Source organism: Gossypium raimondii, chromosome 5 (genome assembly GCF_025698545.1).
Source record: "Gossypium raimondii isolate GPD5lz chromosome 5, ASM2569854v1, whole genome shotgun sequence".
Lineage (NCBI taxonomy): Eukaryota > Viridiplantae > Streptophyta > Magnoliopsida > Malvales > Malvaceae > Gossypium > Gossypium raimondii.
The window spans coordinates 19,844,931-19,915,653 of record NC_068569.1 but is presented as its reverse complement, the minus strand read 5'-3'; the positions used below and the strand labels follow the sequence as shown (position 1 = coordinate 19,915,653).

The following is a 70,723-nucleotide window of genomic DNA, read 5'->3' as shown; positions in this document are numbered from 1 at the left end:
AGTATTATTATAAATAAATCATTGCAATATATGTAAAAACAATTTAAAATATAAAAATTTATTAATACATATTAATATATGCAAAACAACTTTCCGGAAAATATTTTCAGAAAATTTGCCAAATAGCAAAAAATATTTTACATGATTCAATCAAACACCGTAAAATATTTTCCAAGAAATTATTTTACGTAAAAGTAAAATATTTTTCGAAATCATTTTACGGAAAATATTTTCTTGGCAATCAAATGACTCTAATATTCATACAAATTAAATTAAAATTTAATCATATAAATTAAACTAAAATTCAACCGGTTGAAAGTATAAGTTCTTAATTTCGATATTTATGTTCATTTGGACAAATTCTTAGGAAAACTTAAATATATATATATAGTTTTGATTTGTTGGTGAGATTGGCACTTAAATAATTTTTCTTTTACCAAATTGTTGGTAAGATTTCCATAGTTGTATTGGTACGGCAGTTGGGTTGCTATTGATATAAAATTTGGGGATGGTAAATGTAATGAATAATTTAGCAACTCCTGATAATGCAAAACGTAAGTACTATGAGAATGAGTTAAAATAGCAATTTAGTTGGCTTTTACAGTAATATTTTGCAATTCATGTTATATGAGTCTTTTACCTAATTAGGATAGAAAAAAAATTTACTGAAATAGTATGTCAGAAAAAAAATTTACCAAAATAGGTTACTTTTTCATTGGAGCCTATTAGATAGGCGCCAATGAATAAAATAATAATAATAATTTTTGATTAAAATATAATTTATACTTTTCCGGGTTAGTATATAACCCGTATAATACATAGTATTGGCGCCTATCTGGAAGGCGCCAATGGTGGTGCCTATTTGGGAGGCGCCAATGGTGGTGCCTATCTAGGATGCGCCAATGGTGGTGCCATATTAGGAGGCGCCAATGCTGTGATTTTTCTCTATAAATACCCCCAACACAGACATAAATTTGACTACAAAAACGGAAGAAAGAAGAAGGAAGGAAGCAGAAGAAAAGAAGGAAGAAAAAGAAGAAGAAAAATTAGGTATTTTGGTTTTTTTTAAATAGAATGTAGAGTTTTGTTAGTAATTTTATTATTTGAAAGTTATTTTGCCATGTTATTAATTTTGTTAGTTTCTGAATGAAAAATTTTGCATTAAAATTTTTATGTATTTTGTTTACATTTTGAAACTGTTTTAAGAAATTTGAAATTCTTTTTTTACAGATCTAGTATTGAAAATGGAGAATCAGTTTTTTGTATGCGTTTATTTCGATGGAGAAATTTTAACAACAACTGTGGGATGTATATTTGAATGTCGCAAACAAGTAGCAATGAGATTTGATAGAAATATCTTGTTTGATGATATGAAGGAAAAAATTAGTGAAAAAATTTATAGACGTTGTGGGAGAAGGATATCAAAAGTTTTCTACAAGTTTCCAGTATCAACAGATCCAATAAAATTTATCGAAATGGAACTTGTAGACGATGAAGACGTGGAAACAATGGTCGCTCTTTATTGTGGGACTTCGAGTAACAAAAATGCATCGATTCAGTTATTTGCTAAGTTAGTCAGTGTGGAGGCAACTGAAGATCCCACTCCATTAGGTGAAGAAGATGGAGTTGAAGCGCCGTGTATGGTGGTTCCGGTATCGTATGTTGATAGTCAATCACCTATACATGGGATAAATATTGATCTTAATGCTGCAGCCGAGACTGATGTGGTTGGTGATGATGTATACTATAGTAGTGATCCTGTTGATTACGAAGTGGATAGTGAGAGTGATCCCGACGCAAACGAGGTCCCGGATGATATTGACGACGAAGGGGTGAATGAGGATGGAAATGTCAATGCGTCTTCAGTCGGAAACCAGATTCGTCGTATTGTGATACACAATAATCCTGGGGCACACATGTCTCGGATAGACCCGTCGCGGCATGGGCAAATTGAGTTTCGAGTACCCTGAAATACCACATGGTTACCGAATGGGCGTATATTCTGATCCAGATGAGTTACGCGTGGGCCAGAGATTTGAAAGTAAGGAAGAATGTATGTTTGCGATTAAGCGGTATAGCATGAATATATCAGTAGATTACAAAGTCATCGAGTTTAAACCAACATTATATATTGGAGAGTGTTGGAGGTCGGCAGAAGGCTGCAATTGGCGGGTACGAGCTGCATTTATGCAGAAGTCGCAGATGTGGGAAATACGAAAATTTGTGGAGCCCCACACATGCACTTTAACATGTATGACAGAAGATCATCGAAAACTTGACTCCAAAACTATCTGTACATGCATCATGCCAATGGTGAAAGACATGCTGACCATTAAAGTTTCGGTACTGATTGCTGAAATACAAGCACGATTCCAGTATCGAGTATCATATCGGAAGGCATGGATAGCTAAACAGATGGCAATGGAGCAATTGTACGGAGATTTCGATGCATCGTACAATGAATTACAGGGATGGATAGCCGCCATGAGGGAACACGTGCCGGGGACTGTAATTGAGTTGCAGACACGATCTTATGACGGTCCAAATGACCAACTACAATCGAGAAAAAGAATTTTCCATCGGATGTTCTGGACTTTTGATCAATGTGTGCGTGCATTTCCCCACTGCAAACCATTTGTGCAAGTAGATAGAACCTGGCTATATGGAAAATACACATAGATCTTACTTCTTGCGATTGCTCAAGACAAAGAATAGAACGCATACTCGATAGCATTTGCCATCGTCGATAAGGAGAACATGGAATCGTGGGAGTTCTTTCTTACCAACCTGCGGAGGTATGTGATTAGCAATGATAATATTTGCATCATTTCCGATAGAGGAAAAGGATTAATTGCAGCCATTAGGCGTTTTGGTGTACCATGGCGATCTGTTTACTGCATCCGGCACATCGCGGCTAACTTCCAGCGAGATTATACTGAGGTGGATACGAGGCCACGAAATAGTCATCGCCTCCTAATTCTGGATGATAAGAACTATCCCTAGAATGTAGTTCTGCCTCTCGCTCTGGCTGTGGCTCTGGTTCTGGCTCTGGTGCATGATGCAGATCTCGAAGGGGTTGCGTAATTCGTGTCGTATACGGAAGGACTACAATCGACCGCCCACCAAACAGAAATGGTTTCCTTGTCTCACAGTACCACTGTATATACTCTAACGAGGGCTGCAAATCCGGAGCACGATCCATCTGAGGTACCATCCCGAACTGGTTGTTCCATATCGTGATATATTCTTCGTGCACTTCTTCCCAATTATCTCCATACCTCCCATTCTTGCTCATCCCATGGATCTCCCCCAATTGTACTGGCAGTGTCGGGATATACTGTATGCAACCGAACTGTCGGAGTACTCGATTGCCATGATACCACTCCACTACGTTAAAATTGATAATGGGTGCGCTAATGCACTATAGGTTTGAGTGGACGCGGGCCGATGATGGCATAACTGCCATAATTTTCGGAGCAGAATACGACATCCAAATGAACTGCACAATTAATAACGTTGTTATATTAACTCGGGTCGAGTGAGATAAAATAATAAAATTAAGTTTATATTCGAAAAATTTACCCCTTCTCCAGCATAATTCTCAATCAGTAGACGATATATCGGAACCGACGGTGACCTCCCGATCCCCGGATTACTTCTCCACCTACGAAAACAACTTGTTAGAATAATATATTATAAAAAGTCAACAAATTATTATAATGAGTAAAAATTCATCACCTATTAACGAGTGAAAATACATATGATTGATGACTAATGGATGCCAAGAATGGCATCCGGTAAAGTGCCCACGACTGCAGCAGTATGAGGCATTCGCCAATGTCAACCGCAGAAGGATTTGTCGTCCGACAAAGTTCGCGATACAGTATGGCTAAAACTGCGGACCCCCAACTGTATGAACGAGTGTTATGCAAATTGGATAATAAGAGTAAGTACATCAAGTGGACCTTCATCGCCGCTTGCATCCAAAGATGAGTACACCCCTATAAGGTGCATAATATAAGCTCGAATGTACCGCATCACCTCCCGCTCATTAGCGATGACTTGGCAAATGCTCAAAATTGGCATGTAGCCATGAAAATCTCAAACCGGTAATTTCCGACTTGGCGGCGCCCAAGTAATTCATTGCAAAGGGTAGCCGCCTAGAGATTGAACTTACGCCTGTGACCGCATTCCTGTCTATGGAAGCCCGAGCAGATCAGAACGTCCTCTAGAGTGACGGTACACTCTCCGCACGGCAGATGAAATGTGTGGGTCTCCGGACGCCATCGCCGACTAAAGCGGAAATCAAGTCGTATCGCAGATCAAAAGTCCGAATCAATGCCGCTGATCCGAACCCGCTAACTCTAAGTATGGTATTAGGCGTTCATCCGTCGAAACCCTACACTATTAACACGGCCCTCAATGCGATGACGGACCTCGACATTATTAAATTAGCAAAATAGTTAATACAATATAATTTAATTCAACAAATAACATGATTATCAAAAATAAATTTTATTACCATCTCATTAATAGTACTTGATATGTGATTATTATTATTAATTAGAGAACCCATTTCCTGCAAATCTGCAATAAAAAAAATGAATTCAGTTAATTTGTTTCAAAAAATCAATAATTACTGTTAAATAAATACAAAATCAAATAAAATTTAATTATATAAAAGTTACATTATATAAAAATTAATTAGAGAGCCATTGGCGCCTGTCCATCAGACTCCTTCATTGGCGCCTACTTGACAGGCGCCACCCGACCCGACCCGACCCGACCGTATTTTAACTCGTATTTTTTTAAAAAAATATTAAAAAATATAAAATTATATTTTAATCAAAAAAATTATTATTATTTTATTCATTGGCGCCTATCTAATAGGCTCCAATGAAAAAGTAACCTATTTTGGTAAATTTTTTGTCTGACATACTATTTCAGTATTTTTTTTTTCTATCCTAATTAGGTAAAAAACCCCATGTTATATATATACACATACGCATGCATGTATTCAACAGGATTGTAGATTTCAAGTCAAAAATTGAGATTCCCAATTGATTTAAGGGGTCATGTAAGGCACGAGATACAGGGAATTGATGTAGCACAAGGCATTTGAAAATTAGGGAAAAAAGAAAGCACTAGTCCTTCGCATCAATCTTCTCAACATGGGGTTCCCAATACTATTGCTCCTATTCTCACAAAAAAAACTTGAAATTTAAGAAAATAAACTATTTTTGAAGGGAGAGTATAAAAACACATTTAGTTGGACGAATTTTTTTGTTGATTTGTCACGAAAAGTACACTCAATTGGACGCACTTTCATCTTTCATTTTCAAAACGATCTATTTATACAATAAATATTTTTTCGACACATTCAACTTATTTATCCCAAAACTTTATCTTATGAAGTTATTTTTCTAAAATACATTACAATAAAATGATATCAACCTCATTTATTAACCTATACTTTTTTTTTCCCTTTTCCAAAACCTATCATCCTTATAATTTTGCCACTAGTGCAAGTTTCCTGTCATGGACATATGTTTTTTTTTTCAATGTGTGTTCCTGCATTTGTACATGTGTAAAGGGAATTGAAAAAGAAATGTCTTAAATAAGGGGAAAAAATTATAACCCAAAGAGAGAGAGAGAGAGAGAGAAGAGGTTGCTTTGAGATTGAACTTTGTGAAGGTTTTGTCCATGAGAGAACACATCTAAAAAGCTTTTTTTTTTCCCTTCAATAAAAAAGGTGAAAGGGGGAAACAATGAAAAGTAAAAGAGAAGGGGAGTCACATGGGGGAGAAGGGGGTGTTCCCAATGTGGGTTGGGTGAGGTGAGGACTCAAATATTTCTGAACATCATCTTAAGCTTCATGGACCAAATTGTAGATGTGGGTCTCCTCCTCATACCTTTTAAAATGACTATGAATTAATTAAATTTTTTGTCCATCTTGATTATTCTCTAAGCTTTACTAAAAGTACTAATGAATGAGATGATCAACTACTATGTTTAGTATGTTATTAATTTATTGTTTTGGATTATGTATTAATAATAAAAATTGATTTTTATTTTCCATTTTATAAAATTAATTCCTTAATACTAGGATATTCTCTCAAAGACTTTTTCTAGGTCTTCTTTACACAAATAATAACAACAACAACAATATTCCAAGCATATTATATTTGATTTGGATGGAAAATTATGGTTCAAACATAAGAAAGGCTAACAAAAGCTTAGGGAATTGACTTATATGGTTCAAACTACAAATTTCTACATTGTTCATCTTCTTCATGAGACTTTTTGACCTTTTCAACCAAAATCCACTTTGGCTTTTTTTATGCCATTGAATTAGTAAATAGATGAAAAGGGTTTAATCATGTACATATCAACCCCATGTGCTTTCTTTACTTAAATATCATATCTTAATTATAATTATATGAATTAATTAAATTAAATCCATTCCACTTCCTTAGTTTCTGTTTTCCCCCAAAACTAAGCAAAATACATTGTTCATTATTACACATGATGACAAGTTGAGGTATCATTCACTAGAAACTAGATCTCTTAGCAGAGAGTAAAACTAAAGTAAACTGTGTTCCTTTCTTCTTTCTTTTTAGGATTGAATCAGCAATCAAATACAAATTCATCCTCTTCCATCTATTTAATCATCTGGGTTTTCAATCTAATCTTTAAATTACAACATTAAATTGACCTTAACTTCCTACTAAAATAAAATTGAGCTAAGCTCAAACTATAAGAAATTCGCCCTTTGCATTGACTCATTCAATGTGTCAAAATGCTCAACTGAATAATTTATAGACTTATATCACAATTTAACCTTTCAAACTATACCCTTTTTTTCTGTCGGTCAATGGTACACTGAAAAAAGTCAGACATGTGCATTCTCAGCCACCTATTTTTTAACGCAATTAATTTTTCGGTATCAAAATAATAGAAAAAGCGTTATATACCTAATTTATAAGGACAAATAGCTTGTTTTCATGGCCTTAAAGAAGTATAAGACCCAAATCTTAAAGTAGTTAAAAATGAACATCACTGGAGGAGGAGGAGGAGGCTTCCAGTGACAAAAGGCATTCATTCGTCTTTTGCTACTTCATGTCCTTTGGCAACCCTCCCCTATTTAGGTTTTAGTCTCCCACTGAACTTTGGCAACATCAGCCCATCTTTTATTGAGACGGGTTAAGAGAGACCCAATGCCCCCTCCCCCATTTAGGTTTTAGTCTCCCACTGAACTTTGGTAGCATCAGCCCATCTTTTATTGAGACGGGTTAAGAGAGACCCAATGCCTACAAAGTGCTCATCACTATTATTTCATTTGGTGATTTAAAGAGCTATCCCTGGTAGGTTTCAGTAGCATGGATGACCGCAAGATTACCCGGCACCGAAAAGTAACAAAAAAACATGACATGTATACAAGAACACAACACTGATATGATTTGCAGGTGTATAAACAAGGACACATTATTTAGAGCAGAAAAGATACACACACACACATGTGGAACCCAAAGAAAAGTGATTTGAATCTAACAATCCTGCTTGAAGACAGGCAAAAACCTTAGTTTTCCTGTAGTTTATTTAGAACAAAACATGAACTGCAATGGTAAGAACTAGAACAAAGAAGATGAATATGGGTTTTGATCATATCATCTTACACTAGTCTTACTTTCTTCAAGATTGTTGCTAAATGAGCAGTCAAAGCATCTAGAAACTATGATGCATATAGCTTGGCCAGGTCTTCAGAAAAAGCTCTTCTAATGGCCTCTCTCTTGATCTTGAGAGCTGCAGTCACAAGCCCTGATTCTGGAGTCCATGGACTAGAAATCAATTTGATTTTTGCAGGAATCTCAAACTTCTCCAATCGTGACTTCTTGGCTGTCTGCAATTAAAAGCAGTAGCAGATGGACGAAACAGGGTCAGAGGTCGGAAAAAAAAGCAGCAGTGAAAAAGTGAAATTGAATTATTATAAGCCTAGATTCTCGTGGCAGCGCAACGGTTCACTACTTTCTCCATCAGAGCTGCACAGAGGGTATGTTCAAAGTAAAGGGAATGCAATATCTCTGCTTTATGCATGAAAGTACATGCAAATTAAAAAGATTTCTTTACCAACTACATCAAAGCTAAGCCAGCACTCGTAAAAAGCTAAAATCCAAGTATAAGCCTATACCGTAAATGAGTGATCACAAACGGATGCAAAAGCAAATGTTGCCGATGGATAGTTCTCCAAGTTCAAATAATTTGTAGCAATATGCCAAAAACAAAGAGTATAATATGTTGCAATTTGTTGCAATTGTACATAGATATCCCGGCGCCCTCATCAAAGCTTAAATCTTCGGATAAATTTGAAGATATACCTGAGCAAGAGAGGAATGTACTTCCTTGATAGTTTCTTCTTTCTCACACAAGTCTGCAAAATCAGTAAATGTAATGCCTTGCTTTGAAGCCCAATCTTCCACCATTTGTTGGGAAGCCACCACGAGAGCCACACAAAAACTGTGAAATGGATCAGCATGCAACATAATATTGTCGACATAGGGACAGATACTGAGAGCAGTCTCAACCTGTAGGAAAAATATTAGTTACAGTGGAAAATTCGAATTACATAATTGTTTCACTGGAAATATCCATTCATACCTTTCCTAAAGAGACATATTCTCCATGCTGAAGTTTGACAATGTCTTTTTTACGGTCAATTATCTCAAGGCAACCATCGGAATGAAACTGTCCTATGTCACCTGTACAGAACCACCTAACTCCTCTCTCATCAACCTTTTCCGCACCAAAAAAATAAAAATTGCCAGTTAACTAAGAGATAGAAAGGAAAAAGAGAGGATCCATTATAGGTAATCTTTAAAAAGAAGAGGAAAAGGAAAGGGAATGTGAAGATTGGAAGTTCAAAACCGTACCCTATATGATTCTTTTGTTTTTTCTTCATTTTTGAAGTATCCAAGCGTCACATTCGGACCACCGATCAGTATTTCTCCACGAGGCATTGGTGAATTACTAGTTAAATATCCACCTTTAGGCCAGTCTACTAACTAAAATAAACAACACATAATGCAATATGGTTGAAGTCAGAAATTTGCCCACCAACGCAAATAAGTAAACAAATCAGGATGAAATGAGCACAGCAATAGCCCACCAAATAATCATCATATACAGCAAACAGCATCGGGAAAATAAAGCTTTGATTGCCGACACACATGCAAACACACACACAATCATATATATGCAAAATATACACAAGAAACAAAGATTAGAGAGGCTTTAGAGGTCCATCCTCAAGCTCAAAGCTTCCAGTTTCAACCCGAATAAAGGAGAGAAAATTAAAATAACCTATTTGGTTGGTTTCAAAGGAAAGCCACAAAACTTAACCACCAGATGGTGAATAAAAGCAAATATGTTAAGCAGTCATCTCAGTAAAACTAGTAGTAGTAATAATAATAATCTCTTACCTTAATAAAGGAGCAAGGAAGTGGAGCACCAACGCGACCAACAGATGTATCATCAACCTCAGAGAAGGTGCCACCAGCACAAGTCTCAGTTAGACCATACCCTTGGCCAATTGGAGTACTGAAAAAGGAATTCCTATGAGAATATGATACTTAAAAATATTAAATCTGTGAGGAAGAGATAACTGTCAGTGTCCTTTATGATGATAGTATCTCCATGGTACCAAAAAGCTACTTGTCATCCCACACGGTTTTGGTCCTTGTTAATGTCTAAGCTACTTGCATATCAAATAGCCATCTAAGACAAAAAATTGAACTTCCACCCAAAGAATCGCTGTTTAAGTAGCATCTTCCTGTTGGACAAGATGTAAGGTGTTGTTTGATGAAAGCATTCATCTTTAATGTGTTTGGTAACTTGTTTTAGAAGCTACAGTACTTAAAACCTACTTATTACATTCTGTCAATGTTATTTAAGATTTCCCTTTTTTATATAATTTGACTAAACTACACCAATATTTTAATTGAAAGTACGCTAATAATCCTGTTTCTAACTCTTATTAGATGAGAAACCGGCATAAAATCATATAGTATAATTTATAAACCAGCACACAAAATTTTCAGTTAATCAAACAACACCTTAATTAAATTTAGAACAACAATTGTTATGAAACTACAGAAATGTGCCTGAATGTTGAATATGAGTTTGTGTGAGCATATGTAAGAGCAGCAGCAGAGGATCCATAAATTTAACTTTGACATGGATATCAACTCAAATTGCTAAAAACATACTAACCCAAAGCAGATGTTGATAAATCTCTGAGTATCTGGTGATAGAGGAGCACCTCCAGAAAGCAAAAATCGAAGGCGACCACCTAGAATTGCTCGGACCTTCTTAAAGACGAGTAAGTCCCACAGATACTTTTCAAGGCCCCAGGCACCAAACCAACTACCATTTATTGCAGATAATCTACGAGAATACGCCAAGTCAAACAATTTCTTGGATAGTCCACCTTTTGCATCTACCTGAAGTTTAAGATTCAATTTTTTTTTTAAATTAACTTATTTTCACAAATACACACACATATAAAGAAGAAGTCATACGTTTGAGAAAGTAAAAATTTCTAACCTTCTTTCGTACTCCATCTCGAACACGATCAAGAATTGCTGGAACAGCTGCCATCAGGGTTGGAGCTAACACGGAGGCATCCCCCTTTGTTCCTGGTTTTTTCTTGCTAGATGTATCAGTAAGAGTCAAAGGGGATCCATATCCTAGGATACCTCCTACAGCAACAATTAAATGCTACAATTGGAAAAAATATGTTAAAATATGTTTAAACACACTGCAGGTAAACAAATATGAATATAATCAGAGATCAAAAGTAAGTTGCAATGAACATTTGTAATGTAATTCAAGACAACATATATACCTCAGCCGCTAATTCAAGAATATGAGCAAGGGGTAGATACGCAAGATAGACATCTTTGCTTCCAATTCCAGGAATAATTGTCTTGACTGCAGCAACGGTAGCTAGTATATTGCCATGTGTCAGCATAACACCCTGTACAAATTTGATATATTAGAAGCAGCTTAACAATGTTGAAACCTAATCTTGACAATTTTACATATCTCAAAGATATAACATCGTGCAAGCATCTTTTTACCAACAAAATCTATAAGAGGCTACAAGAAGCAAAACCCAAAATCTACATTCTAACCTTAGGCAATCCAGTACTTCCACTAGTATACATTATAACTGCAACATCAGCTGCAATAGGTAAATCAGCATCAACAGGATTTTCATAGCCGGTTCTCTGGACATCAGCAAAAGAAGTGACTGCCCATCTACCACTTACAGCAGTTGGAATCTCATCATCCATACAGATCACATGTTTTATCTTGTCGAGTTGGCCACTAATGTTGACAAGCTTTTTTAATTCTTTGGCCCCGCAAATCAGTGTTGTAACTTCAGTCTGGCAGAGCAAAGATTGCATAAATAAATAAGCATGACTAACAAACGTGCAAAACCATGAAATCTTCACTGGCCAATTAAACCAGTGAACAACTTTTTCCACTTGGTTTGCACGGTATAAGATGCAGGGAATACTGTTCTGATGCATGGTTATCTCGCTAACCTTATGAAGAGTGTATTACCAACATGACAAAACTATAAGTATAAATTCTAACAAGCTCAGTGATGAAATTTTGGACAAAAGGCATAGTAATTACAATGAATAAAAATAAACTCAGCAAATATTATTGAATCGTTAATCAACTACCGGCAGGTTCTAAACAATTTATATAAACATGTAAGAAATAAGAAAAGACAATTCACCTCTGAGGGAAGCAAATTAAGAACAGATATAGTTTCTTAAGGACTGATAAAAATATTAGTTCAAGAAAAAGTTAACTATTTCGCAAGTAAAGAATATTGATACAAACATGTATAGATATAGATAGACAGAGAGAGGGATAGAGGACCTCATTTAATGAGTGACATAAAGCCTCCTCCCCCAAAGATGCATATATTGTCACCACAGTGACATTGCGCCTAAAGCAGGCCTGAAAAAATAACATGTATCAATTACTTTCTCTAATTTGAAGGAGCGCAAAGGAAGGACCTGGCATGAGTTAACATATCAGTCAAAATTTTAAACAAACAGGCATGGAAATTAATAGAAAATTTCAGAAAACATTAGTCAGACCTGCAATGCAATGAACCATTCTTCTCTTGTATCAGCAAAGATTGCCACGCGTTCTCCCCTTTTATGACCAAGTTGAACTAAACCAGAAGCAAAATAGCACACAGCTGCAAATGTTTCAGCATATGTCAACCATACATATTCTCCATAATGAAGCTTCTCAAAGGATCTTCCATCTTCAGTTACTTCAACCTCACTCGAAATCAGTTTCCTAGTGCCAAGCAAGCTTTTATTGCTGTTCTGCTTACATGACTGCTCAAAAAGTTCTGCAAGTGTAGATAAACCTTCCCATGCTGTTTCTAGAGGGAATGGAAACCGAATGTTTCGGATTGCGTACCCAGGTTCCCCACCAACATCAACCAGCACTCCTCGCTTCTTCACCCTCTTTGAATTTCGAAGGAGCACAAGAACAATGGGGACAATCGCACCAACAATATAACCATTCATATTTATAGGATTTTGTGCTTTGGCTTGGCAGAACCTACCTCTTCAATTTACCCTGAAAATAGAATCACATCCAACCATGATCATTAACCAAGAAAGAGTACCAGAACAATTCAAAGTCGTTTTACTTGCCTTATTCTTGAAAGTCTGCAAGATAGCAATAAACCAAATAGAAACTAGCTAGGTAGAAACAAGCCAAAAGCACAACAAAGTTCTATCCCTCATAACATAACCAAACCTTGCCTGGTTCCAGCCAAGCCATACATGACAAAAAGCACATGCAACTGCATATATGTGTGCACACACACACAGAGTCTTAACATGATCGGTTGTTACAATATGAAACTCTTACGAGGAAGCACAGGCAATGACACAGAACAAAACCCAAGTTCCTATTATAATTATGACCATCATAGGTCAATATTGTTTTAACCAAGCCAGCATTATAATACAGATTTTTTATATTAATCATATAATACAGATATACTAGTATTATGCTATTCACCATCCTAGTTCTGGCCGGCTTCTACCTTCCCTCATAGCGAAGTTTCAGGGACCAATCATCCGGAGGAACAACAAAAGGCCTAAAGCTAATTTAAAGATAAACAAATGGGTAAACAAACATTGCATCAATTCCAAAATACATGCACACGCACACACACACACATTTCTGTGTAAATCAATTCAGACAATATGTCATAAATCACAAGTAGCAGTCTAATGAATGAAAAAAAAAAGAACCCACATTTTCAAAAAGGGCAAAAAAGAAATTAAAGATAAAATAAAAACGGGCAACATTGAAAAATCCAGAAGGAAAAAAACAAACGATTGGAATAAAGACGTGATGATCCAAAATACCTTCGAAATCTGGAGTAAGAAAGCGAAATGTTTGGGATAGAAAAAGTGTAGCTAAAATTTGGGCCAAAAGATGATGGAGAATGAAAGTTGGGAGTTTCAGAAGCAGTTTACTCAGAAAATTTTCATTGGGCAGGATGGTTCATGAGAAATTGTCAGCAATATGTATGTATGTGTGTGAATATATATACACACATAAAAGACGAGCATGTGAGACAGTGTCTAGGTTTGGGTGTGACCAAACAGATGGCAACTGAGATTCATATTACTGTAAATTCAAACAGATGGCGAACTGCCATGCAAACAAAAACATTATACGTAATATATAAATCTATAGTTCTTTCTATGTTAAGTTTATTATTGTTATAAATATTTTATTATTATAGAATAGTTGTTCTAAAAAAAATGATGTATTTTAGAATTTTAATATTTTTTAAGAGTAAATTTTATTTCATTTATGTACTTAAATATAGATTTTAGAAAATATTTTAAATATCTCAAAACAAGATTTCAAGCTTAGTTATTCAAGAATTTTTAAGTGAGTTCTCGATATATACATATTTCATAATTGGTATTTAATTAATATCGGATCTAAACTTTTATTTTCCTCAACAAATATTCGAAATGGCTTACTTTAAGTATCAATTTCTCATTTATCACTCAATCATTTTAAGCATATAATATACCGTTGTAAAGGTCTCATAGAATAGAATATAAAACCATAACTTTATGATTCAACTCACCACTTTTACTAATCGAGAATATGCCTCAAAATTTCTAAAATTACAATTTTTCTTACAAATTCTTGTTTGCAAAACAAAATATTCTCATAAATATTTTTTCTTGCAAATAAAACAAAGTAACATGCCTTCGTCACTCTTCAAACTTTCGAGTCAATGTTTTATTTGTTAGATAAGTTTTGTCATATTCACAATTGAAATATATAAAATTTTATTTATTTAAAGAAAATGAATGTTGAAATATTTTTAAAATATATTTATACATGAAAATTATAAAATAATTAAAATTTATGTTATTTGATTATTAATCAAGAGTTTTTACTATTTATGAGGTGTGTTTCTTATTACTGAAAATTACGTTATTTGATTATTAACGAAGAAAATATGATTATCCAAATAATATGTAATAAATAATTATGTTCATTCTTGATAGATGCGACTATCCAAATAGATATTTATTGAATAATTATATATCTATAAATATATATGAGTCTTCTAATGTTTATTTTATAAAGAATTACTGCTGAATTTTGTTTATAGAATTTGGGTATACTCTTGCTATACTCCACCAATGTTTAGTGAATTGTTTTCTTTAGTGCAAGACATAGATAGTCATTGGGCTTTATTAAGGGACAATAGAAGCTTAAACGTAGTGACATGGCTAATGCGTCTTGAAGCTTTTGATTTTATTTTATACAATGATGATTTGAACTGAGGTTATTTCGGGTTTGACTTCACCCACATTACATTTTCATCCATTATTATCCCATGCATATTTATTCATCATTCACAAGTTGATTTTCACATTTAATAGAAGGGTTTTGCATGAATTTTACACATTTAAATGGTGATGATTATTGTATTGGATATTAATAAAAATAAAAATAAAATGGATTTTAATAAAACTATTCTTGGATAAATGGACGCCTAATCAATTGGGCTTCTTTTGAAGCTTTATATTAATTTCTCATAATTTTTTTAAATTTTCGTAAGCCAAATGTTTTTATTAGGAATATAGTAACTATTGACTATTTGATTTGGTAGCTTGTATCAAATCATTTTTATTGAAATAAATTTATTTCAATTTTGCTTAAATTATCAAATTTAAATAGTTTTGAAACGAAATTTGTTTTTATTTCATAAAAACAAAATTCAATTTTCTCTTAAAAGCAATAATGTGTTTTGAAATTTTATATATTATTATTGGGATTTGTAATATTTTAAAATTTAAATTTAAGGATATGGATTCTAAATATTTATTTAAAAGTTAGTTCTGATTTTTAAACAAATTAATTCAAATTTCATATTGGTTGAGCAAATATTCGAACCATTTGAAATTTTTGGGGATTACGTTGATTTGAATTATTATAAATTTGAATATATTGATTTAAATTATGACTTATTTCAATTTGAATGAAGTGTTAATTTAAATCATGGTTTAGTTTTATTAATTCAAATCATGGTTTAATTTTATTAATTTAAATCATAGTTTAATTTGAAAATATAGACTATTATCACAATTTTTGAAGTATTTTAATTGTATAACTATTTTTTCAGGAAGGTTATTTATGAATTAAATATAGATACATCAGTTTTTACTCACCCAATCCATAGGATTCTTATTATTTATAGACTAAAATTTTGTGTAGCCTAATATATATATATATATTTATAAAATTTGATTGAAACGATAGATTTGAAATATTAAAAGTTAATATAAAAATAAAATTAAAATGGAGACATTAAATAGTATAATGTCTTGGGTTGAAAAAGAGAACGATTTGTTTTGTAATTTTTCAATTAGTTGGAACGGTCAATATATGACCCTAATGTAGACAAACATTTTACACATTGATTATTTGAAAGGATTCAATTTAAAATTTGTAAAAATTAAATTGATTTTATACATTTTCATTTTCTTTTGTATAGTTTATTATATTTAATAGTCCAGTTATCACATAAACTATGCGTGTAGAATTTTGAGCAAATTAAAAATATTTAGATATCTTTTTGATGTTTAATCAAAGCAGTCAATTCTGCACTAATTTTGACTGTAACGGGCCGTGTGCACCATTTCATCAGTAAGGCGAAACATTTAATTTTCTTTTTTTGCATAGAAGAAAATTCCGAGTTATGCCAATTGCACTGACCCTTTTTGCTCTATTTCGACCAAACCGGCCGCATTAGCTGATACATGAATAAAGTTGCAAAAAAGAAAAAAAATTTACAATACATGAGGTAATTTTGTAGTTTAATGTACAAGATTTTGTTTTTTTTTGTTTGTTGAATGATGAAATTTTATTTGTAGAATTTATTAATAAATATTTTATATTTAAAATTTATTTAATCTTATTCATTTAAATTATAAATATTTTTTAATAAATTTAAAATAATATTCCAAAACAAACGGGTACCAAAATAGTACATCCAATACAATACCAATTACCTTGATTTAAATGTTCATCAATAGAAATATTGAATCAATTTGAAGCGTTCTCCATTACAGAAATTGCTTAGGTGTGTTGCCTAGTATGGTGAACGTTGACTGCGATTTGCTCCTATTTAGTGGTAATATCAAATCAATTTGATGAATAACGGAAACAATTGCATTTACTAAATTCAACCGTAAAACTATTAAAATTTACCCCGGTAAAATGATCTCCTAACCTAATAAAAGTATATAGGATTGGATAGGTTAGGTATAACAAAAAAAGATACCGTGACAAAGCATCTACAATCACCCACAATCAAAACAAAAGGAATACTCTCAGCAACACAGTTTGCAGTGATATCTGATCATCTCAACAGCTCCATCATCTTGCAACGAATTATACACTATTGCTGGTTTGGTATCTACTTACTTTCTATAATAATCAAAAGGGGCGGGGGCAAAAAATGGTTAAAACCCAAGGCATAAGCTATTGGAAGTTCAAAATAGTATGGTGAACATGTTTGTATAGCAGTTCAGTTTGAACCTGATCCTCCATTTGTATCCTGGTTGTTTCCATGCGGTGGTGTCCCCGAGAACATTTCCATCACAGATCTGAAAGCACCGGTTAATTCCTCTGGTATTTGCATTTGCTCACCGAAATTCAAGTTGATGTTCCCACCTACTCTTATCCCAGGTTCTTCTGATCCATTAATGTTATCGTCTTCCCCCTGCCTGTTTTGAGATGGTTGTCCCTGATATGCACTTGAAGCCATATTCATAAGCATGCTTGCAATCTCCGTCGGAAGGGAACTAGCGTCGAAAGGCATTCTAAATGGAGATGATCCGCCATGACTCCTTGATCCAGATGATTGGTTATTGGATCCTTGATTATTTTGACTGGAACTAGCACCCTGCAAGACGGGTATTAGAAGATGAAAAAGAAAATGAGACATTCTGGATCAGAAAGGTCAGGGATGCTTATGCATATACAGAAAAATAAGAAATCATTTCAAAATAGCATTCAAATAGCAAAATTTCTTGAGAATAACCAGTAAACAAAATGGGGTTCCATTTTCAAGGGTAACAGGCTTGAGAGAGTCATACATTCTGTCTTTTAGTGTCAAACTGTGAGGTGGTAAACTGGTAATGGATATTATTGCGAGTTAATTACAACATACAGATTTCTTTTATTATAAGCGACTAATAGTTCATATTACCTGATCCCATTCTGCCCTTTGCTGCTCATCATTCAACTTCTGCTCAGCTACCTGGATATCACAAGCAGAACATCAAGATCACAACAATGATGTAAAAAAAGGAACACTGAAACCTACCTGAATATTTTCTTTCACAGATTGATTGTTTGGATCCAGTTGCAAGGCTGCACAAGTTAAATGAAAGAGAAAAAATAAAGGTTAGAAACTACCATGTTTGATAGCATATTGAATCTTCAACCATTAATCTGTTATTAATATGGTGAAAGAAAATAAAAAGGACTTTAAGAAAATGTGGAAGTTTTCTTTAACTGTGAATGTAATACAATCCACACTAAGAGATAAATGCTTATAAATTATATCTTAGATTTGGTTGTCCCTAATAGTAACACTGTATAGTTCAGATATAATTTCCCGCCAACCTTTCTTAAATCCTTTCTCAATTGCATCAGCATAGTTGCCTTGAGCATAATATGCTAAACCAAGACGACTGTATGCCTTGCTGTAATTTGGGTCAATTTCAATGGATTTATGACAGTCTCTAATGGCTTCATTGTACTTTTGAATTTGAGTGTAAGCAGCAGCCCTGAGAAACAAAGATTATAATTCAATCAGACATTGCATTTTTACGAAGATGAATGTGCGAAAATGTCAGAAACTTGCTGCAATCAAAAACAAAAAATATGTACTATCTCTAAAAGTTACTAGAAACTGAACATTAAAAAGAACCAAATTCCTAAATCCTAATATTATTGGGACATGATTAACAGAAAAGGCAAGTTTACTAAGTCAAAGTCTAAAAGCTTTTACGGTGTTCAATGAAACCGATAGGGTGACCTAATAGTGCAAGAATAATTTGACGTAGCAGGATAAGGACTTTCCATCTCTTGGTAAGGAAAAAAATATGGTAAATATGGTAAATTGAACAGATATATATATATCAAATTATCAGCTTGAGCAAATTAATGCTGTACCGATTACAATAATAAACTGCATTATCATCACAAAGAGAAACAGCAATAGAATACAGCTCTATCGCATCAGAGTATTGCTTTGATTGCATGGTCCTGTTACCTGAAAGCAAAACAATATAACTTAAGAGCAGCTTTTACAGAGAATGAACACTGCAAGATATTCAAAAGATCATGCTGCCAAAACATCACATATGGTAAGCACATTGACACTTCTTAAGCAATAGTTATTATAAAAAAGTTGCAGGTATTGGGTTCCTTGGTGACTTTAGGTTTGGGTCCTTTAGAATCAATTTAGGTGGGACCTGTTTCCGTTTTGGTAACTTTAGGTTTGGGTCCTTTAGAGTCAATTTAGGTAGGCCCTGTTTCTATTTTGGTGACTTTAGGCTCATGTTAATGTTTTCCACATTTTACTCAACAAGGGTATATAGTAATTGAGTTTAAGTCATTAAGTAAAAAAAATCCTGTTAGATAGATTGGATATCAAGTGAGCTCATTTGCTAGGGTCTGCTTTTACAGAATCTATTTCATGACTTTTAACAAATAAACAGATAAAGCATGCATAAATTAGACAAAAAAAGAAAGAGAAGAACAGAACTTTCTCAAACTCTCCAAACAATAAGCCCTTAAAATTAAAGGTTAAAGATATGAAGTACTAACTGCCAACAAAAAAAAAAAAGCACACAAATTTTTATTACCTTGACATTTGAATGTCTCGGCCAGGTTTTTATGGTCAAATGCCTGACAACCAGACCTTTCCATCTCCTGATGTGGAAAATTTAAGATATCAATAAAGGCTTGTTACAGAAGCTAACTGATATCTTTAGAAAGTAAAAATAAAATATGACAATAACCATAAATTGCAAGAAGTTATCTAAACTGAATGAGAATATAATGAAGATCAAGTGCCAGTCAGTACTGATTTAGTGATGTGAAAGCAAGATGAACTTAAATGTCATTAGTGGATCCCAACTTCCTAACTAGTTCAAAGCACTAAAAAGAAAACATATATTAATATCCTTCCTCATAATCATGTTTCCTACACGGCAGAATGCAAAGATTGCAAATGCTTAAATTCAGTAGGATGCCATTCAACTGACTAACCTTGCAACCCGTAATAACTACCTTGGTTCTCCAATCCCCAGTCATAACCATAATTTTAAGGCTGGCTCACTAACCTACCTTTCCATCCAAATATTATAAGCCACTATGTCGAGAATGCTTATTTCAGGAACTACAATCCAAAAATCAGGATTTCACTCTTTCAGTTTCTAGAACCATGTATCTATGTGATGATAATATAAATGCATTATATGTTTCTCAATATAAGAGACAGCAGAAGCTGGAGTTTGTCTCTAAGTGTAAGACTTCAAAGGTTGGCCAATTTCCAAAGGAACCTGTTCAATTAATCCAAAAGAGGAGATAAAGATGCCATTGTCAGCTGTGCAAGCCAGGATGTCAAGTTAAGAAATAAATGATAAGAGTTTGCTCGTATAATTCTCTGACGTCAATGATTAAGCTTGACATGATCGGTTCTTACTAAACAATCAGAAGAAATCCACCACAGGTTTTCATCCTAATAGCTCATGTACGACAAAGATCACTACTGATGAATAAATCCATGCCATGGGGAAACATTGACAATCCCCATACCCGATCTTCAAAAGACTCTTTTGAAGAATTTCCCTACACTCTGATTTCCAAATTTCACTCAAGTTTCAATGAAGATAGACAAGTAATTTAATTCAGCTTTTAGTTTCAGCATCATAAGATTTCCCTTCTGACCATCCCTACTAAAAATGAGGACCAGAAAATCTTCTTAAATGATCCGAATCACGTAATTCAGTTAACCTATTTTCTGAGTGCAATGATGTAGCCAAAGTATGGATACACTATGAAGAAACTACTTCAATGAAACATGTAAATCTAACACTTAACCTGAATCCATGGGGCAAATCTAAAAATATCTCAAAAAGAACCTTCACGTTACAACAATTAATTAAGCAACAATTACCATAAACCAAGGCAAGCTAACCATCCATCTAGTGGAACAGGTTTAATATAAACCAGAGGAAAACATACATTTACGGCGTCTTCAAATAAACGAGTAGCTTTATCCAGTTGGGCAGGATCATCATTCCCATCAGGCATGGCCCTCAGAAAGTGAATTTTCTCTATTGCAGCAAAGAATTGCCCAAAGAGTTCATCCTTTGAGACTCCTGCAAGTTACCCTGGTTTAGAACTACTTTGTATAACCTAAAACATTAAAATAGATAATACAAAGGTAAATCATTTCAACTCAATTATTAAAAGTCCAAAATGTGAAATTATCAAGATAAGTAGCATGGCATACCTGTAGACTGAGATTCTTTAGTCCAGTTATCCCCCTAATTTAGCAAAATCCAGACACCAAACATATTAGAAACAAAATAAGTGCTACAAGAGAAGAAATGTCCCTGACAGGATACCACTAAAACAGCATTCATACAATGATAAGGAAACTCGGAAAGAGAACCATATGTAGAGAAAAATTTTCCCATATTAAATTTTAGATGACATACACGGTGCCTAAATTAAATCCTGAACCCAATTATATTTTAAATCAATTTCAAAAAGAAAATAGTGATCATGAAATACCAATTTTAATGCCGCCGAGGAATTAGCACTTACGATATCATGGGCAGAAAGTGAAGCAGTGGCATTATCAGAAGTACCCCTGTGACTTAGATCTGATTTAATTTTCTTATCCTCACTTTCATCCAGTGAACTGAATATGTCAACTAATAGATCAGGTTTGACATAATTTATAGAAGCTGAGTCAAGTTTAAACACCTCCACCAAACATTCCCTAGCAACTTCAAGGCCTTCAAGATCAACCCCTGGGGCAGGTTCAACTAATTTACAGAAATAGGATTATTATTAGAAAATATATAACAAGATGAGAATACAAAGTGAATGAAGAAGTATATGACTAGGAAATACTCAGCAAATCTCCCCCTTCAAATCACTTAAAGCCCTAAACACTCACCCGCCCAAATAATAAAATAAGGGAGATGAAATAAGAGACGTAAACTGAATAGTATAGAGGATGCAAGCAACCAGTATAATGTGATGATATCAATGAACTTAAAAGTTGCCATTTAAAAAACATGATACCAGTCATGCATATAAAAAGTACCCTTCCAAAGTCAATTTTAAAGAGGATGCACACAAAACCAGTCAATTTGTTTTCTTACAAACCAACGACCATGCAGCTTTTAGGACAAAGTTCCAAATGTTTACACCAATTTTTTCCCGGATAATTTAAAGATCGATCAAATCCTATATTGTGCCCAAAGACTTCTAGAGGCGTTCTCCAATGGTATCATTCTATAGCTAATGCTGCACTTCCTAATTTTATTGAAACCTAATTCATTTGTCTACACTGAATTGTCGAACAACAACACTCCTTATTCATAACACCTCTTTTCTTTCCACCCTTAACACACTCCATGAAGCTAAGAAAGCATCACTTTAACTCGGAATTTGCAGTTGCAAACCCTAAATTTCCAAGTAGAATTAAGCTAACTGCGCTTTGCAAAAGTCAAAATCAATCAGCAAAGGAGCTAATTCCGCTTTTGCATCACGGCGAAATAAAGAACAATGCAAAAGAAAATCATTTAAAAAATAATGCAAAAAGGAGAAAAAATAAATCAGTGACAAACGCTAAGCTAACCTAATTGAATTGAAAAAAATAGTGAATAAAATGAAAGGCGAGATAGAGAGAGCACCTGAGTCGAGGAAATCCAAAAAGGATCGAACGATGCGACGAGAGAGGGGAGAATCGGACTTTAATTTACCCATCCAATTTTGTAAAGACAGCTTAAACCACCTTCTGCTTTGTTTTGTGTTTTCGCCAGAGTTGGGGAGTTCAATTTCTAATTTTCTAGTACTGAATTATAAGAAGGGTCAATATATAATTTGGTACCTAATATTAGCTTTAATGTTCAATTTAATACTAAGTTTTTTTTTCAGATTTTGGTACCTAAACTTTTTTTCATTTTGACTCTTAAGTTTCTTTTGTCTCAAGGTTTAATTTGTCACTTACAGTTTTTTTTTTCTTTGTACCAATTAAGTATCTATTTTTTTAATATTGCACACATGTCAAACATTCATTGGGTCTCATGATGTCGTTTGATCTAAATATTAAATTAAATATTAAAGCTAAACTTAAGTATCAAATTAAACATTGAAGCCAAATTCATATACGAAATGGTACATTAACACTGTGAAATTATGCTATTAGAACCTTGAGTATGATTATTCTCCTACGAAATGTGAAAGAGTTTGAACAAACATATATGACCTAAAAATGAGCTTGGATAAAATATGGATCGAGTTTAATTTCAATATTTAAGGCTTGAGTCTAGCCTCGCCTAGCTTTTTTTATTTTGTAATTTTGTAATTTTTATATATTATGTAATTTATATCAAATAAATTAAATATACAGTGTAATGTAAACATTAGAAAATATTTAAAATGCTTATGTTGCAAATTTTACTAAAATAAAATATCTAAAATAAATAATATTAAATTAAAATAATATAACTTTTTAAAATAAAATAATAATATGTACGAGTTTAGAAAGGTTTGACTGATTATAAATATAAACGGATTTAAGCAAATTTTAAGACCTATATTTTGACTCGATCTAAGTTTTGGCAAATATAAAATATATTAATATTAAATGTTAAATTTTTTTATTGAAGTCCAATAACATTATTTTTTTATAAATTCTCAATTAATTTGATGTTCAATTAACTTCTGATACTGATTTAATTAGAGACTTAGATAATAATATAAATAATGCAGTGATAGATAAAAATATTCTTTTTTTGGTTAAAAGAAATAAAAGTAAACTTCTAATTACACGACTTTACTAAGAGTCAGACCTTATTCCAGATTGTTAAATATGATTTTTTAGTAGATTCCGTACACCCTTAGGCGGCTCAACAAAATAATATTTTACATTTAAATCTCCATTCGACATCATTGTTATGCAATCTACAGCATTATTTTGCTCCCTCAGAACATGTCAAAATTTAATTTACCATTTCCTTAAAATCGTAGTATATATAAATCAAATTTCTAAAAAATTACTGTCAACCACGTATCCATTACTAACCACATGAAGATAAAATATTCTTTTTACAATACCGAAAGTTTATATTTAATGTCCAAAACTTACTTTCTTATGGTTTGCTTGAACCGTATCTGTGTCCATTAATTCTAGCAATTTAACATCTTTACAATCAAATCAAGATTGAATTACATTTACAAAAAAAGAAAAAAAGAAAAAAAGTATATTTGAATGTACTAGTTTTCGATTTTTCTAATAAACAATTTAAAAGCAAGAGTAATTCTTATGACAAATTATTTAATATTTGTTGTCGGAAAATTATAACTTCAATAATAAAATTAATATAAGTACTTGAGAGGAGATTGATTTAGGGTTTGTTTGGTTTTGATATTGTAATTGAGAAGTTTGGAGAAAATGTTTTAGAAAGTTTCTTGTTGTGAAAATGTATGGTTTGTTAATCTAAAATGTTTGATATTATTATTAAAATTGTGGTGAGAAGTTAAAATATTCATTTTAGATACGATGTTAAAAATAAATAATAAAATAATTTAAATAATATTTAAATAATTTAATATATTGTACAAAAATATTTTAAAATTTAAGTATAACAATAAATAATATTTAAATAGTTTGATATAATGATCATAAAATATAAATTAATCTAAAAATTTAAATATATTTTAAATAATTAATACAAATATGAATATTTTGATAATTTGCACTTTAAAACGCAAAAACTAGAAGTACCTAAACTCAACTTTTTGCTAAAAGCACTGTTTCTCCACACTTTCGACCCAAAAGCCAAGTCTTTGGCATTGCTTTTAAGGGTTGAAGAGCATTTTTCCACCTTCAAAAGTATGACTGGATGACCCTTAATTGACAAAAGTATATGAAGTGAAGTTTATAGAAAATTTCCTTGTGTAAGACACTTATAAATGAGAATGTTACTATTTGAGTTATTTGTTGAAAGGAGGCTAACTTTGTTAGGAGTAGAGTCTAAAGATAAAACCTCCCAACAATCGCCAATGGTCACCTTTTTAAATATATGACATTTCCGTCAATTTACTTTATTTTTTTAAATCGTCTCTTTAAACATTTAAATTTTCGATAGAATATTATGAGAATTTATTCAAATTCTTGAAAAATAAAATCCTATTAAAAAAATAATATATTTATATTTATAGTAGCTAGTAATAAAATAACCGGTAAATAATTATTCCCATCCTTAAGAAAAAATAATTTTTTGAAAGATAAAAAAAGAGTAAATAAATATTCGCAAAGAGAAGGGCAGTTAGTTGTATCCGGAATTTACCATGCACATTAATTAAAGAGAAAAGTTTACCCGTAATTATCTCCCACTTTATTACATTTTACAGATGAGAAATTCCCCAGGGGCAGAAAAAAGGAAAAAGAAGGTAGTATGAGGTTTCTCCCAAGTGAGATCAGTTCTACGGTTAGACAATATCTGACGGTAGAAATTGAAGTCAATTTAACAAATCTAAATTATAGTTTATCCAATCGACGGCTTAAATCATCCCCATTTCCTAGGAGCAAAAAGTAAAATAAATAAACATAGTAAAAATGAAACAAAAATAGATCGATTGGGAAAAATTAAAATTCAACCCATAATATTAGAGGGAGAGAAATGAGGGAGGGAGAGAGGGGGTAATTCACAAGGGAAGAAAATCCTGCTTCCACCGTTACACCCTCTCTCACATTTTCGTTAAGTTTCTCTTTTTGTTTTTGTCTTTCTCTCTCTCTTTCTTTATTTACATCTTAGCTACCCTTTTTTTTATTCAATGCTCTATAAACGAAAAATTTGAAGGTGGGTTTTTGGTTCTTGGTTTTGAATTTGGTGATCTGTGTTTTTTTTTTGTGCGTGGGAAATTGTTGGGAGAAGGAGAGGGAGGGGAGAGAAATGGAGGAAGGGAGATTATGTCAGTGGAGTGTTTGCAGATCTCTTCTCGCAATTGTCCAGTGGTGGGGTTTTAATGTTACCGTCATTATCATTAACAAATGGATCTTTCAGGTTCCTTTTTCTTTAAAATTTTGTTTTATCGATCTTCACACTTCCAGTTTTATCTTAATTTTTCTTATATTTGATCTAATTATTTGATGTTCATGTGATTCTCTTTTGTTGTGTTATATATACTTTTGATGCCTTTTGTTCTCTGCTTCGATTCAGTTTGCTCTAGTTTCTTGATTGATTCTTGTTAATGCTTTGCTAGAGTACAACTTGCCTTTTCGAGAATTATATATTAAAAACCGAAGTTGTGATGTGGGGTATAAGTATAACTAAGCACAATAAAATTTATTAAACACTACATATTATTAAAAATATAATTTAAAGGGGTTGCAAGATTTTAACTGGTACAGTTTAGTTTGTAAATTATGTATTATTAACAGTATTAGGTTCTTTTCGTGTTTATTAGTATTTAATTTAATTTTGAAATCTAGACTTCCGGCCTGATTATGGACTTAAATTATGCATCTTAGAAGAAAGATTCAAGAATCATGGTTATGCTGTCATTTTTAATTTTCATGTTATAGTAATGTGGCTGCCGCTTTAAGCTTTTGTCTGGGTTCATAAGCAACAGATCTAGGATTATAATAAATAAATTTTAGGTATACATATGATTCTTCATATATTGGTATTATAATGTTTATTTTATTTATATGATAAATGTTTGATGAGAGGGGAGAAGAGTAGGGTTTACTGTTTAGCATGTTATGGGGTTAAACTCTAACCTTGAAGTTTTGGGCTTGATAAGTGCATTTTCCAGCTTAATGAATTAGCCTAAAATTTTTGGACGGTTTAATGGAATCTTTGGAAGCATTTGAGGTGCTTAAAACACCTTCTATCTCTGCTGCTTCCCTGATTTAATGCTGAGCATTGAGATAGTCTGCAACTTTAATATCGGCATAAGTGGGAACCGAATCCTTTCGGCTGGTCTTCAGCTGAACGAAAAACCTGACATGAATTTATTTTTCTCTAAATGTTTTCCTTTGATCTTTTTTTCGTAGTGGACATAAGAAAGTATAACCATTCAATGATCATTCAATTGTTAGATGGGATAATGGTACCTTAGATTGCAATTGGTTGATTTTGACACTTATTGACAAAGTTCTGGAATATGACAATGTTGATGTTGTTTTTCTTTTCTTAATTCTTTTTAAAATTTTTTTATAATTCCAGAAATTGGATTTCAAGTTCCCTCTATCAGTATCATGCGTTCACTTCATAACTTCATCATTTGGAGCATATATGGTAATCAAAGTGCTAAAGCTTAAACCTCTAATAGTGGTTGATCCTGAAGATCGCTGGAAAAGGATATTTCCCATGTCTTTTGTATTCTGCGTCAACATAGTGTTGGGAAATGTCAGTTTGCGCTACATCCCAGTTTCTTTTATGCAGACTATAAAGTCATTCACTCCTGCTACAACAGGTGAAATTTAGAAATTATAAGCTTAATCATAACTTTTATGCGCATTATCTTGGTATAAGTCTTGAATGCGTGCCGTCATCACATCTAATCTTGTATGTTCATGATAGTTATTTTGCAGTGGCTAGTTTGGAGGAAGTACTTTGATTGGCGAATTTGGGCCTCTTTGATTCCTATTGTCGGAGGAATTCTTCTCACATCTATTACAGAGCTTAGTTTTAATATGTTTGGTTTTTGTGCTGCCTTATTTGGATGTTTAGCTACTTCTACAAAGACTATCCTTGCTGAATCACTGCTGCATGGATACAAGTTTGATAGGTACTGTTGTCATTTGTTCTCAAGGCCATCTTTGACAAATTGGAAAAGGTTAAAATATAAGACAAATGGATTTGAAGCTAAGCTCATGCTCAAAGTATTAATTAGTTTATGACGGCCATGGAATATTCTTGATGCAAAAATTTAGTTAATTCTACACTTAACTTAGTGTTGTGTCTTTTGCAGCTAGCATATAATTTTGTTACACTTGTCAGTCATCTTTTCCTCTGCATTTTTGTATGACGATTCTTTTTTTTTTCATGTAGTTTATATTGTTTCGCTAACAAATTGAATGAGTGCCATTTCCTTGGCTTCACAATCTCCATTAGCATAGATTTTTACTTCGAGGAAGATAACTTTTGACTGGCAAACTACTGGTTGACACGATACTCTGTGTCCCTGGATTGAACTATTAACAAGGAAATATTTAGTTGAACAACAATTACTGCCATTATTTCATAACTATCAAGTAGTGCTTCACAAACTATTCTGTTAAGCTAAGTAATTGACATGCATGCATCGTAACTTAGAAACTTGTGATCAAAACTTTTTCAGAAGAAAAGCTGAGATAAATTCCTTCCATTTTTAGCCTGAAAGCTTTGATATTACTGCTGTAGCGTTTTAAGAGTTAATCACATTCCTAGCCTATGTGGACGAATGTGATTTCAGTAATACCACATAGAGACTTGCTTAGTCTTTTTCTTGAGCAAAGCTCTTTGTTTTTATTTATTTATATATTTAAGAGTTATCATGTGTTACTTGTGGAGAACTGTTTTGGTCCAACATATTAATTCACACGTTCTCTGATCTTGGTTCACTGTATATTTTTGGTGCATGCTCTTATAGCATAAACACTGTCTACTACATGGCACCTTTTGCAACCTTGATCTTGGGAGTACCAGCAATGTTACTAGAAGGTAATGGCATTATGGAATGGTTTGAGACACACCCTTCTCCCTGGCCAGCTCTCATCATTATTTTCAGCTCTGGAGTGCTGGCTTTCTGTCTTAACTTCTCCATCTTTTACGTGATTCACTCAACTACAGCTGTAACATTTAATGTTGCTGGGAACCTTAAGGTGAGATTTATCTAGTGAAGAGGGATTCTTATCATATTCTGACTCATTTTACTATTTGCTGTCATTGATTGTGGTGTTCTAGGCTTAAGTTGTTTACATTACCGTAGATTTGATTATTTAGATGAATGTATTTTTCGGATTCCGCAGAGTCTTGAAAATTTTGTGGTAAATTGTAGCAGATTTCTGGTGCTTAAACACTTTTCTGATGCAGGTAGCAGTTGCTGTGTTGATTTCATGGATGATATTCAAAAACCCGATTTCGGGTCTAAATGCTGTTGGCTGTGGTATCACACTTGTGGGATGTACATTTTACGGGTACGTCCGACACTTGCTTTCTCAACAGCCGCCTGGAACGCCACGAACACCCCGGACACCTAGGAACAGGATGGAACAACTACTACCCCTTGTAAATAATAATGATAAGTTAGATGACAAGATCTAATTTAGGTTGTTATGCATGGGGGTTCTTGGATGATACAAAGAAATGGCATGATTTGGAAAGGTTGATTTTATCACCTTGTGCGGTTCTACGTTAGATTTACTCAGTTGGGGAAGTTTTTAACATATTTTGTTGTCTCTCAGATACAGAAATTTATTTTCTTACATCTCTTTATTTGTTAGAGTGCCTCAAATATGTAGTACATGAAATCAATGGAAATTTTCTCCATTTTGCTGCTCAGACTCTCTGTTTCCCGATACTAGTTTGTAAGTCACTCAAGTTCAGCTCGACCATTGTTGACTCAAGTTCGAGTATTGATTGAGTTGGATTCAAGTATTTTGATATTTGATTTGAACAAGCTGCCAGCTTAATCGAGATTTTATTTTTTTAGTTATGTATTGAAAATTTTCATTTTTGAACTCAAGTTAGGCTGAAATAATAAAAAATTGAAGTATGAGAATTAAGTTCATTTTTTAGTATGTCATAAAGTCTAACCGAGTGCTTTCAAGTTTGTTTTTATCTCGAATGAAATTTAGTCAAATTTGAACTGAGTTTTAGATTTCAAAGTCGGACTCGAATTTGAAGTTCTTATAACTTGAGTTGGGTTTGGTTACATAGTAGTAACTGAAGAAGCAAGTATAGAAATTGTGATGTTTGAAGTACTATAATCTTAAGATCCAAATCAGACTACTTGGTTTACATATCAGTCTGCATGATGATGATATAAGGCTAGTTTAGTAATACTTTCTAAAAATACTTTGATCTAAAAATTACTTTTGAGTAAAAGTTCAAATTTTTTTCTTCTACTTTTGGTAAAAAGTACTTTTTCAAAGATTTTTGATTTTTGTCCCAAAAGCACTTTTGAAAAATTCATAAGCAACTTGTTTAGTATTGTTTTTATATTAAAAGTACCTTTTGTCCCAAAAATGCTTCTCACAAGCAAACTGACCCTTAACATGTTTCCATCTGAAGATGAAAATTAAGAACCCCAAATTAACCCATTTTTACAGAAGGAAAATAAAGAAAAAACCACATTTTGTTTATCCAATCAGAAAAAAGAAGAGAAGACAAAGTTGTACATTTTACATCTCAATAATGAAGAGAAAACGGAGAAAAAACCAGTTAGCAGTAAAAGACTAGAACTGAAGCTAAATTATTTTTGCATAAACAAATTGAGTTAAAATTCTGGGTCTGGGATCATGTACTATATATAAAAATTGAGTTAATAGTAACTAGATGAAGCCAAAAGCCATAAATTGTTTTGCCATTTAGTGGTCATAAGCTAGGTACCGACACCATTTGTATGGTTAAGCAACCTGCAATATTGATGCATTGCTACACAAACTCGTGGATGCAGAAGGTCCCCAGAAGGTTAGGAAGATCTTAATGAATGATGGAAAAAAGTGTACTTGGAAACACCCGCTTCTTGAGGCTCATTACTGTCGCCAACTAGGGGCCCTCCACTTGTACCCGCTCGTATTGGTCCCTTGAAAAAGGCAAGTAACCAGCAAAGATGGAACCGGTTTGGATTGGACCAGAAACACAAGAAAGGACAATTTTTTTGGGGTCGTTTTTTGTTTAAAAACATCGAGGTTTGCCGCGTACATGACCTCAGGTTTACAAGCCTTGCTAAGTGAGCCAAGAGATACAACCAGATAGGGAGAACAAGAAGAAGATGAAGATTCGTATGAACTCCTTTGGCTTACGGAAATAATATGAAGTAAAGTGAGCAAATCACCCTTGTTAGCTACATGAGTTGAGTCGCTTTGCTTGGTACGTAGGAAAGAAAATTGGAAAGATCAACAATTGAAGAGGTGGAAAATTAGAAGGATGAAAATTTATATTTTTTTTCCATAGTTGTGGTGTTTAGCAGGAAAGATGGAAAAATAGAAAGAGAAAACAATATTCTTTCCCTCCATTATTTGATAGTGTTGAAAAGTGAGAGGAAAGAAAATAAAACAAATGAAAAATGCATAATTTGAACTAACATATGTTTCTCTCCTCTTATCATTTCATTTCGATTGGTTTTTATGCATTAATATGAGAATGGTCACCCCTCTTATTTTTTTTCTTCTCTCATTTTTCTTTCTAAACATGCAAACTCCAAATTTATTTTCTTTCTACTTTTCCACTCCATCCTCCCATCACTCCATGTCTACTTTTGTTGGGGTTTTCCTGGATTATAGTTTTCTGAAACTAGCATCAAACGTTGGATGATAACTTGCCAGTAAAGTTATATTGATCCAACAATGAAACATCTTCAGGGGATAATATAACTGCCCTGGTACTCAAGTAATGCCGAGCACCTCGTCTCCTGTATAACAAAACAAGAACTACAGCAAGGGCTGTGATGGGTCATGAATAATGAAAGTAATTTTATTTAAAAGTTTGTTTACCTCCGTCTTTTTTGTCGAGTCCATGTCTGCCAATACGCGGGAGGTTTCTGATCTTGAAATGCATTTCAATGAAGACAAATATTCATGAAATGAAGAACCCTTTAGTGCCAAGTATGATGGAGCTAATGGTGTTGAAAAGACAGGACTTCACATCCCTCTACTGCAAATGCCAAAACTAATTTAGGTAAAGTAAAAAGGCAGTGCCAATAATGAAAATTTAAATCTCTTAACGGGATGACTGAACCAAAATCTGTTTCAGACAAACCATATTTAGATAAAATGCCTAGGTCATACATTTACAGACACTCTACTTATCCAAGGAACTACTTTATCCATCCTAGTGACCCGAAACAGAAGTTGTAATCGATAGATAATAAACATCAAATTTGATCTTTGATCTGCCAATGTCAAGAATGCTCAACTAATATGCAAGTAATACACATCCAAGTGTCGCTTCAAAGGAAATAACAAGCCCGTACCTTTTCACTGGTAGCTCACATTTTGATGTGCTCATATCCAAACCTCTTCCATCAACTGAAGTGCTGCTTGTTCTAGCACCATGTCCGAGCACTCTACTGAGTGTCATTGTACTAGTTGAGGGGAGCCAGCATCTCCAGGCTAAAATCCACCCTACGCTCAAAACCCAATTTTGATCCTATAGCATCAATTTCTTTAGCATATAAGCGAAATACATGGTTAGAAACTGTGGTGGCCATATGCAGCTGCTCATCACACCAAGTGACTGCAACTAAATCCGCAGAAGGGATCATTAACAGCTCCAAGTAGTCCTGCACAAGTGGCTAATTTGCATCGTAGGTAACAAGCGTACGCAAAAGGTAAGCGTAACAGGAAAAAAAAATACTATCATCACTTACTTGCATCTGCCACTTGGAAAGCAATTGGTCAGTTTGTGAAATCAGATCACTCATTCTAGACGTTTGTTTTAATGTCTTAAAAGCATCTTTTGGTTCTGAGTCAACATGAAGAAAAGTGTGGCACTGGTTAAACAGGTGGAGGTTGAATGCAAAATCGAACGTGGTACAATAATTTTGAACTTCTTAAAATCTTATTATGCAAACAAGCTCATTTTCAGACAGGACAGATGGTAAAGATTCCAGTTTTGGGTTTACAATAGTTTCTGATTACTGCTCACTTTTAGGACTTGCTTTTCTCCATCTTAAATAAATAAAATTTCAATTCTAACTTGCAAGTTATCAGATTTTGTGTTGAAAGAGAAAGCTTTAAAAGCTTTCAGATTGAAAAACTAAAATTCCATCTTCAACTCCTCCTTTCAGTCATCATGAATAAAATCTTTTAACAGTCTCAATTTTTTTAATTATATTGCATTAATTTAATTAAAATGCAGACCCGGGGGACCCGAAAAAGAATTAGAACTAGTGAAAAAGCAAATGGGCTGAATTGAGCCATCCCGTCGCGTAAGAATATGGGGGCCTCTGTTCTTCAGCCCATTTTATGCAAAATCTCGCAGTTTATGCAGACCCGACGCTTACAATCAACAGCTTGAAGGAGAGAATTTCAGTCAGGTCAGCTGTCGTTCCCTTTTTCTCATGAATCCAACTCGCTGCATTCGCTGATTATTAGAGAAAAAAAACCCAATCTTTTGATAGTAACAATAAATAAAAGTAGGAGAAGCTGCATCCTCCATGGCTTCAGCTCCTTCCAAGCTCTATGCAGGTTGCCCTTCCTTTAAACCTTTCTTGGTACTCGCATAATATTGATTGATTTCCTTCTTGGGTTTTCTTTTGTTTTGATACTTTTATAACTATTGTTGTTAATTATGGTTGCAGATGATGTTAGCCTTGTGGTAGTTTTGCTGGACACTAACCCATTTTTCTGGAGCTCCTCCTCACTCTCTTTCTCTCAGTTTCTCTCCCATGTAATCTCTTATCTATCAGAAAACCCTAAAAATTAAAGCAAACCAAGTTAAAAGGTTCATTGATTTTTGCATTTTATTGATCTGTAATGTTGGTGTTTGTTTAGGTTCTTGCGTTTTTGAATGCGATATTGACTCTGAATCAGCTAAACCAAGTCGTGGTTATTGCTACTGGATATAATTCCTGTGACTATGTCTTTGATTCGTCTTCAGATTTGAACCGGAGTTTTGAGAATGGGAGAATGCCTGTTATGTGCTCCAGTTTGTTGCAGAAGTTGGAGGAATTTCTTATTACAGATGAGCAGTTGAGCAAGGAGGAACCTGAAGGAAAGATTAAGCCTTCCCTTTTCTCGGGGTCATTGTCAATGGCTCTTTGTTGTATCCTTTCTGGTGTTTTAATGCTTCATTACTTCTTTGATGTAAATGTTTGGTTCTATTCATGGTAAACCTAGTTCTTTTGGAAAATTAATGGGTTTATAGTGGTAATAGTGTTATATAGCTATGTAAAGGGTTTGGTTGTTCAATACCCGAGTGATGTTTATGCAAGTATTATTCAGTTGCATGGAAATGCATGGAGAGTGAAGGCATAGTGTACGTTTTGCAGGACTTTGTCAATATGTGCTTTACTTGTTGTTTGATTTAATTAGATTTTAACAGATATACAGAGAGTGTTCCGTTCAGGAGCCCTCCATCCACATCCTCGAGTGAGTCTCTAAATAATTTATTGCTATTCGATTTATCTGCTGATCTTGATTATTTGCGTCTGAAAATTTTTATACACCAATTCTGCAGTCCCTGCTCGTTGGGAAATTCTTTCATGTGATGAATGAAGTTGGATATGTTTTTATTTGTTTATTGCTACATTTCTGAAATAATTCAGATACACGCTTATTATGTTTACTATTATAATTTTGTGTCTTCTTTGTTTGTGTGTGTGTTCAGCAACTGTAGACTGCTTGAACACGTTCATATCAATTGCATATGTATCTTGTTAAGTACCAGTGCTGTTGAAAATTCATCTATTTTTGTATAGTCAAAAGTGCCATCTTTGGTACCATGTGTCTTAATAATACCATGAGGAGCTGCATTTCTTTCATTTTATTTACTTTCATGTTTGTAGCAAACCCACTTTTCACTTCCTCCTGTTAGTGCACCATCATTTTTAAAATTTACTTCTGATGAGATCAAAAGGTGATGCTTGTATTAAGGTAACTGACCAGGACATCTGCCAGGACAATGCTGTTTAAATATTGTTTGCATTATCGACCACTGTTACTAAATAACTGTGGGCCAAGCTATATATGACATGGGTGCATTGTTAATTTTCATAGTTACTGAGCAATGATAAAGAGACAAAGATATTTTTCTAACTGTAGAAGGATATATGATTGTGGGTGTTGAAATGTATGCTCAATAACATTAGATTGGTTTAACTTCAAACAATTTGGAAAAGCTATATGCAAACTGATAATGAAATCGAGAGTTTCTCTGTATATAGGTTAGAATCGAATTTTGTAACACTGTAGTTTTTGTGTATTTACTTGTTTAGTTTTTATTACTATGTTTCATAGTAGTTGACTAACATGTGCATACAGATCTTATGCTTGCAGGGATCACTAGATGGACCTGAACAGTAAGTTATTTTTTTTGGTTATTTATGCTTTCAACCTCTGGCCTTTAGGCTCAAAGAAATAATTTTTCTTTCAGATATGTTGCAATCATGAACGCGATATTCTCTGCCCAACGCTCTTCGGTACTTGATGCTGCATCTATTATTTCTTTCTCATCGTTTCAATATATTTCTGCCTAATTTTCTTTTTGTTAGATTCTTACGTTTGGCAGCTCAATATCAACTATATTCAATCTAGTCTTGTATTCTTGCTAATAATGACACGAACAACTTTAAATGATTAGTTGGGAAGTTAATTTTCCTTGAGTTCTACCTTTTGTAGCCTCTGTTTGAATTGTTTAGGGAGGGCATTATGATGACAGCTCGTGCTTGGTTTTAAACTTGTGGAAATACTATTTTCGTCATTTTACTATTGCTATCTTGTTTTCAACTAGGATGATTTGCATTATGCTAGTAGGTGAAATTTGACATTGTTCATTTCTTTAAGTTTATGGCAGTAATTTTTATCTCTGTCACTCTCTGTAAATCTGAATATACACAACAAACACAAATGCACGTATAGAACATATTTGTCTTGCTTTAGATGTGTATTCATGTCGTGAGTCGTAATTAATTGGCTTCATCTTGTAGGTTCCTATAGATTCTTGTTACATAGGTTCTCAAAATTCAGCCTTCCTGCAGCAGGTATGGCAACGTTATTAATGCTTTCTGAATTACCTTATGCTGCAAACAAACATTGGTCTTCCTCTCTCAGCTCTACTGATACAGTTTGATGCATCGGAGTTTTAGGCTTCTTACATAACTGGTGGTGTACATCATAAACCGCAAAATTTGGATGGGCTGTTTCAGTATCTCATGGTATGTTGTTTATTCTAATTTGACTGCAATTTGAATTTATGTTATGCTTATTGCCACTAATTGCTGTTCTCTGTACAGACTGATGTACATAACTTTATTTCTTGCACGTATGTTTTATGCTGTACTTGTTTATGAGAACAGTACTTTGCGGCCTTGTATGATGTTAAAAGTTTCTTTTTCTCTGTAAATTTTCTTTGAAGTGCATTTGGTTGATGAAAGTGTAGGCAGATTATTGTACTAACATGTTATTGGCCTTCCATGCAGACTATTTTTGCTACTGACTTGCATTCTCGCAGTTTCATACATCTTCCAAAGCCTGTTGGGGTTGATTTTCGCGCCTCGTAAGTTTTACTACTTGTTTGTTGCTAAAATTTGAAGCCATCCTTATTTCGTATGAATGTACATGTTTCCTCTCATGCCTCTTAAACATGCATTGTGCCATTGGTAATGGTTTATGTTAGTCAATATGGTAACTAAAAGAAAAGCTGATATCATGCTTGTTTTGAAGAAAAAGGTAAGATAAGGACTGTCAACAATGCTAGCCAAAAAACTTAAAATTTCTTTGCTTTAACATTTTTTTGGCATTACTGCAACAAGAGGGAGCTCTAGATTTATTTTTTTCATTTTCTTTTCTCGTCAAGGTGTATGTTCTTCAAGCTAGCATAACTGCTTAAGGTCTTAAATTCCTCTATATTGCCTGCAGTTAATCACATGTCAATTCTTGTGCTTTTTTCGCTTGAACTTTAAACTATGCAATGCATTGATTGAATTCTGAAATTTACAGATGTTTTTGCCATAAAAACACCATTGACATGGGCTACATATGTTCTGTATGTTTGTCAATTTTCTGCAAGCATCACAAGAAATGTTCCACCTGCGGGTAAGCTGTTGTAGCTGCAAGTTGGATTCCATTTTTTATGTTCTTCTCCTCATGTATGCAAAAGTCTCATCTATCAAACAATTAAAAGTTCAGTTGGTTCTCAAAAAAACAAAAAATTCTGTGAGTTCTCGAACTTTTCTCCGACAGCAGTGCTGGTTGTCTGGAATCAGCTTCATCAATTTCTCCTCCTGTGAAACCCAAACATCCTTTTAGTGTTTTGGGATTTTTTTAACCATCCTCTAATCCATGTATGTAAAGTTGATTTTTTACTTGCAAGTGCAGGTCTGTATTTGGTCAAGCTCAATCTGAGGCGGCTTCGGCATCTGACAAAAAGAGAAAGACTCCTGAGACATAAAGTTAATTAAGGACGTTACAGAAGTTTTATAATCTACTAAATTTGGGCAAGTCTTTCTTGCTTAACAATTTTTGTTTCTTGAGAGAACAAAAACTTTCTCCTTGCGCAACCATTTGATATGCGGAATTTGTACATCATAAATTATTAAATGTGAAAGGTTGAGCCACCATTTACAAATTTTATCTTCTCACAAACTCGTGTCAAACGAATTTAGGGTTGTGCTTATGACGAAGAAGGTGACAAATGTGTGATTGCAGGCCGGAGATTCTGCATCTCTGACCACGGATTCCTCCGTAAACCTTCAGAAGAGTTTGATAGATTGGAGATGAAATTTTGATACCCACAAAGGACATGCCCTCATTTTTATTATTTCTCTGTTCATCCACCAAACTGTTAGCACAAATCATACTTTGTTATTTGTAGAAACATTCAGTGGTGTTGAAACTACAGTTTTAGGAACCGAGAAAGAAGAAAAAGAAATGGTGAATGTTGCTTTCATTATGGGTCTTCCTACAATGGAAAACCATACCTGGAAAGTTTTTGGAAATGCTCAAGATGGAGCAAGCAAGCTTGTGAAGTAGCGATTGATCCTAAGCTTTTCAAAAAAGGGTCACTTTTTCTCTGTGATAGGCTTGGAAGTATTAGAGATTGGATAGTGGTGACAGTTCAAGGTTTGGTACCAGCCTCATTACTCTTTTTTTCGCTTTCATCATCTTAGCAGTAATTAACACAGGAAGAAAAACAAATAAGAGAAGAAATAAGTTTGTTTGAATGAGAGAGAATATATAAAGATCTTATATTCAAGGTGTTGGCATTTGTCAGTGTATAAACCTACACATTGTCAAATGACACATGTCAAAAAAAGTTTATTAATTACGAAAAGAATTAATTAAGTATCAATAGAGGCGCTCCATAATAAGGAAGATGCCTCTTGTAAAAACCTTTTTACTACCAAGCTTTTATCTTTTGAATTGGTCGAAAAAGTACAACTTATTAAGTTGTTAAATTGCAATTGAGCCTTTGTCTTCAAACGGTTTGGCCTTAATCATGTTATTGGTCCCAAATTATTGGTTAGAGATTGGGTAACAGAGACTATTGAAAGTTTGGCACCAGCCTCATGACTCACTTTTTCTTTTCCTCTCATCATTTTAACATTAATTAACATCAAGAGGAAGAACAAGTGAGAGAGGAAATAAGTTTGGAATATATAAAGATATTATATTCAATATGTTGACATAAGTTTTATCTAAAAATCATGTTATAAAGTAACTCTTTTTCTAAAAAATATTTTCCACGTGTCTTCCTGGTACAAGTGAATATTTTACATGAGTAGCAATCATTCTGAAGCAATACAATTGATTCATTAAAAGAGTATTTCAAATATATTTACAACATGTACATTTTACAGCAACAAGAAGGATTTTAAACAAACCAACCGAGAATTGAAAGAATAATACAGTTCAAACAGACCTTTTCTTTTTATCTGATATTGGAGCAATAAATTCATAGAGCCCTCATTACAACTTTGCTGGTCGTGTGGATGCCCATTGCAGCAACTTTTACCACACTACGGGCTCTATATAACCTGTCAATGTCAAAAGATAAACTAAACCGTTAATTTACTAGATCAAAGATTACATAGGAACATGACTAAAACCTAGCACATTATACGACACTGAATGCTATGTTGTAGTATAATAGGCTATAAGTTTGTTCAAATGATACTTTCATCAATATATTGTATGAATTTAGCTCACAAGATATGTAGCAAAAAAGGTTCTACAGTACCTAAAAGAGTTCGCATAATCTAATGTATAAAAGGTATGATCGATTAAATGGATAATAATTCCTCTTTGGTTTTCATAAAACGGTGGGGGGAACCATTTATTATCAAACAGGCTCCATAAATTTTCAGTATGGATCTCATCATACTAAAAAATGGTGTATACAAAGTTAAATCAACAGACCCGTCCTCTCAAGGAAGAACAAGCTGACTCTTTACCTCAAGAGAATGGAAAGATACTGAAAAAATATGAACAAGAAAGAAACAATAATAAAAGGAACAATAAAACGCACCCAACCAGTGCAAGTCCCCAGGTTGACAACGCATAGAACAACTTTCCAGCATGCCAAATGCCCAAAACTTTCTCCAATTTGCTGACGCCTCCCAATGATTTAAGCAGAGCTGCTCATAATCTCATGATAATAAGTAATCTCATATAGTGTTCAGTTGACGAGAAGAGTGGCGAGAAATATAATTAGATTTCCTAAACTAAGGATAGCAATGTTCTGTGCTCAACTTCTCCGGCAAGTTTTCAAATGCCAGGCCATGAACTCATATAAACACAAAACCATTTTTCAGGGTCTAAATATTGAGGTCAACAACAATTGAAATCGTATGCCACATCTAAAATTAAATGCAATTTACTCTTTCTCAGAAGAATGAAACTGCATGATTTTACTGTCAATTATCATGAAGCATTTATCCAGTACAATAACCATTTTGCAAGGAAAAAAGATAAGTTTATTTAGGTAGTAAAGGCATAAAGCCAGGTGAAGTAAGTAGAAAACTTACTTTTCTGCAGTTCTTCTGGTGTCAAAGCCTGAAATACCAGGAACACGAACAAACATGAGAAAGCCTTTTTACATGTCATATATATCTTGAAAAGGATAAAAATCAGATCAGGCAGCTAAAAACCTGAGCTTTAGGATTGGACAAAATGCATTTGGCCATAAAGTTAGCAACCGCATCCACAACATGCTCCTCATTAATAACAGTATAAGTCTCATCATCGATTCCACTACACTCTTCAACATTGCTCGGAACCATTTCATCAGTTACCCATACCCACCAACTTGGTTCATTTTGGTTAACATTAATCAGAATTTCAGCAGAATGCTTATCATCCCCTAATTTAAAATCAAAATTAAAAAAACCATGGTAACTAATCAATTAAAATCAACATTCTTAACAATAAATAGAAGGAAAAGGAAAAATTTGCATCAACATTATTGTCACAGTTATTAATCCAACTTGATGCAGTAATACTTTATCAGTCCGATTAAGAATTTCTTGATGCATTCCCTACATTCAGGGAAAAGATATATATGATATCAGCAAGTGCAAATAATTGATACAAAAATAATAATATAAGAACCTGTAGCTTCCTTGAATGGAAACTCGATTTTAGTATTGGATCCGTTAAGAGATTTGAGTCGGAGCAAAAAGTCTTTAGATTCCACGGTAGATACCAACCGAGCATAGAGCTGCAATTAATTAAATAATTAGGTCCAGAAATAAAAAAGAAAAAGAAAATCAAACACAAAAAAAGGGTTATGAAATTTATGTACGTCAGGAGGACAATCGTTTAAATAAGCAGGAGATTCAGAGAGATTGTTGAGGAGTTTGAGGTTCTGTTCCAGAAGATTCCTGAGACGTTGATTTTCGGATTTTAGGCTTTCCAATTCTTTTTCGAGCTTGAAAGCGTCATGATTTTCAGGAGAATCATCATCGGGGTTGTGACGGTGGTGGAGGTGGTGGCAACATTCCATGGCGGTCCAAGCGACGTCGGCGACTTCGAGAACCGTCTTGGCAACCTCCACAGCTTCATGGCCAACCATTGTTTTTTAAAGAGAAACCCTATAAAACTGAACTTCGATTTTGGGATCTTTTTTGTTCCAAGAATTTTGATGTTTGGATTTGGGACAAATGAAAAATGTTGACGATGACATAAGATTTTTATGATTTTGTCGTTTAACGTATTGCGTGTCTAAAAGACCAAAATTTCCTATTTTTACTAAATAATTTCAATATTTGTGCAAAACATAATTATTTTGGACATTTTCCTCTACTTTGTAATTCTCAGAACCCACCACAGTGATTTTATTATAGTACACCCGCTTACACTGTATCTTTTCCTTATACCCCTTTTTTTCCTCGCTTCCCCGTTGCTTAAGGTTTTAGCACACTTTGTTTCTCTCTCTAAACCAGTAACAGTGAAACCTTCTCCTGAGTCCCGACAAATGGCAGAGGAGGCGCACGGTAACCCCGCCGCCGAAAAAGAAGCCAAGGGAGCGGCGGCGGAGATGGACGATATCGAGTCACGAATTACCACCGCCATGCGCTCTCGCGTTGGCCACTTCAAGGAACAATCCGAGTACTCTCTCTCCCTCTCTCGCTGTTTATTTCTTTCACTCTCCTTAAGTAGGTTTTCAGTTTCGAATCCATAAGTTTTGTGAAATGAATTGCTTTACATAGTCGAATTCTAGGGGTTCCTAGGTATTTCGGACGGATATTTGAAGGGTTTTATTCGAATTATTTGAGAGAATGTGAATATTGTGTATAACATTGGAATCTGTGGCTTATTTACTTCATAATTTTGTTTAATTTGGTTCTTTTTTTGGTTCTTTTATTTTAAGCTCATTGACTTTCGAGGGAGTTCGGAGATTGTTAGAGAAAGACTTGGGGCTAGAAACGTTTGCACTGGATGTTCACAAGAGATTTGTCAAGCAATGCCTGTTAAAGGTACTTCTTTTTCAATATTGGCTTTGGACTTCCCTCTTTTCTATCTTTTACTGGCTTGATAAGATTCTTTTTTTCTTATTTAGGCTTCGTGTAAATTTTGAGTCTTACTTTTGCTACTTGCTTTTTCTCTTCTAAAAGCAAAAGGTCTCTTTTAGATACAGAAGCCAATACTATTTTTGAAAAATTAAAACTAAAATTTGTTTGATATTGGGAAATGCATGATTTTACCTCTTTTTGCTTGGAATAATGTTAATTTATAATGCATCTTCGTGATTTGCTAAAATGGTATTAAAGCATTCTTAAGTTATATTTTAACTATTTGCAACTGGATGCAAACATTAAGTGTGCAATTGGGTACAAAATGCATGATTTTGCTTTTACTTGATCAGCATGTTTATCCATTCTTTATTTACAGTGGTTAGATGATGGCAATGACAATGAAGGCTCTAGTGGAACGGTGGAGAAAAATGTAAGTACAACCACTGAAGGAACAGAATCTCCCAAAGGAAGACAACCTAAGAAAGAAATAAAGGAACCTTGCTCTGAAGATGAGAAATTAGAAGAATCTCCAGTTTTGGGCCTTCTGTCTGAAAATAAAACTGTGAAAAATGATAATAAAGAAAATAAAGAAGTTTCTGAGAGTAAGATAAAGAAAGCTATCAGAAATAGAGCTTCATATGTGAAAGCTAATTCGGAGTAAGTATTACCGAATTGTTTGATAATTGCTACTAGTCAATGTGATTGCAATGCTTGTTCATTTTGTTGCATCATATTGTTTTGTATGCTATCTTTTCCAGTGCCTATGATATACTGAGGTGTAATATTGAATTATTGGAACTTTTATGTTTCAGAAAAGTCACAATGGCTGGACTCCGTCGTCTTTTGGAGGAAGATCTTAAACTTGATAAATATACACTTGATCCATACAAGAAGTTTATCGCTGAACAATTAGACGAGGTGGGCATAGTTTGTTTGCGAGAAGTCAATTTAGCTTCATAAACTGTAATGTGTATTGTAGCTTTCTTGTAATTTTTCTGTTAATGATCAGCTATTGAAGTCTGCTGAAGTTTCTGCACCTGCAAGTGAGGTTAAGAAAAAAAACCTCAAGAAAAATTCTCAGAGCAAAACTTCTGAAAAGGTTAGCAAGAAAGTAATTTCTGCTTCATCAGGAAGCGAGAATGATGAAGAGGGAGATGAAGAAGAAGAAGAAGATGATGATGAAGGAGAAGAAGAGGAAGAAGAAGAAGAAGTGAAGCCCAAAAAGAAGATCACTCCTAAAGGGAAGATTAAGAACTCTGAAGGGCTTAAAAAACGGAAAATACCTAAGAAGGAGGCAGAGATGCCTAGCAAGAAGAGAAGCAAGCATGCAGAAAGAAATTCAGATGATAATAGCAATGAAGAAGACAGTGGGAGTGTCTCTGATGATGGTCGCTCTCAATCTTCTTCTGCAAAGGCGGTGAAGGTCTTACTTCTTAATGCTCATTCTCTGTTCTAATCTATATTCTTTTAAGTCGTGCATCTTTTGATTTGATTTAAATTAAGCACCTTTTAATAATAGCAATGATATGCAGAGAAAAGAAACTTCTGCTCCAGTATATGGGAAACGTGTGGAACATCTAAAGTCGGTTATCAAGTCATGTGGGATGAGGTTTCTCTTTGACCAATTCTTTTATGAATCTTTGAACTCCATGAAGGTTGCAAGTCAGTGTATTCTTATTACTTATTTTATTTACAGTGTTCCTCCCTCGATCTACAAGAGGGTCAAACAGGTCCCTGAGAATAAACGTGAAGCCCAATTAATTAAGGAACTAGAGGAGGTTCTTTCCAAAGAAGGATTATCTGCAAAGCCTTCAGAAAAAGGTCAGGATTCTAGCCCCTGTACAACTCTTCTATTATTTATTTCTGGAGTTGACCTTGTTTCGGGAAAGATATTTGTTACTGAGAAAAGTGGGATTATGTTTTATTTTATCATTAGAAGCTTTTTAATGCTTGGATAACATTTTGGGAAGGGAGAGTTTTATTAACTAATTTTGTCATATAACGGATGCCTTGACCATCCATGAACGAGGATGATAATGAAACTATTCATTAAGAACTGGTACAGTGATACCTGTGTAAAGTGTAAACCAAGTTAAAACATGTCCATTTCTATTAATAATATCTTCAATGGGTAACTTAGTTTTGCTCTTTGTTCTTGTGCGTTGAGAGTTTCTGTGTCTGAACTCAGAAGGCTTGGTGATAATTGCTGTTTGAGCATTAGGTAGCAACTCTGTAAAATTCACATAGGATTGCAGAGACTTCCGTGCCCAGCATACTCCAAGCTGAATGCATTCTGATCCACAACTTGTGGTTTTGTCACCATTTACCACCACCATTTTATTCTTCTGCTTTATCTTTTCTTTAATTCTATTAATCTATAGTAGTATTTTAATTCTCAGAAATCAAGGACGTGAGGAAGAGAAAAGAAAGAGCGAGAGAGTTAGAAGGGATTGACATGAGTAATATTGTGTCAAGTTCACGTAGAAGGTCTACAACCAGTTTTGTTCCTCCACCAAAGCCTAAAATACCAGATATGAGTGATGATGATGAAAGTGAAGAAAGTGATGAGGATGATGGTGATGATGATGAAGATAATGATGATGCAGAAGCTGGTGATGATGGCAACAGCCAAAGTGAAGAATCAGAAGAAGGTGAGTATAAAGATTTGTGGTTATGAAGTTTTATTAACGAACTTTATGCACCATTAAATCTGGGGACCTTGAGTTTTGAGAATATTTATCATGTGACCGGGGAATAAACTCTGTGATCTTAAAGATTCTTTGTCCCCATAGACAGGAGTGAGTCAGTAGGTCATAAGCGTTCTAATGATAAACAAATTTATCACTCTTAGCCTACTAATAAATTCTTTTCCCCCTTTGTTAAAGTGCATTTACTTTTGGTGCATATGAGGAGAGATCTATGCCTTGGAGAGTTTATGTAGTACTTTGTGAATCTATGATTTCACAATTGGGCATGGGAAGTGTTTGTGACACTTTTCAGAAATGGGGGCAAATTCAATATCATACAAAAACACATAATATGAAGAATCAACTTTTAAGTGAATCAAGGTGTTAATGTCGTATAGTTGACCACAGAAAAGCCGTTGAATGCAAAGTGGAAATATTTGCAATGTAGTAGCATTTCAGACTCCTGAGTCCTGAATCATGTCCAAGTAGCTCACAGTGAAACCGGATTATGCTGCAATAATATTTTCTTTAATAACTTTTAGTTGGATAATAGGTTGCCTGTTCTAAGCTAGTGACAGTTGTCTTATATGATCTGTGCATATGTTTGCAGAAGAAGATGGTGACAGCGATTGAATCTTGGACGAGTTTAAACTTGCAAGGCAGTGGCTTGCTCATGGGCTGTTAGATTATGATGCTATATTATGTATCTGAGTTTAGTTTTCTACTGATATTTTGTAGTGTACTTGGTGTGTTGTTTAGTCCTTGATAGAAAAACATTGCTTCAATATTTTTTATTAGGATGTCCTATATTGTTGATTAATGCAGTGACTTAGGTTATTTTTCCGGAAGAACCTACCTTGCAAGCCCTAAATATTGACAATAACCGAATTTAAGGGCTTCATGATAAACCTTACAAAGTTAAATCATAGCCCTTTCGAGTTGGAATTCAAGGCTTTCATATTGTTGCTTGTTGTTATTAATTATTATGCTTCTTTGTCACTTCCAAACTATGCAGGGATGCAAAAGCTAGCTAAAGGAGACAACCTAGTCACTTGCCCTGATTTCTTGACTTGGAGGATGAAGACCTCAACTAACATAGGATGTTAGCTGGACCTAGCAGTTTGTGTATTATGTCGCCTTTGTATATATTTTTTTGATTTGCATAATTTTTTATGAAAATGATTAATAATTAGCATGCACATTTTTCTCGGTATGGCTCATGTGAAACCAGTTATTTACTCTTCAAATAAAGAGTTTCAAGCAACTTATTTAGGGGTTGGACTTTGGGTCTGATTTATTCGATCCCAATCGGGTTGGTTGAGATGTTGGGTAAGGAATTCGAGGTGCCAACTTAATTTTCCTTGGGAAAGAGATAGGTTAAAATACCTGGGAGGTCCTTGTATTATAGGGACTAGACTAAATTAGCTTTTTTATTATTAAATGTATCAATTTAGTCTTTATATTATTAAAAGAATCAAATAAATTTAAATTATAGCCTAAAAGTATTTTGAAAATTATTATTTTAATTGCAATTCAATTTCAAATAATAGATTTTCTATAAAATCATAAAAACTTAACAAAATATCAACTCTTTAAAACAATAAAAATATTTTTAAACCATAAATATTAATTCTATTCTAATTTAATGTTATTTGATTCCTTGTAATAATATAAAATTAAATTAATTTATTTAATAATAAAAGGATTAAATTAATCAGATCCCTATAATAAAAATATCTTTCAAAGTATGAGATATTGTGATATTATCTCAAATCTTACAACTTTTCTTACATCAGCATTCCTTTTGATTGAGCCTTAAAAAAGATATCACAGCTGGGCTAAGTTGTTTCTTGAAATTTAGCTGTGTATACAACACAAAAAGCCCACAGGCTTACATATGCTCTATATATTGTATATACCATGTGCTGTTATATTCTCTACATGTTGTATGATTTGTACTTAAAGTTTTGAACCTGTTTCCTTATATCCTTCTTTATGTAATGAACCGATGTTAGTATGAGAATGCAAGCTGTTATTTGTTAGGCACATAATTCAATAGGGGTTTGTTTTGTTGGGACGTAAATTTTTTTGGTGGAACATCTAATTTTTTCTATTTATATAAATACATAATTCTAAATAAGTAGATTTTGAAGTTTGTGAATTTTTGTTTTTTTAAAAAATAATTTTATAAACTTAGGTGGAGTGGAAAAATATTTTTGAAAAATTTGGCCTAATTACTATTAAAAAAATACTTTTTAAAAAATAAAACGTTATTTTGAAATATAATAATGTAAAGTAGAAGATATAATGAACTTGCTAATCTTCTAACTATCCGGTAACAGAGTGTCGAAGGTGCTTTCATACGCCGCAGGAGGACCGTATGAATATAGCTTTATCAGTAACAGGTAAGCACAATATCCTTGCAAAAGCAAAATTATATTTATAGACAAAAACTGTAGCATAGTACAGTGAAGAACCATTAACTTAAAAAGCTTTAAAAGCCCGACAATTGGTTTATTCTCTAACAAAACACTCAAGAGTCCATTTAGAGGAAGAGATTAGATTTAGATATATAAATCACTATTATAGCTTCAAAAAAACTTGGCTGCAAGTCTACAGTCATTGTTTCATGTTTCTCTAGTTAATTGACTCTCAGCTGGAATCTTCAATATCTTAGCAGGTAATTCCATGCTATCCTCCAACTTGGTCGATTTAGAACCGTCAGTGATTGGCAATTCTTGGACTTTACCGTTCTCTGTTGCTGTTGAGTTCTTCTGATCTTTACTTTTGCCCCATAGCACAGTGTAGAGTCCAAAGATTATGATTACAGTTCCTATTATGCTGGGAAAAAACAAAAGAAATTTACATGAGTGAATAATGCTAAATGGAAAGGAAATTCTAAGGTGTAAAATGATGAAGTAAAATACCTTCCCAAGTGAACTTTCTCTGCTAATATAAAAGATCCCAGAGCTGCAGTGATGATCATGCAAAGGGGACTAAAGGCAGTAACAAAAACTGGGCCTTGTTCCCTAATCACAACTCCTTGCGCATAATATGCGATTCCAGAACAAACCACTCCCTGATTCATCAATCATTTCATAATGTCAAAAAGGCTGTTATATTCATCTTTGAAATTCATTGTTTTGGCCTTTCTTTTAGTACTACTTACAGAATATACAGCAGCTAGCAAGCTTGAATCACATCCAATTTTCCAGGCATGCATATCTCTTTCCATCACAAATGACACTGCTGCACCTCCTATGGTCCCAACGAAGCATATCAAAGCTGTAAGGGAGAGCTCTGCTGGGTACATCTTCAATGTAAATGACTGAAACCCCCCAAAAAATCATCAAAAACCCAAGTTAATTAGCAACATTCTAGGGTATTGAAGAAGTGAAATGTTTTAACAACTGACCTGCAAAATGTAGAATCCTGACCAGCCCCAGCATCTGGCTAGGAGCATTAGTGTCCCAGCAACCCAATGCTTGGCCTCGGCTTCGTTGGTGGCACCGTGGTTGCTTCCCCCTTGCAACTTTATGAAATTGATTGCTGGACCTTTGTACATTGTCATGATAATTGCTCCAGGGACCATGATTACTGTTCCTATTATCTTGGCTATGCTGTGCACCTTCTTCAACTTCACTTTCTCCAACCTAATTCACAAAGTCCATACTTGATGAGTTATTCCCATCATTCCTCAAGATTATTATGTCATAAAAGGTTAATCTAGTCTAGCTAAGCTCAAATTATAATAAACTTGAGCTTGATTCAGAATTCAAGGCTCTAAATTAGATTCAAGATAAAGATTCAATTGTTAGAACTTACTTTGATTAAATTTATTGACTTAGTAGAAAGTGAGCTTGAGCTTAACAAATTTGTTCAAGAAATAGAGAATATAAAAAATTGTAAATAACTTGGAGTAGCAATAGTGAATTAGTGAAGTGCAAGAAGCATTTAATATTCTAAAAAGTTTATCATGAATATTCCATAAGATGCATATGAGAAAAGATTGCATAAAGCCATAAACCACATATAAATTAGATAATTTAAAAAAAAAAATGGAGATACAGATAGATAGATGGATGAATGATGATGGCAACTTTCAACTTGGAAATTACTGGTTTGGTCTAAGGTGGGAGCTTATGCCAAACGGTGGCCCCCCACACCCACCTCTCCACATATTATTGCCGCATATATACTTGGCGCATGCAACTTTCGTTTTCTTCCTCTCATTCTTATTGCACGCCTCTTATTCATTTCATTTTTTTTTTCTTATCTTGTGGTACTGGTTAATAATAAATCACCTTTCCTTTGAAAAAATTTGCACGCTTCTTATTATAGCGTTTATGGGAATATGAATCAGTAAATTAAAATTAACTCAACTATATATAAATATATATACCTGAAAATCAATGCCATAACGAAGGTAATGGCAGGAATCACATTGACAGTGGCAGATGCAAGCGTTGCTGTCGTGTATTTCATCCCCAGATAGTATAGATTTTGGTCCACCACTGGCCTGTTCATCATCATTTATCCAATAATTAGACTTTTTTTTTTTTCCTTCGTTCATTTAGCATGAATTATATGTTATGTGACGGACTCATAATCGATGATGAACTTTAAAAAGAAAAATGAATATATTTGTTTATTAGATATATACCTGTATAAATACTTATACGGATACTATTCGATACACATGTTATGTAATGAATTGATAAGCAAAATATGTCGTGGCTATATATATGTACACAGGGTTTAATTTCATCTGCATGGAACGTATTCCCATGTGTAATGCATGAAGTGCAATTCTGCATCAACACACATATATGTATGCACGTATGAATGTGCATGCATGAAAAACAATTCATATGTTGGGAGCCATTACTCTAGGAAACCAAGCACCAGGATTCTGAGGAGAATGGGGAGAGTCAGCTTGGGTCTTATTTTCCTGTACGGAAAGAAGAACCAAGAATTGAAGTAAGCAAATTTATAGTGTGTTAGAGTGAGTAATAGGAAGGAAAAGAAAAATAAAAGACTGTAGAAAGATAAAAAGTTGAGACCTTTCAAGCACAAGAGCGAAGGGCGCAATAACAATGGTGGCAACCAAATGACGATAAACAGCAAGAACGTAATGGTTCATTCCATGCTGCAAAGAGACCATGGTTATAACATACATCCCTGCAAATCCAAACTGGAGGGATATCATTGACAAGTATGGCTTCGCCTTGTTCAGCCCTAATGACACTGCCATTTTCCCCTCAAACAACTATACTTAATTCTATGTGCCTCTTCTGCCTTTCCCTCTTGCTCTCTCTTTCTCTCTGTTTATATATGTAAATATAATTGATTCTTCTTTTCAGATATGTTGCCATTGAAATGAGACAAGGGCTTCTTATAGGCAAGTAAAAGGTGAAGGCCAGGAAGATGTGAAAATGTTCTCAAAGTGCCTAACCTGAAGGAAAGAGAAATTCAGAGAATCAAGACAAATTTGCTACTCTCATCTCCATTATTACATCAATCAAATCCCCTATCCTATTTCTTTTTCTTTTTAGTTCGAAAATGATTTATCTTGCATGCATCAGCTCCCTTATTTCATAAAACTTCAAAATAATTTCCCTATTTTGGTTCAAATTTGATGCAGTGAACCATAGGACGCTACATCATCAATTAGAAGTAAAGTTTATTGAATTTATTTTTAAATTTTTAAATATTATTCATTGATATATCCATTAAATATAAATTTATTTTTTATAGGTTAATAATTTTTACTGATACTATATATAATTTTATGTACAGTTAATAAATCAGATAAATCAGATATATAATTTTAATATTGTAAATTGGATTTGGCCATTTCTTGTAGATAACAATATAACATGACACAAAATGAAGAAAAGAAAACGATATAAAAATATTATAATATATTATATAAAACATAAAATAAATATTCTTACATTTCTACATTTTGTGCCCCAATTACCCTTCACATCTTAATTTATGTTTAGGAGTCCTATGTACACTTCACCAACAAAAAATTATATGAAATAGGAATATTATTCTTTTCCAATAATTTAATATCACATCAATAGTTTTATTCTAAAATTTAGAACTTTCATTTAAATTTAATTTTTAAGATAAAAATATTGATATGACATTAAATTATTAAAAACTCTCAATTGAAATTGAGAAACCTCATTCCTTGGATAACTTTTATTGTTAGTTATAGATTTATGGTTTTAAGAATCCTAAATCTTTTAGTAATATCTTTAATGCGATATATATCTCTTATTAAAGCACCAATTAAAACCATTGAAAGCTTTTAAATTTGATTGGAAGTAATTGGAATGTAGAACTTATCATGGATGGAGTTGAGTTGGATCAAAGCAAGATTTTAGGTTCGGGTTTAATCCGACTTAAAAAATAGGCTTAAAATTTTTTTCAAGCTCGATCCAGATAAAAAAAATACTAAACTTGAACTGGTCGGCCCATATTAAAAAAATTATATTATTTTTATATAAGAATAAATTTAAAATATATATATACATCAAATGCACTAAAAACATTAAAATAAATATTTCTCAACAAATTGAAAATACATCAAATAAAAATCTTTATACTTAAATAACACTAAAATAATTACAATTTAACAAGTAAACACCTCTAAAATAAACTAGTTTACTTATATATATAAATATTTTATTTATAATAAACTCAAAATTGGTATAATTATTTAATATAGGGGCGGAATCATTTAACATTTCAATTTCGAGTTTAATCCAAAAAAAAGTTTTTTTTTTCTAAAAGAAAAGAAAATTGAATAGGAAAAAGGATTAGTGAAAGCGGCTATCACATCCAAACAAAGAAAATATGACAAATTGTAATCCGTACACCAAAAATGAGTACAAATTTCGTACTTACCCTTGCTCCAAATTCCAGATTCTCTTATCCACTGGGAAAATGCTGATAATCTAGAACCCCAAAATTGGGCGACCAAATATGCTAAAACAATACTTTAATAATATTAAAGGAAATGCCCCAATAAAAAGTTTATTTAATACATAGGAAAGTGGGTATCTACTCGAATCATTGGTGTCAAATGAAGATAAGTCTTAGTGCTTTTCAAATATGCATGCAAATGCAGAAGTTTTCTTGTGGTGTTTGTTGAAGTGTGGGTGCCTATAATAATGGCCACCAATTTATATTCTTAAAACTAAATTTATTATTTCATATATTTAAAAATTCTAAACTTGTAAAAGAAACTCGTTTAATTTTAATCGATTCGGATTTTTTTAACAAGAAACAATTAGAAAGCGAAAACAATGACAATAAATTAATTAGAAGTAACAATCATGAAATCAAGATCCGTCTCGAGAAGCTCTTGTAATAAGGTTGAGGCCTCTTTATATATTTGAATTTGATCATAATTTTAGCTTACAAATTTAGCCATCCAATCAGTTACTCTATTGTGTTCTCTAAGAATGTGTCGAAAATAAATTTTTTAATTTCGATATAGAAATTAATTAATCAAACACAACTCCAATATCGTATTATTGCTCGCATGCATCACCAATTAAGATAATTTCCACAACTAATTCAGAATATTTATTCCATTGGGTGATTTGAGTTCACACTTGAGAGAGAATATATGCATTCGCTTAGAATAAATCGATTAAGTTTCAGATCACGAAAAAAAATATATGAAGATACGTTTCTTGGTATATAGCATGCAAAAAGGAGAATATTTGGTATGGCAGGTATAACTTTTCTTCTTATAAATTTGAAGGATAATTCAGAGATTAATTATAATATTATAACTCAAATATGAACGTATGACCAAAATTTAGGACATTTGTCAACGTATATATAAAAAGAGAACATTCATTATTATCATTAATTTAAGGGATAAATTTTAATTTAATCTACAATTTCATACATAGACTTTGATTGTAGTTCATATATATATATAAAATTTTAATTTTGTTTTAATTATATATATTTAAATAAATAAATACATCAAATTAAATATTTTTATAATGGACAAATATAATTATTTGTGTATGTAATATATAAACTTAAAATGATGCCATATCAATAATTACGTTAATAATTTGTGAGAATTGGATCAAATAAAAAATATAAAATTAAAGTTTATGTATAAAATTTCACCTTATTAAATTAGAGTTAATATATTATTTTAAAATTTATCTTTTTTTAAGTTAATTCTCAATCTATTCACCAGAAAGATAATAAAAAGCATAACCTCGGTTATTCTAAAATAAAAGAAAAAAATTTATGGTTAGCCAAAAGAGGAAATAAAATTACTTTAAATAATTGGTTAATTTATACAAATGATTTATGTCCGTGTTTCTATTTTGGTTATTCAATTTTATTTTTTTAATTTGGACATTAGTGTTTGAATTTGTTCCTATTTTGGCTACATTCCATTCCGGGTGTAAATGAGATATTGGTACTTGTAAATTATTCGAATTCGACTCAAAAATGATTTGAACTCGATTTAATAATTATCAAGCCAAATTCAAACCTATTATATAATACTTGACTCAAATAACTCACGAATCTTATCGTGCTTTTTATATCTTTATATTATTAAATTACGCTATTTCCTTCATATTTAGTGCACATTTTCCTTTTGGCAAATAAGATGTTGGGAATTAATATTATTTCCTCTATCAAATCACAGGAAACAGACAAAACAAGAAAGAAAAAGGAACCCAGATTTGATGTATGATTTATTTTATCCAACATAATTAAATAATATATAATTCATCATCAACTTATAGCTAGCATAGATTCAGTTCTGATTTTTGATATCGTAAAAACAAACTTATTTTTATGGATGATTACTAAAAATTAATTTGTGACGTATAATTAGGATAAATATCAAAATTATATATACTTAATATGTAATTATATACATGAATTTTAATTTTGTATAATTTTATATATGAAATTTTGATTTAATTCAATTCTTGTAAATTATTAAAACCATTATTGATATAAAATCATTTTATGTTTATATATTGCATGCATAAATAATTATATTTATCCATTATAAAAATAAATTAGTATCTATTTCTTTAAATGTGTATGATTAAATCAAAATTAATGTTTTAAGTATATATTTGAACCACAATTAGAATTTTACGTGTATAATTACACCAAATTAAAATTCATGTATACAATTACACATTAAACCAAAATTTATATATAACTTTAAGATTTATTCCATTAAATTATAATATTTAGAGTTTACTGTACTTGCAACAATATCCACAATAAAAATTCTTCATGCTTTATACTTAGGTCAAAGTTAGGAGAAAGTAGAGGCTTCGCCCTCTTTGGTTAAAAGATTTCTTTTTCATTTTTAGTTTATTCTAAAATTAATAATTTAATTTAAATACTTTTATCCCTTTGATTAAATAATTTTTTTTATTTTTAGGTGCTTCTTAAAATTAATAATACAATGTAAGTACTATTAACACAAAATTTTCACTTCATCGATGTTACCATTAATTTTTTCGGTAAAAGAGAGTAAATTGATTCCTTTCAAAATATTAAAACAATTTAATCTTTATCAGTTTTAAAATGTGCAATTAGTTAAACACGGCATTAATTTTTTTATCAATTGTATATGATTTTGATTGGTATAATAATAAATTTAATCTTCAAAGTTTACACATTCGTCAATTTAGTCCTAATTTAACAAATTTATCTCACAACATTTGTGTAAATATGAAAATGTTGAGGCTGAATTTGTTGAATTTTTAGAATTAAGGCTAAAATGACAAACACAAAATATGTAAGTATTGAAGGCTAAATTTATTACTATGCTAATCAAAATTATGTACGATACTAACACAAAGATTAATTTCCTCACTTTTAAAATTGACAGATTAAATTACTCTAATTTTTAGAGGGCCAATTTGTCCAATTTATTTATTTTTCTAATTAAACTTTAAAAATAAAAACGTCAAAAAGAATTGCAAAATTCATCACCCACACGATTTACAATCTACACTTAATGTTAATAACTTATCAATAATAAGAAAAATGTTTTCTAATTTATAATTACGTTGTCTTATATATATTGAATAATTTCCTTATCATATTTGCTCTATTTGATATAATGATTATAACTAGTCATAGTCCTCTTCAACCCATAAATAGGAAAATAATGTGTTTCAACACACTCGAATATATGTCCTCTTATATTGGTAACAATACCCATACCAACCAATTAAGACTCAATCGACTTATCTTATATATATATATATATATATATATATATATATATATATATATATATTAAAACAGAATCACTTAATTAGAAAAGATATTGTCCTATGTGGATAATTTATTTGTTTGATATATTTGCAATTTTGAATGTGGGAATTATCTCATGCATTTCAAATATTTTGATTTGATTTAATTTAATTTATAAATACTTTAGAAAATAAATAATATTTATTGACTTGATTTTTTCAAAATTTATTTCATGCATAATGATGCTAATATGTATTCAGATAATTAATAAAAAATCAAACTTAAAATAATTGGAATATAAATTAATTAAAATACGCTAATTTATAAGCTTTTATTAAATATGAAATCATGTTGAATAAATTAACAAGTTTTTTTTTTCTTTAGGTATTTGAACAAATTAACCAATAAAATAAATTGTTGAAGATGTGTAAAAACAAATGGGGATGGTGCTTTGATGATTGGATTCCAACGAAAAGGAGAAAAAGAAGGTGGTGGTGGAACCTTGCGGTGGATTCCTACCTTAGTAATGGCTATACATATACACACAGTAATCCCTTATATTTCTTAAGTTTATATTAAAAATTCATGTTTACACATCATAGAAAATGACACCCTCCAATGCCCGTTGTGGCCATGGGACCTTCTTCACCAAGTAAAATTTTGCCTTTGCTTTCGTCTTTGTCCTTTGTTTTCTGTTCTTCCTTTCTTTAGGTCAATGATAGAAACCTTAACCTAATCAATCTCAAATCATGCTAATTGATTTATCTCAATTAATTTACATTATTATTTTTAAGAGATAAATGTGGATTTATCTAAAGGCTAAACTTCAATATGAGTCAAAATAAAAATTCACATATTGTCAAATTTAATTCTTAATGTTTATAGTTTTTTATCAATTTGAATATTCTAACTTAAAAAAAATCAAATTTGACCATCAACCTTTAAAATAGACTTGAATTGATTTTTTTATCGAAATAGTTATTAAAATGTTAATTTTTAAACATGGTAGCTCGTATGGCAACTGCATGTATTTCATGTTAATTTTTTTGAATTTTATAATTTTTAAATTATTTATTGACATGAAGTATATGTAAATTGTCACGTAGGTTGGCATGCCAACATCGTTACAAAAATTAAACTTTAGTCAACATTTCCATTAAGTAAAAGAGATTTGATTCTTTTGAAAGCTTAATGTCCAAATTTAGTTGCCAAAGTGAAAAAAAAATGAAAACATTGAGAGCTAAATTTGATATTAAAAATTTTAAATTCAAACCAACTCAACACGGGTAGATTAAGTTGTTATTTAATGATAAATTGTTGGTTAAAATACTCTTCATATATTCAGAACTTAGTCCTACTTTTATTTCCAATAATTTAGTACATCTACTTTTCAATTTCAAAATTTAAATCCAGTTGTTGACACCTTTAAGATATTCTGTTAAATTCGTTTGTGTAATATTTTGAAATAAAAAATACTTAGTTGATAGCCATATAGAAAAACGACGTTATAATGAATTTGAATTTAAGAGAAAATTTTAACAATTGGGCTTGAATTTTAAATCCAAAAATAGAAAAATTAAATTCTTTAAAATAAAAGTTGAGGAAAAATTCCAAAGCTATTTAAATAAATATTAATATGAAGATTCTAACATTTATTATTTTTATTAATAATGAATGTGACTTTTAACTCTATAAATCAATTAATAAGGTGTCACATGACTTTAATTAATATTCTAAAAATTCTAAAAATAAATGAGACACAACCCTTATCAAATAATAATTTGATAAATTTATATAGAAGAAAAGTTGGGGTCGGCCCCAAGCATTCTTACAAGATATGAAATTAAACAAACTGATATTCGATATTCGTTGTGTTAGTAATCTCTCAAAGTTAATGACGTTTGGATTCACAAGATAACGAATAATGGATCAATTTATTTTTATGCTTACATCATTTAAAATTTTTAAAATTAAATTTACTTATAATAGCTTAACATGACATAGTGCAATGTGGATGCTGAGTCATTTTTACCGGCTGCTTATACTTCTTTTGCTGCTGCCCTTCAAGACAATGAGTGTGGAGTCGATTGCACCTTATTAACAGTCAGCTAGAGTTTTATTTGGCAGAGATCTTTAACCGTTTGAGCGTGTTGGTTTTGGTATTTAAAACTTAACTCTATTGTCGTCGAATTTGATTATTTATAAATTGCTAATGTCTTGAATTCTATAAGGAGTGATGATTCTGAGTTTGGGTTATAAGTTCAAGTTCAAGATTATCTTTTTCTTAAATCTCAATTAATAATTTATCCGTTGTTTAGATTCGAAGGGATGTTAATAAGGTGATTCATAATTTAGCTCGAGTGACCTTATCTCATGCAATCTCTTCTCTTTTTTATGTTCCATTAATTTTATTGTTGCCAATAATTAGTGATAGCCATGAAATGGAGGAGGAAATTGATAGGACTGGGTGTACGAGACAAGCCGATCAGCTTGGGGTTTACATGATTCCTCCCTATTTCTTAGCTTGTGTTTGACTATTTTTACTATTTTATTTTAATTGATAGTTCATTTAAAAAAAAATAAAAAAACCCTTTAACCTGACATATAAAATTATGCACATTAATATATCAAATATTAACCTATAATAAATTTACAATAAAAAGTGAAAAGTTTCAAAAAAAATGCTAACAGCATAAATTTAATAATTAAATGATTTGATATTAAGAATACATTTATTAATAGATTTCCTTGAAAGAAAGTGAGGTTAATATATTATGTGAGTGAAAAATAAGATTATGTAATAAATATATTTATAAAAAGTATATAAAAATAAATAAGTTTTAGTTGATATGATAAAATAAATAAGATTATGTAATAAATATATTTATTATGTGTGTAACTATGTATTTTTTATCAACATCTTTAAAATAACATAGATATCTTTTTAAAAAAATTTATAAATTGTTAAATTTTAATAATTATTTAAATTTTTATGAAGAATATGTGAACTATCACACACGAGTTCTCAAGTTAGTGATGTTAAAATTTTTATGATTTAGTTAATTATTTCTTTTAAAAATGCAATTAGACTGCATTTCTAGTGTCGAGGGATAAAATGATTTAAAAAAAAAAAAAGAGGAAGAAGAAATAGGAATAACGTGATCAGTAAAAGAGTAATGGGTATGATCTAAATTTATCCTTACGCGTAAGAAGAAAAACATGTCCCTTAACTAGAAAACCATGTAAATAAGGTTTAACAAGGAATCTATGTGGGTGTGCCTGTTTTCCCATTTTAACAGTATATAAATATTTCCTGGAAGAAGTAACTGATAAGTAAATACTGTTATGTACTGTTTTTGATAAAATATGGTTAGATAGACATCATCGATCATTTGTTTAATGTTTTGGAATCTCTAAGTTTGTTCCACTTTCACCTTTGGGATCTTATATTGCTGCTTAGCTAAGGCAAAGTTGGCAAGTGCGCATATATATATATTTATATTTTTATATATAAAAATCCATAAAGCTGATGACGACGACGACAATGATAATGATATAGTGATGACGATGATGGTGAGAAGGATGAGTCTCCTCTTTTGCTTAATTATTGGGTCTTCTAGACCTATCGACCAAAGATATTAAGGCACAAATCATATATGACTCCCCAATTCTCCAATGATAACCCTGAACATAGCCATTAGAGGATTATCCATACGTTACGCTGATAACAAAGCAATTATATTAATCTATTGATTTATGGAACATCGGCCATAGAAGCTATCATTATAGCATATTTGGAAAGCAATAAAAGATCTATATTCGTATATATATAAGTGGTTGTTCTGTTCTTATCATTCTGGTGCATTTAATTTGCAGTAAGATTCCTGACGTGTAACCAAAGGCTTCATCACATATAACATACTTTCTTTTAAGATTTTATTTGCCAAATCTCAATATACCCAAGGCTTGCTGAGCCTTTTTTTTTTATATGCAAAAAAGGACAAAGGTAAAAGCCTCAACTGTGTAGATCAAAGCCACCTTCCAAATTTAACACATGCGTGCATCTTGATGAGATCATATAAGATTTTCCATTCCAAACTTAAAATAGAATTGGGTTGTTTTTCCTTTCCCTGTAATGGAAAGAGAATAGTGATGTACTCCAATGTTTGATGCACCATTTTGTTTGGCTCTGTCATGTTGCAAATAAACAAAATAATATACCAAGTTGCTTCAAAGTGGTGAATAACAAGTTGAGCAAAAGTAATAGAATATAGAACGTATTTCAACCTGGCATCATTAATTAAATTTAGTGTATCAATCAGTGACCAGTTTTTTGCCTTTCAACACTGTTCCAAGCACATGAAATTGTTGTTATAGGTATATTTTATAGGGAAGTTCCCGCTATTGGGGATGACGCATCGCTTGCAATCCTAAGCATAAACGAGAAGCCGCTGAATAATAGTGGGCAGCACCATGATTTGGTTATAGATAAACTTAATAATCTGCAAAAACAAATCCTTGGTTATGGTGGAGACGCCATTGAAAAAAAAAACAACAATCAGGTTGAATAGGGGAAATATAGGGAAACATCTTTTTTCTGGACACAGTTTTTTCGACCTCATGGTTGCAGAATATTGGGATGACTGTATCCCACACTATACGAAAAACAAACCCTCCGTTAGGAAACCATGGTGACTCAACGTATAGTGGAGTCACATCACATCTCTAATGCTGCCCTGTGTTTATTTTAATTTACTTTTCCATTTTGCATCATGACGTAGTTCGGCTCCCCCTTCCATTTGCAAGATTCATTACTTGATTATCTTTAAAGGCTAAACCCAGAAAAGAAAAGAGGTCGTTTTAGGCAAAAGAAGTGAAGAAATACTTGGAACATCTTGTGGAATACTGTTTAGGGGTGTAGTGGGAAAGAACCTCACGGATTTGAAGAAGAGCCTTTCCTCAGCCTGAGTAATTTGTCGGCAAATGAAGATGGAGGAAATAACGAATTAGAGATGGGTATTACTGCTCGAATTGGTGCCCATATCTATGTAGAGATTGACAGCAACATCATGTAGAGCAATAAATACCATGCAAATTATCAGTGATAAGCTACTGCAGAAAACTGGGTTTAAGGTCTAATTTTTGTCTCTATTTGATTTATGTTGGAGGAATATTCTCTTTAGACAATGATTTTATAGTAAACAGACCTAATATACATAGTTTTAAACTATTTCATTATTTGACACTTGAAAAAACAACGTAACAGTGAGTGTATATCATGTTTTCACATGCTGTTTGAAAGCAGGGGAAGTGAAGGGAGATGTCCGTTTGTCCAACAGTTTGAAGTACTGATATCAGCAGACAGTTCTAAACAAGGGCTCGACAGAATCAGCAAAAGACCAGGAAATTAGGACTCAAAAGCACTATGTAAACAACCAACCGAGTCAAATCAGTGATTTTTAGTATGCAGAAACTAGGGCTGACCAAAAAAACGACCAAACTGTGAAATTGAATCAAACCCACGATTCGATTCAGTTAAGATTTTTCTAATTCAGTTCGGTTTAGTTTAAATAATGTAATTGAATCATATCAATTCAGTTGAGTTTGAATTTATTTTATTGCACATTGAAAATTTAAAAAAACTATTTAAAAATTAAAAAAAAACTTAATTTTTTTAATATATAAACCCATTTAAAACCTAAAACAAAACCCATTGCTTTTAAGTTTTTAATAAAACTTTTATTATGCTTTTAAATATTCTATAACTAAATAAAATAAATCAATGTCAATATCTTATAAATTTATTACTTTTTTATTGTTGTTAAAACTTTCAAGAATATGTGTTCTCCTTTATATTTTTATTGTTATTAAAACTTCTAAAATTTTGATCGTCATTATTAACATTTTCAAGTTTGGTATTTTTTTGCTATCATTACACATTAATGCCTCGTTTTGTCTACTAGAGTAATAATACGAGGAAAAAACTTATTTATTATATATGTATTACAGTGGTTAGACATGAAATAAAATAAAAATAGTTGGTACAAATTTAAACTTGAAATTAAAAATATGAGTAATAACTCTTGTAAAAAATAAGGCTTATTCAAAATAAGCGAAAAATTTCCCTCTTTGCTAAAAATAAATCATAAAAGTGGCTAAATATTGTTAACCCATATACTAAAACCATGAGTAAAAATAATACTCCAATCAAAAGTAGCATAAGAGTTATAAAATACAAATAATTTAGCATTGATTATATTCGTGAAGATTGAGAGTGATTAAATCAATGTTGAATTAGATTTTAATAAACATTAATTATAATTATAACAATGCTTAAGAAACATAAAACAAAGATAATTTTATCTAATTAAAATGAAAAGTCCAAATCTAAAAATAATATGAAAACTCAACCGATTTAGTATGGTTCCATAATAACCAGTTTATTATATCTACAGATTCGATTTCTTTGACACCCAAATTTACTAATAATTCTATAAACTGCTATAGCTTTCTTTATCAAGATTGAGATGTTGATGAAAAACCGTTTGATTGATATGCCTCTTTTATTTGGTCCCTCTTATACAATGAATGTTCAAGCTCGCATATATAATAGGACTATTGCTCGAGTTAAAATATATTAATAATTCAAACCATATAAATTCAGACATTTTCTAAATGATGTTAATATAGATATGATTTGGTTAAAATGAGCTCTAAATCTTTATATTCTTTATGTATTTAGAATTTAGTTTCTCTATTTTTAAATTTAAAATGTAAGTCTAATTATTAACATCGTTAAAATTTTTCTGTTGAATCTAGATTCAACACAACATTAATTTTTGTTGCATGGCTACCAAGTAAGTATTTTTTAAAAAATTTAAATTGTTACACCAATAAATTTAACTGAAGATTTAATTGTGACATATTAACAATTGAATATAAATTTTAGAATTTGACTATTAAAAATAAAAAAATTAAATTCTAAATTGATAAAGATTATAGAATTTTAACTATATAATTAATTCAACAATAATATAAAAGAAATATATATATCATTAGGAAAACAACTTTTACATAAAATATAGTGATAAATGAGTTGCTTAAATTCTTATGTGAGATCATATCTCAACTTCACATTTTAACAACCCCATTTAAAAAAAAAAAACTTATATGTTAAATGCATGTTATTATAAAATTGCTAAATAATTTAATAATAACACCTTATTAATTAGGTATAATATCAAATTTAGTAGTTAATATTTATATTTTTGTTAAATTAGATTTTAGTTTTTATGAGTTAAATTTGGCTCTTAACCTTTTAAAAAATTCAATTTTGACCTTAGACCTTTTGAAAAAGAGTCAAAATGATTTTTTAAATGAGAATAATAATTAAAATGTTAAATTTTATGAACTTTAAATATTTATGAACTTTTAAATTTTTATTTCTATTTATTTATTTATTTTATAATTTTGAATTATTTGCTAATGTAACATATAAAACAAATGGAGTTATGTTAACATATGTGCACATGGACCGCTATATAAGTTGCTACGTCAAGAACATTAAAAAAATATTTTAGTCAGTATTTTTATTAAAAAAACGATTTGACTATTTTTTGAAGGTTAAGGGCCAAATTTAACTAAAAAAAGAATAAAGGCCAAATTGACAAAAAAATGTGAACGTTGAGGGTTAAAATTATCATTATGCATATTAATTAATGCTCATATGTTTATTTTAGGCATAATGATAAATTTAGCCCTCAACATTTACATCTTCTTTTTTCAATTTACCCTTTATTATTTTTTGAGCTAAATTTGGTCATTAACCTTCTAAATAGAGTCAAATTGCCCTCTCTCTCTTTTTTAAATAGAAATTCCGACTAAAATGTTAAATTTTTAACGATGTTTGCATGGAAACCTGTGTGTACTTCATGCTGAAATGCCACTATTTGTCTTATATGCCATATCAACAAATAATTTAAATTTGATAAAATATTCAAAAATAAAAAAAATTGAAAAAAATATAAAAGAAAGTTCATAAAAGTTCAAAAAAAAGCATAAATTGCATGTGAATTGCCATGCAAGCTACCATGTTAAAAATTTAATGTTTTAGTGAGTATTTCCACTAAAAAGCCATCAATTCGACTCTTTTTGAATAGTTGATGGTCAAAATCAACTATTTTTAAAAGGTTGAGAGCCAAAATTAGCTAAAAATAAAGAATAATGACCAACTTGACAAGAAATGTAAACGTTAGGAGCTAAATTTTTCATTATTCCTTTTTAGTATAATATTTTTTTTTATAAAAATTATTTTCTTTTCTTGTAGTAAAATTTGTAAGCTTCTATTGGTGGAGTCTTTCGAGACTATAGGGGGCGGTGGATTGTTGGCTTTAGTTGGTTCTTGGGGAGCTGTTTAGTTTTGCATGCGAAACTTAGGGCAATAGATGAGGGTTTGAAGATAGCTTGGGAAGCAGGGTACAAGAAGGTGTTGGTAGAATGCGACAGTTTGCTGGCTATCCAAATGATTAATGCGCCTTCTGACTATGTGAATTCCATTGTTTTTGGTTCGGCTAATTAGGGAGTATTGTAGCAGGCAGTGATAAATCTCCTTTCACCATATCTTTTGAGAGGCTGATCGGGTGGCTGATGCCTTCAGTGGTCGGTGGGTTCAAGCTGCGAAAGTTGACTTCACCTCCTCACAACTTATTACCGTTGCTAAAGACTGATTTTGACGAGGCATTGCTGTCTTAATTGTGGTCTTTAAGCTGTGCAATTGGACCATAAGCCTATGCCCTCTTTACTTTTACCCAAAAAATATATCCATTTAAGAATTAAAGAAAATACTAGATCTCATTTGTATTGTAATTTGTACTCTAGGCTTCAAAAGAAAACTAAGCTTAAATATCTTAAGCAAAATGTTGGCAACTATGGGCAGCTAATAAGTGGAGGAGGGAAAAAATAAAGCGTGAGCAGCAGGATTCGAACCTGCGCGGGCAGAGCCCACATGATTTCTAGTCATGCCCGATAACCACTCCGGCATGCCCACCAACCCTTTAACTGCTTTTCATAAAAATTTAATTAAGAAACAAAAAAGCCTCAACCATTAGCCTATGGATTCCGGACTTTTTAAAAGAAAGATATATTCTGCAATGTAAAGAATTGATTATACCATCTAATTCAGACTATGAACGATGAGGATAGAGATATGCTAGTGATAAGTGTATCCTTTTGTTACTAACTTCTTTACTTGATGTTCAGAAGAACCATTTTCTTACAAGGTAAAATGGACTGCTAACATCAGCAACTAGCAGCCCTTTTGAGCTCAAGTTCTTGCAACGGTTTCAATAGCTTAGATTACCCATTTTTATGAATCCTCAATTTGCAGTAATGCAATGATATGCAAACTAAGATGTCTGTCTGCTCCTCTCTATGCCCCTCCCTTCTATATATATCTATATGGATAAATCCTGTTATTAGTCCCTGTACTTTGCAAAAGTTATAGGTTTAGTCCCTCTACTTTAATTTGGTCATTTTTAGTCTTTGTACTTTTTCAAATTCTAAAATTTCAGCCCTCACCTACAATAACTTTTAAACTCATTTAAGTTTTCCATTCTAAATTTTTATGTAGCAAACATATTATCATATGTGTAATTGTGACGTCTCAAACCCGGTCGAGACAATTTGACCCGAATTTCGAATGTCACATTAGTCACCAAAGCGACTCTCCGTTAAAAACAACATGAAGCACACCAACCAACCATGCACACCACACATTTGCAACATAAATCATATTGAAACTAATCCTAATTACATGCCTTTCTAAAAATACCATAAGAACAAAGCACAAAAATTTCAGGTTTTAGACCCCTACGAACCCACCTTGCGACGAACCCCCATCTAGAACCCCAAGCAGCTTGCAGACACCTGGCGAGCTCTAGCTCGCGACCTTCCCACGAGCACAGGTCGCACCTTGCCCCGCAAACCCCCTGGTTCACATCCTAACTGGCGAATCCAGCTCGCATCTTACCCTGCAACCACTCTCCTCCTAGCGAACTTAGACCCCAGTTTTCCCCTCAACTGAACAGACTGCTATAGGAAATGCTATACTCGTGAACCTTTTTTTTCCTTGGCGCACCAAATACCCATGGCGAATCTACTGACTTGGCGAGCCCTCCCCATTTCGGCGAACCTATGTACTTTAGTGTACTAACCTACCCTGGCAAACTCATCCTGGTGGCGAATTCTGACACTATGGCGAAGACTATGTTTTGGCTAACACTAGCTTTGGTGAATCCCTTAACACTAGCAAGACCCTGTACTTGCAACCCCCAAGCTCGCACTATGCTTAGTTGTTTCATGCATACTAAGCCATTAATTTGCTTTATCATACATAAAAGGTAAGGGCGTACCTTAGAACCTGACGAGCTCCGTAACCTACATAAGCTTGTTAGCTCTTCAATTTAATAACAATCAACGTGTATAAAATCCAATCAATCATGCATTCAACCAAGCAATTATAAAGCCCAAAATCCAAAATTAAATAGCACCGCCAAAATTTATTTTAAAATTCTAAGTCTAATTCTAATCGCTTAGGAGAGTCTCACATTACCTTCCACTTTACGGTTTGAAACTATTGGAACATTTTCAAATATTTATAGTGTTTTAATAACTATAAATGAATGGGTGTAATTAATCAAAAGTTATATTATTTGATTTTTGAAAAGAATTATAACTATTTAAATAATATTATTTGAATAGTTATAATATTAAATGAATAATTATGTGTTTATTTTAAAGACATTATTATTGAGAAAGACACATATTGAAAGATGTCTCTATGAAGAGACATGAAAATTCATATTATGGGATTTCATTTGGAAATCACACCAATGATTCTAATATTATTTCTTTCCTTCCTTTATTTTCTAATATTATTAGATTATTTTATAAAGTATTACTACAAAAATCCTTTATAGAAATAGATAAAACTCTAGAATAACGTATTTTTATGTATTAATTATGTATTTATTCTGAGTATGATCTTGCTAATTTGAGCTATTTATGATCTTTTATCTCATAGGGACTAAATTTGAGGCAAAAGCAAAATTAAGGGCCAAAAGCGTGAATTTAGAGATAAAATGGGCCAATGTGCAACACAAGGAAAAGTTGATGCCAAAAGTGCAAGCATGGAGGAAACAAGGGTTGAAATGCAAAAAGAAGATATTTTTTTCTATCAGACTCTATTTTAATTATATTAGAATAATTAATATTAAGATAATTATTAAGGATCATTTAATTTTAGGATTTTATTTTATTTATCTTTATTTATCTTCAATTAAATGTATTTATCTTTTGGGAGTTTAAGTAGGATTAGACTATCTCCCTTAGCACTATAAATAGGGGGTGAAAGGACTTAAAAGGCATCCATATTTTTTGTAAACACTCTCTCCCCAAAAATCTAGGCTTTTGTTTTTCTCATATTTCCTTTTAATAAAATCTCCATTTTTATTTTATTAATTTTCTTTTCTACCACAACCATGAGCCATTAAATCCATCTAACCAAAGGTTGTCGATGTTCCCCAAAAAGGGTTCTTGAGGCTTAGAGTACATACTTAGCCTCCTCGCCGAGTATTCATCATTTCTCTGCACTACGGGGCTGACACTTCCATCTATGTCCCTTAAGAAGTAAGCTTTTCAACGTATGCAAATGCGGCAGCTTTGTATGTTTTGGGAAGATTGCACAGTCGGTTCGTTAGCTTACTGCGTCAGAGGTTGGCGAGCCCAAGAGATAAAATGGCGCGAGATTCGCCATTGAGAAGCGATTGTTGGCTAGAGTCGGGCTCCACTAAATTGTAAGTCTAAATCCTTAGAGCTAGTGGTCGTAGGCGTCCTCTTCCACTATAACTGGCTTATTCGGTTTGGGAAGAATCATCTAAAGCCGAGGATTGAACCCAAGGCGAAACGAGACAACTTGAGGCTAGAACCTCCCATAAGAATTTCCTTTCTCTCAATTCTATTTTTAATTTCTCGAATTTTTGATTCAATATTCTTAATTCTGTTTTTATTTTATTTTTCGTTTCCAGATCCAAACCTTTAATTATGTTATTTTCTTATTTTTTCTAGGAACGCATGTTTTCTTGGGTAAGATTCTGCCTAAGATTTCACGGAACAAGATATTGTGCAAATTTAGTCCCTGAGGATTTGTCCTTACTTCCCTTTTACTATTCTTTTTCATTATTTATTAGGGATATGATATTTTTGGTGTTTTCAACGACCTCATTATTGAGTTTCTTGTCATACATTGCTCACGGAACAAGATATTGTGCAAATTTAGTCCCTGAGGATTTGTCCTTACTTCCCTTTTACTATTCTTTTTCATTATTTATTAGGGATATGATATTTTTGGTGTTTTCAACGACCGCATTATTGAGTTTCTTGTCATACATTGCTCAGTGTGTAGTGGGCTATTCTCGTCAGTGCAAAACACAAATAGTCATTTGCTTTATTGTATCCAGGTTAATTTGCTTGGAACTCATTTGCACACTAAAAATAGGTAGGGGGAATATAACTTTAAAGATAGTGACTTGATACATGCCTTGGAGCCTTGTCTTATTTCTTCTTTTTCTGTTCGAGTTTCGTTCGTGTGTTCGAGATTTTCTTCTCTGGAGATTTGTACTAATAGAAACACAAGTCACATACTCGAAGGGATTTGCCTTGGGATGGATCACCGGATTACCACACTTCACCACTAGTCCCACGAGCTATTTATCTGCAAGGTATATGCAATGAGTATGAGCTTATGAAACTTAGTGAATGCTCAAGCATACAACACATAAAACGCATCAATCATGCTAAGATTTAAACATACTATAACATTTCACATACAATACAACATGGTGATATATTGGCAATTTGTGAATGTGAAACATAATCATAATTTGTATGCATTGGATAAACGGATCTCCAAAACATACCAAATGACTCATAGAGTCATATGCTATCTCCATGTAAATGTAGCATGAGTGTTCACACTCTCCAAACACATCACGTTGTCTACGAGGAATGGATCTATGCTCGACATTCCCTTATCTCTCCAACGTTATCTCTGGGCCACAATGCCTTAACACATAAAATCGGTGAGTACTCATAATCCTATGGCATGTCAATGATATCCAATGATTTCAAGTGTTCAGAATGTCAACATATCACTTTTATCACATTCATAATACACAATATTATCAGACTCACAATATAGCAGAGTTCACATTTCTGCAAGGCTCGCAATACACATAGGTTCGCAGTAATATAGGTTCACATAACATAGGGTTCGCATAACACAACATAATGCTAATATACATTTAAGGCTCGCATACAACATATGAGTTCGCACATAACATGAAACTCACATAATGCAGGGACTCGCATGCAATATAGGGCTCACTCATATATAAATAAGCTCACATAAATCAGGGGTTCGCACACATCTAGGTTCACATAGATATAAAAGTTCGCACATGTATTGTAATACCTCCTACCCGTATTCGTCGCCGAAATAGAGTATGAGGCATTACCAGATTTTACCGAATAAATATTTTTTTTAAAATTCAATATAACCCCTTTATAAATATCTAACCTTCCCTGCAAATTTTAAACCGAGACCAATCCGACACAACCAATCCATTTCAATATATTTTCAAGATAGATTTATCGTATTCATAAGATAATCTCATCACATACCAAAGCCAAAATTTGTTAGCCATACCAATGACTAACTATACATTCATTTCACATTAACATCTACTTTACTAGCTTATAAATGCCATTGATTTCCAAAATAAAGTTTCTTTATATACCGAGTTCTTGAGGTTGATAGTGTGATGCGTCTCCGACCAAATCCGACCTCTGAGCTCTTAACACTACAAAATAGGGGAAAAGTAAACAAGGTAAGTGTAATAAGGCCCAATCGGCCTGGGCCCACGTAATAAGCCAAAACAAAAAAATGAACAGGCCTACATTTTACAAGCCCAACAAAGCAGCCCAAACCCAAAGATCAACACACCAAAACACAAAAAACAAAACCCTAGCCAGATCGCCTCGGTAGAATAAAGCATCCACGCCACGCCTAACGCCTCGATCGTCAGACGTTCAAACCTCCACGTGCGCCAAACTCTCCACGAGCACCTGAAAAACGGACTCAAGGAGTCCAATGAGAAAAAACAACAAGCAATAGTGTTTTCCTTCGATTTATTTTCTTTTTTTCGGCCTATAAAAGGCCCTTTTAAATCTGTAAAAAGGTGGGCAAAAAAAGGGGAGAGAGAAAACACTGAGAATACATAGATTTTCAAGGTGAAATTGGATTTTTGTTCTTTTTCTTTTCGTTATTTTCTTTTTTTTCTTTTTATTTTGTTTTTCTAAATAAATAATACAAAAAAAAAGAAAAGGGAATCTTACCTCTTTCACCGGCGACGCCAAGGGAGGCCAGCTCCGTCGCGATCGGGGCACGAGCACGGGCGAACGGCGCTAGGACGCTAGGGATTAAACCCTAGCAGAGCACTGAATAAACATTTTTTTCCTCATTCGGATTCAAATGATTTTAAAAAAGAAAAAATTGTTTTAAATAACATGCAAAACGGCGTCGTTTCGTCCAGGCCCTGACCCGTGCGGTGACCCGACCCGAAGGGGAGGATCCGCGCGCTCTGACATCATATGGTCTATTTGCGCATTGAGTCCCTCCTGTTCGTGGCGCGTTGCAATTAAACCTGTTTGTTTTTTTTTAAATTAGGCCGCATATTTGATCCGCGTTTCGATTCAGTCCTTAGCTGCGCAGTGTTTTGAGAGGATGGATTAATTTCCACTTGGGTCCTCCTGCTGTTGTGCGCACTTTAATTGAGTCCATTCGCGTATTTTTTTTTAAATTCGGCCCTCAAAATTCTTTTATTTTCGATTTAATCCTTCATTTGACATTTTAGTTTTTTTTTAATATTGTTAATATTATTATTGCATTCTTACTGTTATATTATTTATTAGTTTTGTCATCATTATTATTTTCATTATTTTTTATATATATCTGCATGCATCTTTCATATACATATTTTTTTATAATTACATGTGCATTTTCCATATATATATATATATATATATATATATATGTATATATCCTATTAATATTTTATTTTCATTATTTCCTATACATATATATATGAGCCTAGTTTTTATATAATGTACATGCGTTTTCATAGTATACCCATGCATTTCTTTAATAGATATATGTTTTATAATATATGAATATTTTAAACTTTTTTTGTCCATACAAGCAAATTTTGATATATGTATACTCTTATTTTTTTTACTTTTGAAAATAGTATTTATGTATATTACCATATATTGTATTTTCATATATTATTCTTCAGTTTTTTACAAATATATATATATATAAATATACACACACGTTTTTAGAATATATGTATTTCCTATATTTTATCGTAATAAAGATATATTCATTTTCTATAGTATATACACACATTTTTAAAATCTTTTTCTATATTATACATATATATACATAGGTGTTTTAATATATACATATACGCATTTTCCTGTTTTACCAATACATATGTGATTATACATTTTACTTAGTAAATAAATACATATGCATACTTTTATACGTTTCTTTAATGCTTGTATTTCTATTTGTTTTTATCGATGTATTTCATTCCTTCTTTTTGTTTGCAAATGTACGTGTATATTATACTTGTATATATAATTGTAAATATTTATGTATACATGCTTTAAATTAAAGGATTTGTATCATATGGTACATCAACCCTTTTAACATACCCCTTCAAAAATATGTTTTGGTTTTAACTATTCATCAAAGTTATTTTCTTGATTTAAAGGTTTTTGAATGAAAGCATTTTTGGAAGTTTGAGATTTTTTGAGGGGAATTGATCCCT

At 32.4% G+C, this 70,723-nt stretch overlaps 7 protein-coding genes, 1 long non-coding RNA gene and 1 other non-coding gene across 9 annotated transcripts; 4 read left to right on the top strand and 5 right to left on the bottom strand.

Moving 5' to 3' along the window:
• Positions 1 to 7,433: 7,433 nt before the first annotated feature.
• On the bottom strand, positions 7,434 to 13,631 carry LOC105770725 (long chain acyl-CoA synthetase 9, chloroplastic). The gene is made up of 12 exons (XM_012592046.2): positions 13,476 to 13,631; positions 12,177 to 12,672; positions 11,953 to 12,033; positions 11,190 to 11,444; positions 10,901 to 11,032; positions 10,600 to 10,773; positions 10,267 to 10,496; positions 9,477 to 9,594; positions 8,928 to 9,059; positions 8,656 to 8,790; positions 8,376 to 8,582; positions 7,434 to 7,900 (listed from the first exon to the last, which is right to left on the bottom strand). The coding sequence occupies exons 2-12, from the start codon at positions 12,618 to 12,620 to the stop codon at positions 7,733 to 7,735; spliced, it is 2,076 nt and encodes a 691-aa protein (XP_012447500.1). The 5' UTR covers positions 12,621 to 12,672; positions 13,476 to 13,631; the 3' UTR covers positions 7,434 to 7,732.
• A 3,164-nt stretch (positions 13,632 to 16,795) lies between these two features.
• LOC105769762 (uncharacterized) lies at positions 16,796 to 22,767 on the bottom strand. The gene is made up of 10 exons (XM_012590615.2): positions 22,599 to 22,767; positions 21,499 to 21,722; positions 21,182 to 21,215; positions 20,911 to 21,047; positions 19,527 to 19,593; positions 18,832 to 18,931; positions 18,280 to 18,443; positions 17,978 to 18,024; positions 17,861 to 17,911; positions 16,796 to 17,554 (listed from the first exon to the last, which is right to left on the bottom strand). Exons 1-10 carry the CDS (start codon positions 22,669 to 22,671, stop codon positions 17,177 to 17,179), a joined length of 1,275 nt encoding a protein of 424 aa, XP_012446069.1. The 5' UTR covers positions 22,672 to 22,767; the 3' UTR covers positions 16,796 to 17,176.
• Positions 22,768 to 25,553: 2,786 nt separating this feature from the next.
• Positions 25,554 to 29,612, top strand: LOC105769653 (UDP-galactose transporter 1). Its single transcript, XM_012590421.2, has 5 exons — positions 25,554 to 25,976; positions 27,144 to 27,393; positions 27,501 to 27,708; positions 28,552 to 28,783; positions 28,995 to 29,612. Exons 1-5 carry the CDS (start codon positions 25,866 to 25,868, stop codon positions 29,223 to 29,225), a joined length of 1,032 nt encoding a protein of 343 aa, XP_012445875.1. The 5' UTR covers positions 25,554 to 25,865; the 3' UTR covers positions 29,226 to 29,612.
• Positions 29,613 to 33,092: 3,480 nt separating this feature from the next.
• On the top strand, positions 33,093 to 37,412 carry LOC105769654 (general transcription and DNA repair factor IIH subunit TFB4). Its single transcript, XM_012590423.2, has 11 exons — positions 33,093 to 33,313; positions 33,427 to 33,515; positions 33,620 to 33,890; positions 34,170 to 34,216; positions 35,108 to 35,145; positions 35,220 to 35,265; positions 35,773 to 35,826; positions 35,932 to 36,000; positions 36,265 to 36,341; positions 36,785 to 36,880; positions 37,163 to 37,412. Exons 1-11 carry the CDS (start codon positions 33,283 to 33,285, stop codon positions 37,233 to 37,235), a joined length of 891 nt encoding a protein of 296 aa, XP_012445877.1. The 5' UTR covers positions 33,093 to 33,282; the 3' UTR covers positions 37,236 to 37,412.
• Positions 37,413 to 38,574: 1,162 nt separating this feature from the next.
• Positions 38,575 to 40,965, bottom strand: LOC105769655 (uncharacterized). The gene is made up of 6 exons (XM_012590425.2): positions 40,587 to 40,965; positions 40,394 to 40,502; positions 39,934 to 40,145; positions 39,811 to 39,838; positions 39,312 to 39,420; positions 38,575 to 38,820 (listed from the first exon to the last, which is right to left on the bottom strand). Exons 1-6 carry the CDS (start codon positions 40,854 to 40,856, stop codon positions 38,739 to 38,741), a joined length of 810 nt encoding a protein of 269 aa, XP_012445879.1. The 5' UTR covers positions 40,857 to 40,965; the 3' UTR covers positions 38,575 to 38,738.
• Positions 40,966 to 41,177: 212 nt separating this feature from the next.
• On the top strand, positions 41,178 to 45,436 carry LOC105769652 (uncharacterized). Its single transcript, XM_012590420.2, has 9 exons — positions 41,178 to 41,392; positions 41,655 to 41,760; positions 42,176 to 42,456; positions 42,612 to 42,717; positions 42,809 to 43,222; positions 43,332 to 43,408; positions 43,496 to 43,620; positions 44,199 to 44,450; positions 45,097 to 45,436. Exons 1-9 carry the CDS (start codon positions 41,259 to 41,261, stop codon positions 45,117 to 45,119), a joined length of 1,518 nt encoding a protein of 505 aa, XP_012445874.1. The 5' UTR covers positions 41,178 to 41,258; the 3' UTR covers positions 45,120 to 45,436.
• Positions 45,437 to 46,903: 1,467 nt separating this feature from the next.
• On the bottom strand, positions 46,904 to 49,848 carry LOC105771220 (WAT1-related protein At1g21890). Its single transcript, XM_012592632.2, has 7 exons — positions 49,550 to 49,848; positions 49,375 to 49,437; positions 48,889 to 49,005; positions 47,902 to 48,139; positions 47,656 to 47,814; positions 47,414 to 47,565; positions 46,904 to 47,327 (listed from the first exon to the last, which is right to left on the bottom strand). The coding sequence occupies exons 1-7, from the start codon at positions 49,738 to 49,740 to the stop codon at positions 47,114 to 47,116; spliced, it is 1,134 nt and encodes a 377-aa protein (XP_012448086.1). The 5' UTR covers positions 49,741 to 49,848; the 3' UTR covers positions 46,904 to 47,113.
• Positions 49,849 to 59,617: 9,769 nt separating this feature from the next.
• On the top strand, positions 59,618 to 60,391 carry LOC128041110 (uncharacterized). Its single transcript, XR_008195822.1, has 2 exons — positions 59,618 to 59,906; positions 60,079 to 60,391. It is a non-coding gene; the product is annotated as an uncharacterized LOC128041110 (long non-coding RNA).
• A 3,346-nt stretch (positions 60,392 to 63,737) lies between these two features.
• TRNAS-AGA (transfer RNA serine (anticodon AGA)) lies at positions 63,738 to 63,819 on the bottom strand. The gene has a single exon. It is a non-coding gene; the product is annotated as a tRNA-Ser (tRNA).
• Positions 63,820 to 70,723: the final 6,904 nt, after the last annotated feature.

Bases quoted from the DNA above. Each gene is read 5' to 3' on its own strand.
- LOC105769653 (XM_012590421.2), top strand. From the start codon at position 25,866: ATGGAGGAAGGGAGATTATGTCAGTGGAGTGTTTGCAGATCTCTTCTC. The intron at 25,977-27,143 runs GTTCCTTTTTCT...TTATAATTCCAG, and splicing joins TTAACAAATGGATCTTTCAG to AAATTGGATTTCAAGTTCCC. The intron at 28,784-28,994 runs GTGAGATTTATC...TTTCTGATGCAG, and splicing joins ATGTTGCTGGGAACCTTAAG to GTAGCAGTTGCTGTGTTGAT.
- LOC105769762 (XM_012590615.2), bottom strand. From the start codon at position 22,671: ATGGGTAAATTAAAGTCCGATTCTCCCCTCTCTCGTCGCATCGTTCGA. The intron at 18,444-18,831 runs GTACAGCATTAA...TTTGTTTCTCAG, and splicing joins GCAGTTTATTATTGTAATCG to GGCTGCTGCTTACACTCAAA. The intron at 18,025-18,279 runs GTTGGCGGGAAA...TAACTTGTGCAG, and splicing joins TGAGAAAGGATTTAAGAAAG to CCTTGCAACTGGATCCAAAC.
- LOC105771220 (XM_012592632.2), bottom strand. From the start codon at position 49,740: ATGGCAGTGTCATTAGGGCTGAACAAGGCGAAGCCATACTTGTCAATG. The intron at 48,140-48,888 runs GTATATATATTT...TTTGTGAATTAG, and splicing joins GTTATGGCATTGATTTTCAG to GTTGGAGAAAGTGAAGTTGA. The intron at 47,815-47,901 runs GTCAGTTGTTAA...GGGGGGTTTCAG, and splicing joins CAGGATTCTACATTTTGCAG to TCATTTACATTGAAGATGTA.
- LOC105769652 (XM_012590420.2), top strand. From the start codon at position 41,259: ATGGCAGAGGAGGCGCACGGTAACCCCGCCGCCGAAAAAGAAGCCAAG. The intron at 41,761-42,175 runs GTACTTCTTTTT...CTTTATTTACAG, and splicing joins TCAAGCAATGCCTGTTAAAG to TGGTTAGATGATGGCAATGA. The intron at 43,223-43,331 runs GTCTTACTTCTT...AATGATATGCAG, and splicing joins CTTCTGCAAAGGCGGTGAAG to AGAAAAGAAACTTCTGCTCC.
- LOC105769655 (XM_012590425.2), bottom strand. From the start codon at position 40,856: ATGGTTGGCCATGAAGCTGTGGAGGTTGCCAAGACGGTTCTCGAAGTC. The intron at 40,146-40,393 runs GTTCTTATATTA...ATTTTAAATTAG, and splicing joins TCCATTCAAGGAAGCTACAG to GGGATGATAAGCATTCTGCT. The intron at 38,821-39,311 runs GTGCGTTTTATT...TGACATTGACAG, and splicing joins TGGGGACTTGCACTGGTTGG to GTTATATAGAGCCCGTAGTG.
- LOC105769654 (XM_012590423.2), top strand. From the start codon at position 33,283: ATGGCTTCAGCTCCTTCCAAGCTCTATGCAG. The intron at 33,314-33,426 runs GTTGCCCTTCCT...TTATGGTTGCAG, and splicing joins TCCTTCCAAGCTCTATGCAG to ATGATGTTAGCCTTGTGGTA. The intron at 33,891-34,169 runs GTATCCTTTCTG...AGATTTTAACAG, and splicing joins ATTGTCAATGGCTCTTTGTT to ATATACAGAGAGTGTTCCGT.
- LOC105770725 (XM_012592046.2), bottom strand. From the start codon at position 12,620: ATGAATGGTTATATTGTTGGTGCGATTGTCCCCATTGTTCTTGTGCTC. The intron at 12,034-12,176 runs GTCTGACTAATG...TTATTTTTTCAG, and splicing joins AATGGTTCATTGCATTGCAG to GCCTGCTTTAGGCGCAATGT. The intron at 7,901-8,375 runs GTATATCTTCAA...TTTTAATTGCAG, and splicing joins TACATTCCTCTCTTGCTCAG to ACAGCCAAGAAGTCACGATT.